The sequence below is a fragment of the Scyliorhinus torazame genome, chromosome 19 (assembly GCF_047496885.1).
Source record: "Scyliorhinus torazame isolate Kashiwa2021f chromosome 19, sScyTor2.1, whole genome shotgun sequence".
Lineage (NCBI taxonomy): Eukaryota > Metazoa > Chordata > Chondrichthyes > Carcharhiniformes > Scyliorhinidae > Scyliorhinus > Scyliorhinus torazame.
The window spans coordinates 33158826-33230914 of NC_092725.1; positions in this window are offsets into that span (position 1 = coordinate 33158826).

Below are 72089 nucleotides of genomic sequence, written 5' to 3' on the forward strand. Positions count from 1 at the left end.
CAAAAATGGCGTCATCGCTGAGTGCGCCGCATGCCGCTGAGATGGCCACAGGACGTCACCTGAGGCCCTCCCCCGATGCTTAGCCCCCGATGGGCCGACTTCCCGACGCCGGTAGACACGTGTGCTCACGTCTGCTTCGTGTACCTCGCTTGACGGCTGTGGCCTGTGACCAGCGTCGCCACAGTTGGGGAGTGTGGGGGGGGGGGGGGAGCTGTTCCGCTGGTCGGGGGTGGGGGCTTCGGTGAGTGCTAGGGAATGATGGTGGTGGGTGGTCCAATTGTGGCGAAGGGGCTTACAGCGTTACAGGGGGCATTACCTGGGAAGCCGGGTCCCTTCACAGCCTGCACAATGTTATACGGCGCAACCGTTACAGGTGGCCGGCGTGCACATGCACGGCCACGGACCGGGCAATTCTCCATCTGCAATAGCAGTTAAAGCCGGGGACTGTATGTGGCGCGGCTGCTAGCCTCCCACTCTCCGGATCATTGTTGCGGTGCGGCACCGACTTTCTGGTCGTAAGACTTGACACATGCTCTGGACATTGCCTCAAAATCATAGAATCCAGCACTCTGCGTCAGAAATAGAGAATACCACCGATGGTGTACAGTTAGAGTGCCCCAATCTGAGGAAGGATGTTCTTGTTATAGATGGAATGCAGCAAAGTTTCACCAGACTGATTCCTGGGTGCGCAGATGAGGATAAATTAATTTTGTTAGGAATGTATTCATTGGAGTTTTCCAGAGTGACAGGGGATCTCATTGAAACGTATACATTTCTCACCGGATTAGACAGGGGAGATTGAGAAAGAATGGTACGGTAGTCCAGAGGTAGTAGTCAAACATTTCGAATTGAGGTGAGGAGAAGTTTCTTCTAACAGACAGTCGTGAATGTGTGGAATTTAGTCCTGCAGAAAGCAGTTGAAGCCAAAACGTTATGTGGTTTCAAGAGGGAATCTGATTTTCCTATTGGTGTCAAAGGGTTCAAGTGATATAGGGGACGTATGAATCAGTGTATAGAATTTGATGATCATAATGAATGGCGGAGCAGGCTCGAAGAGCCGAATGGCCCAATGCTGCTTTTATTTTCTCTGTATTTGTCTACATCTGTTTCATTTTCTGGTCACGTGAGGGCGGCCTCATTAACATAGATTAACTCTTGTCCTCAACCTGATGGGAAATTCACTTCAACTATTTTCGGAGGTGCGGTAGAGAACGGAGTTCAAAAAGAACGTGATTTATTGATGGAACAATTTCTACGTTACATCTGCAAGAGAAACAACCCTGGAGAAATTAAGATTAATAAATGTTTCTTTCCTCGAGAACAAATAACTGACCACATGACCCATCCCCACTCCGACCCTAATCTCCCTTAGAATTCCGACTCCTTGCAGCATCTTTGTCTCCCCACTTATCCTGCAACTAACCGAACTATTCACTTTCCTAGAGCCCAGGTGAACTGTTCTCCCCAAAGATCCTCCATAAACTGTCGGTGCCTCATTCATCTCAGGAATCTCTAAACCCCAAATGTTTCAACCCAGGCATGCTGTGAAATGACCTCAATAGAGGTCACTGTCCTCTCATCAGCCATGCCACCCTTCCCAGGTTCCTCATCTCACGCGACAATCAGGTAACCCTTCTCACACTGCAAAATACATCGAACCCACGGCGTCCACTGCACACTACCCATCCTGCCACATACCACATTCCACACCAGCCAGCATGACATTTACCAGCCAGCATGACATTTACCAGCCTCGCACCTATCATCTTGCCAACTAGCACAAAGCCACCCAGCTTCTTGTCATAAGAATGCACTTCCACCATTACTATGCTGCCATCCAACTACCCTTGATGTTTTTAAACTGTCAGCTTACAAAGACTGTAACTTTTCCCTTTGACACCCTGCAACCATAGCTCGCATATTCTCACCCATGATGAAAAGTTGAACTTTGCCACTAATTTCCAATTAGCTTGTAGTTCAGTTGGGAGCTTCAGTGAATTAATTACAGTATGTCCACTCAACATCTTTTTATGCTGAAATCAGTGACACTCGTTTGTTTTTTAAACTTGACAAGGGGTAGAGCCATGCGCCCTGAAGCCAGGGACGTAAGATGTAAAGTTTGTACAATTACTATTATCTAATTATCCCCCATGGCATTTTAACGTTAACTGATCGTTTCTCTAAACTCAAGGATACATTTTGCAAAAAAATTTGTTAAAACCTTCAACATTGTGATACAATGGTATTACTGTAGTTTAAATTGTGATGCTTAAAACAAAAAGACACTTTCTTTCACAGTACGTACCCATCTTTGATTTTGTACACTTAGAAGCGTGTTGTGCAATTATATATTGTCCCTCTATCATTGTTTTAAATTCGGATATATTTTAGTTCAATGTGTTGAGTCGTATTCAGTACATCGATTACATTCCTTCATTGATTTGAAGTGTATTATCTTATTTTAAAAATAAACTTAAAGTACCCAATTATTTGTTTCCAATTAAGGGGCAGTTTAGCGTGGCCAATCCAACTACCCTGAACATCTTTGCTTTGTGGGGGTTAAACCCACGCAAACACGGGGAAAATGTGCAAACTCCACGAGGGCAGTAACCCAGAGCCGGGATGAAATCTGGGACCTCGGCACCGTGAGGCAGAAATACTCACCACTGCGCCACCATGCTGTCCCATATTATCTGTCTACTTTGTGTTTTTTGTGTAACTTTGAAAATTTGTGAAAACTGTTCTGTATTCCATTTGATTTGTACCATGCACTGACAGATAGAAGAAAATATACATTAAAATTGTTCTTTCAGCAAATCACATTGGTGATCGCATGTTTTAATAAGGTTATAATGGACATGCTGATACCTATCAATTAATTAGACATCTGGACGGATGCATCCCTTTCCTCAGATTTCACTTATAGTATTAGTTCAAATAAAACCAAACATCGAAAACCATTCTCACTTGTATTCTATGCATGACGTGCATAACTTAAACGTACTGTCCAGTTGTAAAGTTAATTATTAGTTTTAAGGTTATAAGCACATTTACGGCTCGATTCATTGTGTTATAAATAAAGTAACTTATTTCAAGTAACCACATAGAGAATACCGTCACGTCTTAAACAAAGTGTCATTGATAAAGGTCTGAGTATACACCAACGAAAGAAAGTCAGAAAAGATGACTTGAAGGTATTACTTATGGGACAGAACAGCATATTCCCCTCTGTTTAACAAGGAATAAAATATATTTTCCCTTAACGTGAAATGAAATAAACAGATGTCCATCACCCTTGAGAAACCAGTCAAAAACGGATAATGCGCCAGCGACCAATGACAGATTAGTCACGGACTACCTAAACCAATGAACACATAGCTTCGCCCCGTTGAGGACCATCAGAACGCCATAACATCATTCAACGGGCTGTGCCATGTGGCCTTCGCTAAGTAAGATGTGCAGCAATGTTGAAGCTGAAGTTCGTATTTGCTGTCCACAAGGATTCAGAGGTTTCAGGGAGGGAAAAGAAACGGAGCGAACAAGGCTAATCCGAAACCAAGAGCCAAAGCACATTAGCCAAGTCCTTCCCTTGATTTGATCTGTATTCGTGGAACAATTATTAATTGTTAAATCCGCAGTAACTTCACAAGACAGTTGCCCATGTGGTTAAAATTACAAATGAGTATAATTGGAATTTATTTCAATGGCAGCATGGTAGCACAGTGGTTAGTACTGTTGCTTCACAGGGCCAGGGTCCTGGGTTCGATTCCCAGGCTAGGGTCACCGTCTGTGCGGATTCAGCGCGTGTTTGCATGGGTTTCCTCAGGGCACTCTAGTTTCCTCCCAAAGTCCAAAGATGTGCAGGTTAAGTAGATTGGCCGTGCTAAATTGCCCCTTGGTGTCCAAAGTTTAGATGGGGTTACTGGAGTACGGGGAGGGGCGGTGGTGTGTGCTTCAATAGAGTGTTCTTTCCAAGGGGTGGTGCAGTGTTTATGGGTCGAATGGCCTCCTTCTGCACTGTGAATTCTATGTTAATCTCTGTTAAATGGGACATAAAACCTACAGGCAAAATATCCCCTGATTTCACTCACCCGCAATCGCTCCTGCAATGAAACTCTATTTAAGTGGCCGAAGCCACTTACTTCATCAGGATCTCTGGACAAACCTGCAGAGCTCCGGCATGGTTTTAAATATACAGAGGAGCAGCATAGCTACCCATGGTGATTAATACTACGCGTACCTCGACCTACGTATCAAACGTTTGGTTGCAGTTAGTGGATTTCCTAGTTCTGTTATCCCTATCCATTAAGTTGGCTAAAGCGAAAAAAAAATGTCAGCAACGTATTTCCCCTGTATATGCTATTTAGTGCTGTTGACATAACCCCCTATTCAGCGTGAATATGTACTGAAATCCTGTTTTCAGCTCCGCTCTGAATTTTCTCTGTGTCAGCCCATAAATACAGGTATTTGTGCAGCAAATTAGTAGCTGCAACATAAAGCCAACCTGTTGAAATATATGTATATGGTTGCTGAAATATTTGTCTCTGGTAAGGAAATCTTCCACAGGAAACATAACCGAATGGATAACATATGTCATCCACAACAGAATGAAATTGGCGGATATTGAGAAAAGCAAAATTATGGATTTTCTCCGATTATCAAGCTCTGAATCTCGAAGGTTTTCGCTATTTCCTCGGAGTGTCTTGCGGATTCTATTTGCTAAGAAAATATGTCTGATGGTTATGACATTGCACAAAAGAATTAAAAGGATTGGTAATAGAGGGGTCATGATAGTGTCAAACCACTCGAATGCTTTCAATAAGGGATCACCAGGAAATTCCGTTTCTAACAGGAAATAAAATGGGATGCTCTTCAGGCAGCTCGCCACAAGTATGGTTGCAATTACCACAACCGAAGATTTCTTGCTACAGTATTTTGAATGAATCTTCTGGAAGCAAATTGCGACAAAGCGATCAAAAGTGAATGCGACGGTATACCAGACTGAACAATCTACAGCCACAACATACGCACCAAAATTAATTTGATATGCTGGACTTATAAAGAGAAAACTAATTGACAAATACATGACATTAATCCGCTGGAATACGACATGGACAATAAGAACTGCGAGGTCTGCCGCTGCCATTGATAGCAGATATCGAATTGTGCATTTGGAGAGACCGCACTTCCCACGGTACAGAATCACAATCGCCACCAGGTTAACTAGAAAAAAACAGGAAAAGTTAGTGCCATCAAAGTTTCACTCCTTTTCGGAAGAAAATCATTATCTCTTTCAGAAGCTATTTGAACATCAACTATCCAGTAAAGAACACAATATATAAATAATTTGCAAAACTGTTTATTACCAATCTGTGGAATTACGTTTCTATTTTTAAAAATATAAATGTAGAGTACCCAATTCAGTTTTTTCCATTGAAGGAGCAATTTAGTGTGGCCAATCCACGTACCCTGCAGAGCTTTGGGTTGTGGTGGATAAACCCACTGAAACATGGGGAGAATGTCCAAATTCCACACGAACAGTGACCCAGAGCCGGGATCGAACTTGGGACATCGGCGCCACGAGGCAGGAGTGCTACTCACTGCGCCACCATGCTGCCCTCATCTGTGGAATTACTTGATTGATATTTGATCGCACTGTCCTTAGATTCCCCCCCCCCCTCAATTTTGTTGTATGAAGCAGGTAGACTGCATGCTATGTGGGATTCAGTGTTATAAAAAATCAGGACAATATGTGATCCTTTCTCTCCTAGTTAGTCATGTTCCACACAGGACGCAGAGTGTTCATTTGTTCTGATTCAATATGCTGAACGTTAAACCGCCGGTCATGCTTTTACTGGGTAACAGTGTGCGGCTCCGAGATTACTTTCACACATTGGACACGACAACACCAATGCCATCTTTTCGCAATTATTATTGACTGTCCCACAGGAAAACAGATTGTTGTTGCCAGAAACGTCATCTGAGATATTACATAGAGCATCAGTTTTCCACGCTTAAATACAACCCGTCCGAGCCGACGCGGATGGTTCTGAGCTGTAGAATTCTCTCAATGAGGTTAGTTTTATTTAAATCACTGGGGTTTAATCCCCAGAAAATAAAATTAACACAGGGCAATAATCCAGATGCATCCACACCGCTCAAGGATATCACAGTTTTAAGAAACTATATTCAATTAAAGCAGCCCGTGAATGATGAAAGCGTAATCATGTCAAAGCAACAAGCAGGTGTTCTGCCGGGAAGCTGTACTTAAAGAAGGAATACAATGAAAGGAAACAATGACTGATAAAGTCAATGGGAAATGCAGTTAATGATTTTCAAACTTTGGCACATCCGAAGTTAGTTCTTCTCTGATATTTGCACCTTTATTGAGGACACGTTGCTCCAAAAATAATCGAATTTTGTTTGAGTTTTGTGGTCAGAATTGAAGAAATTAATGTTTCGATCCGGAATCACATTGAAACGGAAGACACCGTGAAACTGATAAAACTTTTTTTAAACTGACACACGAAATGAACATTCACACATTGATATTTAGCCGTCAATATCTCGTTTCTATCTCTTACCAGGAATACCAATGACTGCAAGAACAGGGTAGTAAATTCGTTCTATATGGTAAATTGCGGAGTACTCCATGTTCTGTGTTGAACCCCAAAATGCGCCCTTTCAGGTCCCGGGCACGAAACATACTAATGCAGAGACCTGTGCAGCCGAGCACTTAAGACTAACACAGGCGAAACTCCACAGAGACATAATTTTCATAATTGTGTTAATTTAGGCAAGCTTGTTACCTACACTCCATTGAACAAACGCAATTAATGAACTGCATTGCTTCCATGGATGTGTATGCAGTATGGCAGATGCATCAGGGACTATGCATAACAAAATAATTTGATATGTCTTTCAAAATTCATTTGCCATGACCCTTCGCACTAAAGTAAATCGGAAGCCATATTTACAGCAATCTGGGCGATTACTGAAATTAACGGATGGAGTTACACTAACCCCTATGTTTAGTCGAATCACCACTTGCTCCTCGTGTTGAGCTGGATGAACAATCTAATTTGTAATGACCTTTTTGTGAATTTGAGAAACCGATTGATTGAAGTATGTAATTTCATGCAAAATAAACTCGAGCCAAGCAAAACGATCATTGTGGATTCAATCATATGTTCTGCGTGCGACTAAACAGGATTACCTGAAACTTAAATGAATCTAATGTGACTTTATTTCAAAAATCTGGGGCAGATTTTGCAGTACGGACCACGAACAAAATCTTCGTTAGTATTGCAGTGTACAGAGTTACCACCGACATCTTGAAGTCCCGATTTTCTTTGTATGATTTGTTTCACTGACGTCAACGCTGAAGAACATGCCGAATTCAATTCACGAAACTTTTTTCTCCGGACCTCTTCATATGATATCTCCATATGGACATTGTGAAGTTTTGCTCCCAACCCAGAACTTGCTTGCAGGGTTCCAAGAAGGTAGCTCACCACCACGTTTTCAAGGGAAATGAGGGATGTGTAGTACATGTTGGTCTGAGCAGCGACAACCACAATCTGCAACTGATCAAAACATGGATGTTATTACTGTGGCGATCACAATGTAGCTGAATGATTGGTGAAGACAACGTTATTAGGGAGCATTGAATAAAAAACAAACTATTGCAAATATTCTGAGAGCGACTTAAAAAATTGAACTGCGAGGAAGCGGTCTGCTAAAATCTGGACGGAGAGATAGATGGATTCATTTTCAAATCGAGGCATTTGATGTGAGATGTTCAAGCAGTTTAACATTGAATGTCTTCCTCAAATATTTTAGCACGTAATTGATGCTTCAAAGACCAAAAAACAAAGAACAAAGAAAAGTACAGCACAGGAACAGGCCCTTCGGCCAACCAAGCCTGCGTCGACCATGCTGCCCGTCTAAACTAAAATCTTCTACATTTCCTGGATCCGTATCCCTCGATTCCCATCCTATTCATGTATTTTTCAAGATGCACCTTAAATATCACTATCGTCTCTGCTTCCAACACCTCCTCCGGCAGCGAGTTCCAGGCACCCACCACCCTCTGTGTAAAGCACTTGCCTCGTACATCTCCTCTAAATCTTGCCCCACGCACTTTAAATCTGTGCCCCCTAGTAATTGACCCATCTACCCTGGGAAAAAGCCTCTGACGACCCACTCTGTCTATGCCCCTCATAATTCTGTCGACCTCTGTCAGGTCGCCCCTCAATCTCCGTCGTTACAGTGAGAACAAACCGAGTTTATTCAACCGTTGCTCATAGCTAATGCCCTCCACCAGGCAACATCCTGGCAAATCTCTTCTGCACCCTCTCTAAAGCCTCCACATCCGTCTGGCAGTGTGGCGACAGAATTGAATACTGTACTCCAAGTGTGGCCTAACTAAGGTTCTCTAAAGCTGCAACATGACTTTCGAATTCTTATACTCTATGCCCCGGCCAATGGAGGCAAGCATGCCGTATGCTTTCTTGACTACCTTCTCTACCTGTGTTGCCCCTTTCAGTGACCTGTGGACCTGTACACCTAGATCTCTCTGACTGTCAATACTCTTGAGGGTTCTACCATTCACTGTATATTCCCTACCTGCATTGACCTTCCAAAATGCATTACCTCATATTTGTCCGGATTAAACTCCATCTGCAATCTCACCGCCCAAGTCTCCAAACGATCTAAATCCTGCTGTATCCTCTGACAGTCAGTTCATGAGTTCTGCAAAGTGAAACAATGAGTGACTTTGATAACATAGCGGCAGGCGGAGTGGATGCTCTTCAACCAGAAAGGTGACAATGTTGTGATTTTTTTTTATTCACCAAGAAAGGTAAGTTTCAGAGTGCTTGAGCACCTAATGTTTCCTTTGCCATATATAGATTCAGCTCATATTATATCACTCCACCATAACGACCAAGCATGGAGAACAAGCTTGATACAACAATCACTGTATAAGAGCATGACAAGTTCACCATCAAGCAGACAATAAAAGAGTTGTAAACCAGATGAAGAAAATGCACAAGGCACCTAGTGTACCAAACAGCAATTAATCGATAGAGTTAAACGAGTCTAAAAACGAAGGATCCTAGCTATGTTCCTCACTCCTGCCACAACCAGATGGACAATTAAACAAATTATGGGAGGCAGGGGTTCCACAAATATTCCCATCCTACGTGATGGAGGATCGCAGCACATTAGTGCACCATGTATGGCCGAAGGATTGACAATAAACGTCAACAAAAAGTGCCGACTGAATCATTTCTCTCGGCTTCACCGATCACCGCCCCCCCCCACCCCCCGCCCAGCGCCAGCATTACAGCCGCCAGACGTCAAACAAATCACTTCAGTTCATGTTCGAACTTTGCACAGGAATGGCCAGCACAACAAATGCAAATCAAGTGAAACCCCAACAATATGCACCCCACATGTCTGTACTCCATCATCAGTAAAGGGCTGCAAGAGATCATCAACAATCTTATCAAGTGGCACTTCCTCATCAACAGCCTGCTCAGGGAAGATCATTTTAATTTCCGTCAACGTCACTCAGCTTCTGACTTGATTACGACATTAGTTGAAGCATAAAGTAATGAGCTGAGATCCAGGGATGAGTTTAAAATGCATTCGCTTGATCTCCTGAAACATTTGATCGAGGGAGGCATTATATAGCCAGGAATACCTGGCAGCAATCACAAACAGGGGGAAATTCTCCGTTGATTGGAGGCATAACAAGCACAAAGCAATTTTTGTCGTTGTTGAATGTCAAGAAACATATTTCCCGCACATAAGTGCAGGAGTTCCTCAACGTAGTGTTTAAGCCAAAACGTCTTCAGTTGTTTCTTCAACGGCCTTCCTTCTACCATAAGGTCAGAACTAGACATGTAAGGTGACGATTGCACAACGTTCAGAACTATTCACAATTCATGAGATATTGAAGCATTACATGTTCAAAAGCAGCAAATACGCAATAATCTAAGCTTTGGTTTACAAGTGGTAAGTAATATCTCCACTCAAGTGTTGGGTAAAGCCGAACAACAACGAGAGTTATACTAACTGTCGCTCCTTGACATTCAATGGCACTAACATTCCGGAAAACCCCATTACTGACTCCCCAAATCCTGTGCACTACCTTAAAGGAAAAAGCTCAGTAAGAAGTCTTACAACACCAGGTTAACGTCCAACAGGTTTGTTTCGATGTCACTAGCTTTCGGAGCGCTGTTCCTTCCTCAGGTGAATGAAGAGGTATGTTCCAGAAACACATATATAGACAAATTCAAAGATGCCAAACAATGCTTGGAATGCGACCATTAGCAGGTGATTAAATCTTTACAGATCCAGAGATGGGGTAACCCCAGGTTAAAGAGGTGTGAATTGCATCAAGCCAGGACAGTTGGTAGGATTTCGCAGGCCAGATGGTGGGGGATGAATGTAATGTGACATGAATCCTAGGTCCCGGTTGAGGCTGCACTCATGTGTGCGGAACCTGGCTATACGTTTCTGCTCGGCGATTCTGCGTTGTCGCGCATCCTGAAGGCCGCCTTGGAGAACGCTTACCCGGAGATCAGAGGCTGAATGCCCTTGACTGCTGAAGTTTTCTCCAACTGGAAGGGAACATTCCTGCCTGGTGATTGTTGCGCAATGTCCGGTCATTCGTTGTCGCAGCGTCTGCATGGTCTCGCCAATGTACCACGCTTCGGGACATTTCTACAAAGATGCAAGAAAGCAGACAAGATCCCGAAAGGGCTACAGATAACAAACCCACTCAAGTCGACGTACAACACAGACTACGCTGAGAGACTCTGCCGTCGCACCTCTCTCACGCTCCTCAACCACCTCGTCCGCCAGCTCTACAGCAGACGACGCAATCTGGAAACCAAGATAGAGGCCATATTCTCAACTTGCGCTCAGGATGCAGCAAACCAGCTGCGGAACACCGCCAAACAGATGAGACAACAATACTATGCCACCTATATGCACACCAAGAACAGAAAGCTTGAGAAACTTGGCATCACCACCGGCAGCAACCAAGCCATCCCCGGTGCCACAGTAGAAAACAATACAGGGAAATCTATTGTCATCTTGTCAGACTACACCCTTCAACCAGACGAAATTGAAGTCTTCAGCAGAGGGCTCAATTTCTGCACCATCACCAAAATGGACCCCATCAGTCTCGCGGCAGACACGGAGGAATTCATCAGGCGAATGAGGCTCCGGGAATTCTTCCACAGACCCCAAGAGGCCAACAGCGAACCCAAGCAGACTATCAATGAACCGGAACAGCAGACCGAGAGATCTGCGGTGCGGCAACCGTAGAGGAAAGAGTCGAATTGGACCCCTCCGGAAGGACGCTGCCTTAGACTCGACATGTATGCTCAAGCCGTCAGGAGTCGCGTCAATGCCAGATTCATCAGTCACATTCACAAGACAGCCCCGAACGTTACTCAAGCACAACGCAATGCCATCCACGCTCTCAAGACCAACCGCAGTATCGTCATCAAACCAGCAGACAAAGGAGGGACCACTGTCGTACTGAACAGAACGGACTACTGCAAAGAAGTATACCGACAACTGAACAACCAAGAACACTACAGACAGTTACCCGCAGATCCGACCAAGGAACACATCCGCCAACTTAACAGACTGATCAAGACCTTGGATCCAGATCTTCAAAGCACCCTACGTGCTCTCATCCCACGTACTCCCCGCATTGGAGATCTCTACTGCCTCCCAAAAATACATAAGGCCAACACACCAGGCCGCCCTATCGTTTCAGGCAATGGGACCTTGTGTGAGAACCTCTCTGGCTACATCGAGGGCATCTTGAAACCCATTGCACAAGGTACGCCCAGCTTCTGTCGCGACACGACGGACTTCCTACAGAAACTCAGCACCCATGGACAAGTTGAACCAGGAACATTCCTCATCACAATGGACGTCTCGGCACTCTACACCAGAATCCCCCATGACGACGGCATTGCTGCAACAGCCTCAGTACTCGACACCGACAACTGCCAATCTCCAGACGCAATTCTGCAACTCATCCGCTGCATTCTGGATCAAAACGTCTTCACCTTCGACAACAAGTTCTTCATCCAGACGCACGGAACAGCCATGGGGACCACATTCGCACCCCAATACGCCAACACCTTCATGCACAAGTTTGAACAGGACCTACTCACCACACAGGACCTTCAACCGACGTTATACACCAGATACATCGATGAATTTTTTTTCCTTTGGACCCATGGCGAAGAATCACTGAAACGACTACACGATGACATTAATAAGTTCCATCCAACCATCAGACTCACCATGGACTACTCTCCAAAATCAGTTGCATTCTTGGACACACTCGTCTCCATCAAGGACGGTCACCTCAGCACTTCGCTTTACCGCAAACCCACGGATAACCTCATGATGCTCCACTTCTCCAGCTTCCACCCTAAACACATTAAAGAAGCCATCCCCTATGGACAAGCGCTCCGTATACCGTATACACAGGATCTGCTAAGACGAAGAGGAGCGTAACAGACATCTACAGACGTTGAAAGATGCCCTCGTACGAACGGGATATGGCATTCGACTCATCAATCGACAGTTCCAACGCGCCACAGCGAAAAACCGCACCGACCTCCTCAGAAGACAAACATGGGACACAACCGACAGAATACCCTTCGTCGTCCAGTACTTCCCCGGAGCGGAGAAACTACGACATCTTCTTCACAGCCTTCAACACGTCATTGATGACGATGAACATCTTGCCAAGGTCATCCCCACACCCCCACTACTTGCCTTCAAACAACCGCGCAACCTCAGACAAACCATTGCAAGCAGCAAACTACCCAGTCTTCAGAACAGTGACCACGACACAACACAGCCCTGCCATGGCAATCTCTGCAAGACATGCCAGATCATCGACATGGATACCACTATTACACGTGAGAACACCAGCCACCAGGTACGCGGTACGTACTCGTGCGACTCGGCCAACGTTGCCTACCTCATACGCTGCAGGAAAGGATGTCCCGAAGCGTGGTACATTGGCGAGACCATGCAGACGCTGCGACAACGAATGAACGGACATCGCGCAACAATCACCAGGCAGGAATGTTCCCTTCCAGTCGGAGAACACTTCAGCAGTCAAGGGCATTCAGCCTCTGATCTCCGGGTAAGCGTTCTCCAAGGCGGCCTTCAGGACGCGCGACAATGCAGAATCGCCGAGCAGAAACTTATAGCCAGGTTCCGCACACATGAGTGCGGCCTCAACCGGGACCTGGGATTCATGTCACATTACATTCATCCCCCACCATCTGGCCTGCGAAATCCTACCAACTGTCCCGGCTTGATGCAATTCACACCTCTTTAACCTGGGGTTACCCCATCTCTGGATCTGTAAAGATTTAATCACCTGCTAATGGTCGCATTCCAAGCATTATTTGGCATCTTTGAATTTGTCTATATATGTGTTTCTGAAACATACCTCTTCATTCACCTGAGGAAGGAGCAGCGCTCCGAAAGCTAGTGACATCGAAACAAACCTGTTGGACTTTAACCTGGTGTTGTAAGACTTCTTACTGAGCTCACCCCAGTCCAACGCCGGCATCTCCACATTAAAGGAAAAAGTCAGACTGTTGATATCATACCGTCCATTTGCTTTGATGAGTGCATTTCTAACACCACCCAACAAACGTGACACTGTCCAAGGCAAAGCAATCGCTTTATTACTATCGCTTCCACAAACAGTATCTCCCTCCGACAACAATGAATAATGAAAGCAGTGTGCACCATTTACAAGATCCTCTGCCTAAACTCACCAAGTGTCCATCGGCGGAACCTTGCAAAGCCACAACATCTAGAAATACAAGAACATCAGCTCCATGGGAACACCACAAGCTGGACGTTCCCTTCAACTAATCACCATCGTGACTTGGAAACGTTCTGCTGCTCTTTCACTATCACTTGGTCAGGTTCCTGGAGCGTCCTCACTCACAACAATGAACACGTGGCCGTACCAAAATGTCATCAGCCCTTCAATAGACAAAGTCAACAATCACTTCGCTAAGGCAAAAAGTGATGAACAATAATTTTAGGCCGAGCCAGAGACCCCGCATTAGGTGCATGATTAAAATCATGGATTATATTCATCAAATGTTCGACGGCACACCAAGATTGCCAGTGCATGTTAAATCTGGGGTCGTTTTCCTGGAGGAAGTCAATAATTGAACTTCGTTATTCAGTCGCCATTCTGCATATCAGTCGTCACATTAGAATCTGGTAATTGTTTGTTATAGTCTGTAGTGGACGTTCTGACTTGAATGCTTTCAGAATGCTTTCCAGACTATAACACAGATGCAAGAATTTCGAATGAAAATTCTAAACCAGTGGTTAGACGTTTGATGGATCATTGAATCCTATTTTGGTCACGGCAACGTAAGACGGATGGCAATTTCGTTGAAATGGAGCAGAACTAATTGCGCAAACTTCCACGACAGATGAGCGACTGATTTCATGAATTGACGAGGTAAGAGGCAATCCTTCAGTTTGGAAACGAAAGAAAAGGGTTGATTAACAAATACTGTTAAGAAATATGACAAATGCAATGACATTGTTTATCATTTCTTTACACAACCCACTCGAGAAATATTTGCAACTCTGTTGTTCGCCACACAAACATTATTCAAAAGTAACAGAGAAACAGCAAATTGTGCAGCAATCATACCTTTTGAGATGCTCAGAGCTATCTTGATGAATTCGGCGAATTCAGTAGAAAAAGAAGGCTGAGCAAAGAACAGATATAACTCAAAGAACAAAGAACAAAGAAATGTACAGCACAGGAACAGGCCCTTCGGCCCTCCAAGCCCGTGCCGACCATGCTGCCCGACTAAACTACAATCTTCTACACCTCCTGGGTCCGTATCCCTCTATTCCCATCCTTTAAGGTTATGGAACCACTCCACGAAGCAAATGTAAGGACGTTATTTCAACCTGTGTGAAGTTACACGCTAGAAGATATTATAGAGATTGGTAGCGTCAGAAAATTAAGTATTTTCGCAGAACATCGTTCACTCAAAGTGTTTTGCAGAGTGTGAACGTCGCTATGCCATATTGTAACGGTAAGAATGTTTTTTTTCGAATAGGCAGGTATAACAGATCAAACAATTCATTGGATTGTTGAATGCAAAGTCCAATCGAAAGTATTGCAGGGAAACGTTAAAAGATGTAGTCAGTTGCAATGATTAGATGTGTTCTCTAAAGGGCTTGCAGAGTTCTGATGCACCGCATCGCATTTTTTGTTTTGTACATTGACCTTTGTTCGTCCCTTCCTTGCCCACCTGACTCCTCTTGCTAATGCAATTCCAGGAATACACTTGGCAGCTCTCCTCAGTATCCCGCTGTCCTTTGGCTGTGTACCTCCGCTTGCAGAGTTACTTCAGCTCACCCGAATCTTTCTTGTGCCTTGTGTTCTGCAGCCCATTGTGGTGCCTGGTTACTACATCTCATTACTTTCCGATCCTTGGAATGTCTGCCTCACTGGTCCCTGCTGATAATTCTATTCACATCTTCCCTCTCTCTGTTCTGTGTAGCCCGCTGTTGACAGCACATTGGTGTTTCTTGATCCTTTATGTCCTTTCCTTCCGTTCCACCAGCAGGCATCTCTTTCTGCATATCTCCGGATCTGTGTGTATGTGCCTGCGATGTCTATGTATGCGTGTCTGTGTGTATGTGTCTGTGCATGTCTGTGTGTATCTCGGCGAAAGTTAGTGTGCTTATGTGCCCGTGTGTCTCTGCGAGTATCTATGTCTGTTAATATATGGGTGTGTGTGTATACTTGTTAATGTGAATATATGCGCATGTCTATCCGTGCCTGTTTGAGTGTGTCCCTGCGTGTGTCTTTGTATGTCTCTGAGAATGTGTCTGCGTGTGTATCGATGTGTGTGCATGTATGTGTCTGTGTGTGTCTACTTGTCCTTGTGTACATGCGCATGTTTCTCTGTGCATGTGTGAGTGCATGATGTGTCTGTGAATGTTTGTATTTTAATGTGTCTGCTCATGTGTATATATGCATGTCTATGGGTACTGGTGTGTTTGTATGTATGCGCATATCTATGTGTCTCTATCTGTGTGCTTGATTGTGTGCGTGTATATAAGCATGGTTGTGTGTACCTGATTATGTGTCTTTGAACGCCTATGTGTCTGTGTTGTGTGCCGACGTTTACTTGTTTAGACCTGCATATCAGTGGATGGCGGGGTGTTTGCCTACGAGTGTCTGTCTGACTGTCTGTCTGCTTGTGTTGGTGTGTATATGCATGGATATAAATACTGGTGTGGTGTCTGCGAGTGTCTGCGTGTGTCTGGGAAACGATCTGAATTGCTTTGCTTGTGCATGTATGCATGTATATGTCTGGGTGTTCCGGTGTATATGTCTTTGAGTGTCTGTGTGTATGTGTTTGTGTGGGTGTGCGCGTGTCTGCTTGTCAGTGTGTATATATGCATATCTGTGTCATCTGGTGTGTGTCCACGGGCGTCCCTGCGTATGTCTGCGAGTGTCTCTGATTTCCTGTCTGTCTGTGTGTTTGTGTGCGTGTCTGTGTTTGTGTGTGTGTATGTTAGCGGCTGGTTTAGCACAGGGCTAAATCGCTGGCTTTGAAAGCAGACCAAGGAAGGCCAGCAGCACGGGTCAATTCCCGTACCTACCTCGTCGAACAGGCGGCGGAATGTGGCGAATAGGGGCTATTCACAGTAACTTCATTTGAAGCCTACTTGTGACAATAAGCAATTTTAATTTTCATGTGCATCTGTGTGTGTATTTGTACATGCATGTGTGTATCGTTGCATATTTGTGTTCAGGGCAGCACGGTAGCACACTGGTTAGCACGGTGGCTTCACAGATCCAGGGTCCCAAGTTAGTTTCCCAGATGGGTCAATGTCTGTGCGGAGTCTGCACGTTCTTCCCGTGTCTGTGTTGATTTCCTCCAGGTGTTCCGGTTTCCTCCCACAAGTCCCGAAAAACGTGCTGTTAGGTAATTTGAACATTTTGAATTATCTCTCTGTGTACCCAAACAGGCGCCGGATTGTAACGACTAGGGGATTTTCACAGTACTTCAGTGCAGTGTTAATGTAAGCCTACTTGTGGCAATAAAATATTATTATATTGTATGGACATGTTGGTGCGTATTCGTGCATATATGTGAGTATACTTGCATATCTGTGTATATTAGCATCCCTGTCTGTACATGGACATCTCCATATGTATATGAGCATGGCTGTGTTTTTCTGTGCATATCTGTGTGCATGTCTATGTGTATTAGTGCGTAGTTGCGTGTATATGTGCTTGTTTGTGTCCGTGCATGTGCATGCACGTATTTGTCTGTCCATTTTCTGGACATTGGTGCATCTTTGTATATATACGTGCATCTTAGTGTATAATAGAATCTAATATAATATTTATTATTGCAACAAGTAGGCTTCCATTAACACAGCAATGAAGTACTGTGAAACATGCCAGTATGTATATGTACATGTGTGTGTATAATTGCATGCCTGTGTGTATATGTGTATGTCTGTGTGTGTATGTACATGGCTGTGCGTATGTACATTTCAATGTATATATGTGCATATCTCTGTGCGTATATATACATTCCTGTATATATATGTACATGCACATGTGTGTGCGTACATGTAAATGTCTGCGTGTATATGTGCATGATATGTGTGCAAATGCGCATGTATTTATCTGTATGTATACATCTGTTTGCAGGTGTACAAGTTTGTGCATATTTATACGTGTGTGTGTATATGCGTGTTGCTTGTGTGGACATGTCTCAGTGTATATGTACATAACTGTGTGTATATGTGCATGCCTGGTTGCATATGTGCATTGTCGTGTGTGTATGAGCATGTGTGTGTATATGTACATGTTTGTGTGTATATGTGAATGTCTGCACGTCTGTGTGCATCTTAGTGTGTATATGCACATGTGCAAATGCACATGTCTGTATTTGTGCATGCGTTTGTTCATGTGCATGTGTGTATTCTGAAATCTTCATTAGAAATGTTTCTGTGTATATGTACATAGCTGTCTGTATATAGGCATGCCTGTGTGTATACATACGTGTCTCTGTTTATATCACAATATTTTACGTATATATGTGCATGTCTGTGTGTATGCATGGATGTATGGATGCATATATGCATGCCTGCATATATGTATAAGGCTGTATGTTTATGTGCATGTCGGTGTCTATCTGTACATGTCTGTGTATATAAGTACATTTCTGTGTATACACACATATATGCGTATTTTACATGGCTCTGTGTATATGCACATGTCTGTGTCTGTATAACTTTCTATGACAATCATAGAATGTTATCAGAATCTCTGATGATCATAGAATCATAGAATCTCTAAAGTGCAGAAGAGGGCTATTCAGCCCTTCTGCACCGAGCCCTAGAAAGAGTATCCGACATAGGCCCACATTCGGACCCGACTTCCGCAAACTCAGTTAACCTGTTGGACAGCAAGGGGAAATTTAACATGTCCAACCCACCTAACCTGCAAATCTTTTAGCTGTGGGAGGAAACAACAGCACCCGGAAGAAAACCTCGCAGACAAGCAGATGAAGTACAAACTCCACACGGACAGTCACCCAAGGCCGGAATTGATCACGGGCCCCTAGAGTTGTGAGGCAGCAGTGCTTACCATTGTGCCACCATATATATATGTACATGTCTGTGTGTCTATGTTCATACACGTCTGCATCTGTGCATGTCTCTTTGCCTTTGAGCATGTCAGTGTGTATGTGTGCATGTCCAGGACTGTATGTACATGTCTCTATATGTGTATATGTTTGTGTATATATGTGTATGTGTGTGTGTATGTGCTTTCCTGATTCGCAAATCATTTTCAGAAATGCTATTGAATATATATGCCACTATGCGAATATATGTGCATCTGTTTGCATATGTGTGCATGACTGCATTCATGTAAACGCCTGTGTATATGTGTGCATGTCTGTATGCGTGTATATATTGCTTAATTCATTTATGGGATGTGGGCGACGCCAGTAGGCCATCATTAATTGCCCATCCCTAGTAACCATTCGGAATGTGGTGGTGAGCTGCCTTCTTGAACCACTGCAGTTCATACGGCGTAGGTGTACCCGTAGTGCTATTAGGGACGGAGTTCCAGGATTTTGCCCCAGGGGACGAACGGTGATATATTTCCAGATCAGGGTGGTGAGCTGCTAAGGTATCTGCTGCTCTTGTCCTTCGAGATGGTGGTGATTGTGGGTTTGGAAGTTGCAGTCTAAGGAAGACTGACGAATTTCTGCAGATCACCTGCTTCGCCCTGGATGGGGTTGAGGTATTTAGTGTTATTGGAGCTGCACTCGTGCAGTCAAGTGGAGATTATTCCTTTGCACTCCTGACTTGTGCCTTGTAGATGGTGGGCAAGCTCTGAGGAGGGGGGTGGGTGGCATTCATGAGCTGAGTTACCCGCCTTCGTAATATCGCCTTTGACCTGCTCGAGCTGCTACAGTATTAATATGGCTAGGCCAGTTCTACTTCAGGTCAACAATGTTGATTGTGGCGTCTCAGCGCTGGAAATGTCAAAGAAGATCAATGGTGCAGATATGATCCGCTCTTGTAGGAAATGGTCATGCCTGGAACTTGTGTGACGCAAATGCAACTTGCGACTTGTCAGCCCAAGCTTCGTTCTGTCCAGGTCTAGCTGCATTTGGACATAGTCTGCTTCATTTTCTGTGGGGTCACAAATGGTGTTGAACATTGTGCTGTCACCTGCTGATACCTCCACCTCTGACCTTATGTGAGAAGGGACGGTATTAATGAAGCAGCTGAAGATGGTCCGGCCGAGAACACTACCCCGAGGAACTCCTACAGCGATGCTCTGGAGCTGAGATGATTGCTTTCGGACCAGCACAACCATGTTCCTTCTATCCAGGCATGAATCCAACCAACATAGTGTTTTCTTCCAGAATACAATTCACTCCAGTTTAGCTAGAGTCCTCGATGTCATTCTGGTAAAATGCTGCCTTTATGTAAAGGGCAGTCACTCTCGCCTACCCTCTGGCATTAGGTTCTTTTGTTCACGTTTGAACCATCGTTGTAATGAGGTCATTATGAGGAACCACGTTGTAATGCAAACTGAACGTTCGTGAGCAGGTTTTGCTGAGGAAATGTTGCTTGTTATCACTGTCTATGACTGCTTCCATCACTTTGCTGATGATGGAGAATAGAATGATAGGGCGATAATTAGCTGGGTCGGATTCTTCCTGTTTGTCGAGTACCGGACACGCCTGGGCAATTTTCCAGTATGCCAGTGCTGTACCTGTACTCGAATACCTTGCATGGGACCGTGTCAGGTCCAGGGACACAGGTTGTTAGTACTATTGCCGGCATATTGTCAGGGCCCATAGCCTTTGCAGTGACCAGTGCCTTGAGCTATTTCTTGATATCATGTGTAGTAAATTTATTGGCTGAAGACTGCCCTACATCTTTGTTGCTGGGGACGTCCGGAGGAGACCGAGATGGATTATCCACTCGCTACTTCGGGCTGAAGATTGTTGCGAATCCCTCAGCTTTGTCTTTTGCACACTCGTGCTGGGCTCCTCTGGCATTGAAGATGGGGATATGTGTGGACCCTCCTTCTCCAGTGAGTTGTTTAATTGTCCACGGGATATGGCAGAACGGCAGAGCTTAGATAGGAAACGTTCATTGCGGAATCACTGAATTCTGCCTATTACTTGCTGCTTATGCTGTTTGGCACAAAAAGTAGTCCTGTTCGCACCTCATTTGTCAGTTTGCCTAATGTTGCTCCACGCCTGCTCTCTTGTACTCTTCATTGAACCAGGGTTGATCCCCTGGCCTGGTGGTAATGGTAGAGAAGCGGATATGCCGGGCAATGAGGTGATCTGGTTTTATACGATTCTGCTGATGCTGATGGCCCACAGCGCTTCATGGATGTTCAGTCTTGAGTTTCTTGATCTGTTCGAAATCTATCCCACTTAGCACAGTGGTAGCCCCACACAACACGATGTAGGGTATCCTCAATGTGAAGAAAGACTCAGTCTCCACAATGACTGTGTGGTGGGTACTTCAACCGAAAATGTCACAAACAGATGCATCTATAGCAGGCAGGTTGGTGAGGATGAGGATATGTACCTGCATGTGTGTATATTTTCACGCCTCTGTGTCTATATTCACATCTGTGTGTATATGTTTATGCCTGTGTCTCTGTTGTTGTCTGTCTGTATAAGTGCATCTCGCTGTACAAATGCACATTCCTGTGTGTATATGTACATGTTTGTGTGTATATATTCATGTCAGTGTATATGTATATGTCTGTGTGCAGAGGGAATTATTGAATATGTATTATATCTGTGTGGATATGTGCATGTCTGTGTGCATATGTGGAAGAATGAATATGTACTATATCTGTGTCTATATGTGACTGTCGTGTGTACATGTTTATGTGCAAACCTGCATGTCTTCGTGCATGACATGTTTTCATTTTCAAACCTTTCGCAGAAATCCTTGTTTCTATCCCTCCAATTAGTCACAGTTCCGGGTGGATTCTTGTCAATCTCAAAAATGGTAACCAAAATGACAAAGGGAAATTAAATCTCTCCCTCTCCGTCTCTCTCCGTTTGCTTGCTGTGTTTGGCACGTCAAAGACATCCAAACACGTCCCGAACCAAACTCCATCTGCATTACTCAAATTGCAAAAGGAGAATCATCTTCCCGCATCCACCTTTGTACTGACATGTGGGAGGCTTTCAAGCGTCAGTTAAAAGGAATTCAGGACCGGCATGTTCCTGTGAGGAAGAAGGATAAATACGGCAATTTTCGGTAACCTTGGATAACGGGAGATATTGTAGGTCTCGTCAAAAAGAAAAAGGAGGCATTTGTCAGGGCTAAAAGGCTGGGAACAGTCGAAGCCCGCGTGGAATATAAGGAAAGTAGGAAGGTACTTAAGCAAGGAGTCAGGAGGGCTAGAAGGGGTCACGAAAAGTCATTGGCAAATAGGGTTAAGGAAAATCCCAAGGCTTATTACACGTACATAAAACGCAAGTGGGTCGCCAGGGAAAGGGTTGGCCCACTGAAGGATAGGCAAAGAAATCTTCGTGTGGAGCCAGAGGAAACGGGCGAGGTACTAAATGAATATTTTGCATCAGTATTCACCAAAGAGAAGGAATTGGTAGATGTTGAGTCTGGAGAAGTGTGTGTAGATTGCCTGGGTCACATTGAGATCCAAAAAGACGTGGTGTTGGGCGTCTTAAGAAATATTAAGATAGATAAGTCCCCAGTGCCTGATGGGATCTATGCCAGAATATTGAAGGAGGCTGGAAAGTAAATTGCTGAGGCTTTGACAGAAATCTTTGGATCCTCACTGTCTTCAGGTGATGTCCCGGAGGACTGGAGAATAGCCAATGTTGTTCCTCTGTTTAAGAAGGGTAGCAAGGATAATCCAGGGAACTACGGGCCGGTGAGCCTTACTTCATTGGTAGCGACATTACTGGAGATAATTCTTCCAGACAGGATCTACTCTCATTTGGAAGCAAATTGACGTATTAGTGAGAGTTTTGTGAAGGGGAAGTCGTGTCTCACTAACTTGATAGAGTTTTTCGAGGAGGTCACACAGATGATTGATGCAGCTAGGGCAGTGGATGTTGTCTATATGGACTTCAGTAAGGCCTTTGACAAGGTCCCTCATGGCAGACTAGTACAAAAGGTGAAATCACACGGGATCAGGGGTGAGCTGTCAAGGTGGATACAGAAGTGGCTAGATCATAGAAGGCAGAGGAGTAGCAATGGAAGGATTCTTTTCTAATTGGAGGGCTGTGACCAGTGGTGTTCCGCAGGGATCAGTCCTGGGACCTTTGCCTTTTGTAGTATATATAAATGATTTGGAGGAAAATGTAACTGGTCTGATTAGTAAGTTTGCAGACGACACAAAGGTTAGTGGAATTGCGGACAGCGAAGAGGACTGTCAGAGGATACAGCAGGATTTAGATTGTTTGGAGACTTGGGCGGCGAGATGGCAGATGGAGTTTAATCCGGACAAATGTAAGGTAATGCATTTTGGATGGTCTAATGCAGGTGTGGAATATACAGTGAATGGTAGAACCCTCAAGACTATTGAAAGTCTGAGAGATCTAGGTGTACAGGTCCACAGGTCACTGAAAGGGGCAACACATGTGGAGAAGGTAGTCAAGAAGGCATACGGCATGCTTGCCTTCATTGGCTGGGGCATTGAGTATAAAAATTGGCAAGTCATGTTGCAGCTGTATAGAACCTTATTTAGGCCAGCCTTGGAGTATAGTGTTCAATTCTGGTCGCCACACTACCAGAAGGATGTGGAGTCTTTAGAGAGGGTGCAGAACAGATTTACCAGAATGTTGCCTGGTATAGAGGGCATTAGCTATGAGGAGCGGTTGAATAAACTCGGTTTGTTCTCACTGGAACGACGGAGGTTGAGGGGCGACCTGATAGAGGCCTACAAAATTATAAGGGGTGTAGACAGAGTGGATAGTCAGAGGATTTTTCCCAGGGTAGAGGAGGCTATTCGGGCCATAGAGTCTGCATAGGCTATTGGAAAGAACGCCCTACTTATGGCCACAACTCCACCGTTACCCAGCAACCCCACCTAACTTAAGTGCAATGGATCATGGCCAATCCACCTAACCTACACATCTTTGGACTGTGGGAGGAAACCGGAGCACCCGGAGGAAACCCACGCAGACACAGGGAGAACGTACAGACTCCGCCCAGACAGTGACTGAAGCCGGGAATCGAACCTGCGACCCTGGAGGTTTGAAGCAACTGTTCTAACCACTGTGCTACCATACCGCCCCGATCGCGGGAGAGGCCACAGCGGAGGACCCCGCCAGGGAGCAGTCACGCCTGCCCACCAGAGCTGCCTGTCCAACAGGCTGAGGAGAATCAGGTTCCATGTAGGCAACATGAGTGGGCTCGCATGTGCCGGCACCGCCTGTCATTCGAGGACCTGCTGGACCTGGCATGCCGCCCAAAATTCTGGCTAAGAAGGGACACAGTGCAACGTACCTGCAAGATAATGGTACATCTGCCACAGCGGGGATATGGGTAAGGACACACACTCCCAGTAGCCAACAAAGTAATGGCCACATTGAACGTTTACGCCATGGGGTCCTTCCAGGTGCCAAATGGAGACCTGTCCGTGCATCCACGCCTTCAAGAAGACCCTATATTTTGACGTGGATCAATACATCAACATCGATGTTGACTCAGCCTACCATCATAGCCAGGCAGCGAGCTTCACCACCATCACCGCAATGCCCCGGGTCCAGGAGATGGTCGACGTAACGCATTTCCCAATACGAACGCCTGTGTCTAACAGGCTGCTGTACACAAACCAAAAGGGATTCCAGTGGATAAACGTGCAGATGGTGTGTGACCATCCACTTCGCATCATACACGTCTGTGCCCGATACCCGGGCATTATTTACGACGCTTTCATTCTGGCACAATGAATGATTCATGACAGGTTTGACATGCCCCCCCCCCCCCCCCCCCTGGCCTGATGGGTTGGCTACTGGATGACAGGGCTTATCTGATTGTGGCTGATGACACCTATCGGGAGGCCACAGGCCGACATGGAGACCCACTACAACGACGCCCATACAGCAACCAGTGGTGTGACCAAGTGGTGCTTCGTCCTCCTGAAGATGCGGTTCAGGTGCCTGAAGTTCTCTGTAGGGACCTTCCAGTATGATGCTGGGAGGGTAGCCAGCGTTGTGAAACACTGCTGCACCCTCCACGACACCGCACAGCAGATAGGCGATATGTTGGAGGCGGACAAATCCAGGCCTCGTCCGAAGGGAAGGACACGGTGGAGGGTGAGGGCAGGAATGACATGGAGCCCAGGAACGCACCAGTGGCGGTAAGATGTGTGTGCCAGAACCGAAGTGCAGCGGGCGCACTGATTGCCTCCAGGTTCAACGACTAGGAGGGGGGGGTGTAGAGGGAAGGAACTGGCCATGGGACATGGACACCCAACCCCACACCCCCTCCCTTCTCAACCCGGCCAAAACCCCGCCTGCAACCTCTTCCATGATGCATAGCTGCTGCAATATGGAGTGTGGGCCCTGGCTTAGCAGTAACGCCGCATCTGGTCCGTGGGATGGAGGAGGATGACAACCTGTTCTGTGATGAGCTCAGCTGCTCTGCATCATATGACAACATCTGAATCATGCCCACGGTATCACCTCTCACGGTCCACCTGAGTGATCCCTGCATGCGAGCTGGACATTCGATCCCCCGGTCCCATCGGATCCCCGTGGTGACGGTCGCGGGGTTGGTCGTTAGGGGTGACGAGGCGAGGGAGCATGGAACACCCATAAAATCTGCACCATTTCCCTGCCCTCGCACTCTCCCAACGTCCGCGCATTTCCCCATACCCTCGGTCAGTACAGACTAACCCATCCCTCACACCCATCAGACGGAGCATCGAGGCAGTTTGTCACAGTAGTAAAGGTGTTTATTGTGAAAATATATAGACAGATTTGTGCCCTAGCTCTTATAACTTAACTGTGTCCTGCACCCGTGCCAACGTAACTGCTGTCTACTTTTCTGACCTTACAGGCCCGAAGGGTACGTCAATGTGGATTTCCAGATGGTACAATAGGAGTTGGAAGAGGCCTGCTGCGATTCCTGCCCTGCGACCTGGGTCCCCGATGGCGGTCGTCCTATGGGGCGACTGGGCCACGACGGGCCCAGCCGCTGCTCGGCTGTCCAAGGTGGCGTAGTGCCAAGGACAGGAGGGAAGGGGGGAGTCCATGGTGCTACAGTGTTCCGGCACATCCTCAGAGGGCGTCATGGGCGGCATTTCCTCTTCCTTCGGGGTTCCCAATGGCCCCTGGGGTACTCAATAGGACGGGGGTGCGAGTGGAGCTACCCTCTGAGGCTCCCGGCCAGTCCTGGAGGCCCGCTAAGGTCTCGACCAAGGTCTGCACGCGTGTGGCCATGGAGCAATGGGAGTGGACCATCTCCATGAGGGACTCCAGCACACCACGCTGGGAATGTGCCACCCACTTCTGGGTTTGTGTTACATCAGCCAGTGACTGCGCCATCTCCCTCTGGAACTGGGTCATCTCCCGCTGTACCTGCGCCACGTTGTCCAGCGCCTGACCAATGCCGCTGATGTTCCCAGCTATGGGCTGCTATGACTGAGCCATGCTCGAGCGCAGCTGAAAGTTCCAAGTGTCTCTAGGACATCGTCTCCTGTGAAGCGGCAATCCTGTCCTGGGCCTCGGCCAGCGCCTGCACAGAATGCCCGCAGGTCTGGACGTGCTTGTACATAGCCGAATCCGGCGCCCCCAATACCTCCATCACGGACACCACCCGTGCTGTCTTCGGCTCGGAGGCATGCAATGTCGGAACCACCTCCTGCTGCTGCATGCGGTTGGGTCCCTCCAACTGCGCTTGCATGTACTTGATGTTCACCGGCAACCCCTCATGTTGCCCCTGGCATCTCCAGTATAGATCAGGCTGTTTTTTCCAGAAGCCCGAGACCCGTCAGAACGGCGGCTAGTCCCTGGATTCGGGGCGACCTCGAGTGCTCCTACTTCAACGTCCTGTCCCGGTCAACTGTGTGATGCAAACCAGATAGTGCTCCAGGAGCCTCTTCACTAACATGTCCAACCGAGGACAGTGACTCTGGGCTGGTGAAGGATATTGAGACAGCTGTGACGGAAAGTCAAAATCTTGCTCCCCGAGCTCCGGGGTGACCGGGGTCTCTGGCGGAGGGCTAGTGTCCGAGCTGCTCTCATTACTGCACGGATCATGCAGGGCCACGGCTGTCGCACCGGTTGGGGGCGGGGACATAAGATGGATCCACCGCATTTCCAGCACCTCCTGTGTGGGGTGATGAAGAGTGAGGCTGTGGAAGGGAGTGACTGAGGGGTGGGCGTGAGGGTGGCGTGGAGTGGGGCTGCTGTAGGGTGAAGGTAAGCGTGTGGAATTGAATGTATGGGTTTGGTGAGGTTGGTGTGATGGTGAGGTTGGTATATGGGTGCGGATGGTGTAGGGTGAAGGTGAGGGTGGGGCTGAGGGTGATGTGGGTGAGAAATTGGTGCGGGGGTGGTGTTGGGGGCGAATTCACACGCATGTTGCAGGGAACCGAAATGCACCACAGTCTCAGTTCTTTGCCAGTGGCGGAACACCAGGTGACGTCCCCTTCCTTTGGCTCGCTGGCAAAGGCCAGGGCCCTCTGGCCCTCTGCTGTGCCATGGTGAGGGGATGCAGGTCTGGTGCTCCAGCGGCACAGTGTTGCCTGCAGTGCTGTCTGCCAATTGAGACCCCACCTGCCTGTTTGCGGCCCCTCACAGCACATGTGTGCCAACCCTCACCCCCTGACACGACTCCCCCATCCCATCCTCTCACCCCATGCTCCCCCCTCACTCCATACCCTCAGTCCATTCTCTCACTCCCTCCCCTCACCCCATCCCCTCACCCCATCACCACCTGATCCGATCCCCTCACCACCTCACCCCATCCACTCGGACCCGCACCCTCACACTTACCCCCTCACCCCATCCACTCACCCCATCCCCTCAACCCCTCGGACACTCACCCTTACTCCATCCCCTCACTCCATCCCCTCACACATTCCCCTCACACAGTCACCCCCTCACCTCACTCCCTCATCCCATCACCTCACCCCATCCCCTCACCTTCCATCACCTCATACCACCTCCTCACCACCTCACCCCATTCCCCCTCATTCCATCACCTCACCCAATCTCCTCACCTCATCCCCTCATGCCATCACCCCATCCCCTCACCCCGTCACCTTACCCCCTCACCCCATCCATTCACCTCAACCGCTCGGCCACTCACCCCATCCCCTCACCACCGCACCCCACCCCCTCACACCCTACCCTCACACCGTCGCCCCCTCACCTCACTCCCTCATCGCATCATCTGACCCTACCCCCAAACCTTATCCCCTCACCTGATGAAACCTCAGCCCCGCACGTCTGTCTAGCCACACGTCCTGTCTTGTGTCTTGCAGTTGCAGCCGGTGATGGTCCCGGGTCATTCGCCGCCACCCCCCCCCCCCCCAGCCAGTGACAGGGCCAATGCCCCCGAAGGAAACAAGCACCGGCGGGGAGGGCAGCCTTCAAAACATCGCTCCGCCCCATACAAGGCAGGACACAACGAAACAAACACACAAGGGACGGACACAGTGCACAGAACGACACAGGACACCAACACAGAGCACAACACGACACAGGAGACCCGGACCTCGGGACCGATAACGACATAAACTTCCCGCGACTGCTGTCTCCTACACCCTGCACCATAGAACATAGAACTTTCAGTTCAGAAAGAGGCCTTTCGGCCACTCGAGTCTGCACCAGCCCACTTAGACCTCACTTTCAACCTATCCCCGTAACCCAATAATCCCTCCTAACCTTTTTGGTCACGATGGGCAATTTATCCTGGCCAATTCACCTTTGGTCTTTGGATTGTGGGAGGAAAGCACACCTCCGAGAGGAAACTGACGCAGACACGGGGAGAACGTGCAGACTCCGCACAGACACCGGGGAATCGAACCTGGGACCCTGGCGCTGTGAAGCCACAGTGCTATAGACTTGCGCTATCGTGCTGCCCACGCAGAGACCATCACCTCGGACGGGATTTTTAGTGAGGAGGCTCCTGGGACACTTACTGGTGAGCACCAAACAGCCGCTCCGGTAGAGCAGGTGGGTGTAGCAGCAGCCGAGGGGCCGTATGGTCGAAGGGCAGTCCCGCCCCAGCCACAAGCTGCCGCCCAGATGGGTTCCAGGGCCTGGAATATCGACTGCCATCCATAGATCAGTTGCAGTCAGTCACCCAGGGACAAGACAAGGGGATGACGGGCGGCTTCCAGCACCTGCAGGTGTAGGTGGAGGAATCCAACCACGTGCAGGAGCAGGAAGTGGCACCGGTCATGCATGCCACCCAGGGTAAATCCGCACGGGTGGCGTCGGCGGTGGAGGCTATGAGGGCGACGATGACGGACATGGGTCTGGTTATGCAAGGCCTGGGGCTATCTGTGCTGGCGCGGGCTGTGGCCCAGGACATGGCTGCTCTCTCACAGGCAGCCATGTGCCATAGCCAGCTGCAGATTGCAGCGGCGCTCCGCAGCGTTGCCCAGCCTCAGCAGGCCGTGGCTGACTGCCTCCGCGCCATTGCGCAGGAGCTGGCCGGCGTTTCACAGATCCAAAGGGAGTTGGCACAGTCCCAGAGGGAAGAGATACAGTCCCAGAGGGAGGTGTCATAACCCCAGTCAGAGGTGGCCCACTCCATGATCACCATGGCCGCTAACATACGGACCATGGGCAACACCAGACCGGGCCTCCAGGACTGGCAGCACCACGTGTCGTGAGTGCCTCGGGGGATGGCTCCGCTCACACCTCCATCCCATGGAGGAGCCCGGGGGCCACTGGGTATCCCGTGGGAGGAGGAGGTGCTGGGACTTGTGCCGTTGGTCCCTGCAGGGGAAGTGCGAAAACACCACAGCACCTCAGACTCTCCCCCTCCTGTCCCTGGTGCATCTGGTGGGCAGCGGGCAGAGCAGGCCGGCACCACGCCAGCCGGGACGCCGGAGGAGCAGCCTGCACTACTCAGGCCGGGCCGCCCTAGGAAACGTGCACAACAGATACCCTAGTCGCAAGGCAGAGCTCATAGCTGTCCACCTCCACTCCTGCTCTATCGTCTGGGGATACACCTCGGCGTAGTGATAGGGCCCGTAACGCCATAAAGATAGACACTTAAGTCATTTGGCACGTGTGCAGGGCACAGTTCAATTATGGGGTATGGGGCATATGTATATAACTGCTCACATTAAACACATATGTTATCGCCAATGAAAGGTGCCACTGTTGTGTGCGGGTTTGCGGCGGGAATTGAGGCCCACCGTGGGTGACGGGTGATGGAAGACTGAGCGTTGCTGGGTGCTCCGTGCAGCCCTTCATCTCAACCCCCCCCCGCCCCCCCCTTCCTCTGAACGACCCCATCACCCCTTCCCCAGAGAAACGGCAGGGCCATGTGATGAAGTGTCCGGTTCGCATGCAGGGATCACCCAGGTGGAGGGTGTTACTGTGGGCATGAGTCAGATATCGTCTAATAAAGCGGAGCTCAGATCTCATCGCAGAGCGGGCTGTCAGCATCCGTCATCCCATGGACCAGACCGGCTGTCACTGGCAACCCTGTACCCCCAGGCCGTTGTGCCGCAGTATATATAATGGTGCGTTGATGTGCATGCGGATTATCCAGAAGTGTGGGAGGTGAGTGTCGTCGGTGGTTTGGGAGGTGAGAATATTCGATGGTGGGAAAAGTGAGTGTCCTTGGTGCTGTGGGAGGCGAGGGTGGTTGGTTGTGAGGTGGTGCGGTATTGTGGTATCCGTGCCCCTGCATGCAAATCCCTCCCTCGAGTTGGTGAAACGTGCGATGGTCAAAGCTTCCTGTGCTCGCTGGCCCTGCCGGTGGCGGGATGCAGCCTCCTGTCATGTCCAACCCCCATATTCCACGCATTGTCCCTCTCCCCTACTCCTCCTTGTCATCGGGAGAGGCTTTCCCTTGTTCCTCATCCTTCTCCAGCAAATCGCCCCTCTGCTGTGTTATATTGTGGAGGATGCAGCAGACCACAACGATGCGGCTGACCGTCCTTAACTCGTATTGGAGGGCCCCTACAGAGAAGTCCAGACACCAGAAGCACATCTTCAGCACCCCGAAGTACCTCTCCACCACACCCCGGGTCGCACAATGGGCCTCATTGTAGCTGTTCTGTGGCCTCCGTAGAGGCGTACTCCGGCACAACCGCAACTGGTAATCCCTGTCGCCCAGCAACCAGTCCCGCAGCCGGAGGTGTCCCTCGAACATGCTGGGTATGAATGATTGCGCCAGGATAAACGAGTCATCCACACTGCCTTGATACCGGGCACGGACGTGCAGGATCATCATCTGGTGGTCACAAACTACCGGAGTTCCACCGCTTCGTGTTCATGCACATTTTCCTATTAATCGCCAGTGGCTGCAGGGCGACGTGCACCCATAGAACATAGAACATTACAGCGCAGTCCGCTGACATAGAACATAGAACATTACAACACCTTCTGCCCTCGATGTTGCGCCGATCTGTGAAACAACTCGAAAGGCCATCTACACTATTCCCTTATCATCCATATATCTATCCAATGACCGTTTGAATGCCCTTAGTGTTGGCGAGTCCACTACTGTAGCAGGCAGGGCATTCCATGCCCTTACTACTCTCTGAGTAAAGAACCTACCTCTGACATCTGTCCTATATCTATCTCCCCTCTGTTTAAAGCTATGTCCTCTCGTGCTAGACATCACCAGCCGAGGAAAAAGGCTCTCACTGTCCACCCTATCCAATCCTCTGATCATCTTGTATGCCTCAATTAAGGCACTTCCTAACCTTCTTCTCTCTATCGAAAATAGCCTCAAGTCCCTCAGCCTTTCCTCATAAGATCTTCCCTCCATACCAGGCGACATTCTGGTAAATCTCCTCTGCACCCTTTCCAATGCTTCCACATCCTTCCTATAATGCAGCGAACAGAATTGCACACAATACTCCAAATGTGGCCGCACCAGAGTTTTGTATAGCTGCAACATGACTTCATGGCTCCGATATTCAATACCTCTACCAATAAAATCTAACACACCATACGCCTTCTTAACAACCCTCTCAACCTGGGTGGCAACTTTCAGGGACCTATGTACATGGACACCAAGATATCTCTCCTCATCCACACTGCCAAGACTCTTTCCATTAGCCAGGTACTCTGTCTTACTGTTATTCCTTCCAAAATGAATCACCTCACACTTTTCTGCATTAAACTCCATTTCCCACCTCTCAGTCCAGTGCTGCAGCTTATCTATGTCCCTCTGTAACTTGTAACATCGTGAAATGAAAATGAATGAAACTCCACCGACTTTAGTGTCATCTGCAAATTTACTCACCCATACTACTACGTCCTCCTCCAGGTCATTTATAAAAATGACAAACAGCAGTGGCCCCAAAACAGATCCTTGTGGTACACCACTAGTAACTGAACTCCATTCTGAACTTTTCCCATCAACCACCACCCTTTGTCTTCTTCCAGCTAGCCAATTTCTGATCCAAACTTCTAAATCACCCTGAATCCCATGCCTCTATATTTCCTGCAGTAGCCTACCGAGGGGAACCTTATCAAACCTACCGTGCCTACCGTGGGGAACCTTAGGAAAGGGGGCAAGGATGTCAGGCAGGCTTTCAGGGAGCTAGGATGGAAGCTCAGAGCTAGAGCAAACAGAGTTGTTATCTCTGGGTTGTTGCCCGTGCCACGTGATAATGAGATGAGGCATAGGGAGAGAGAGAGCAATTAAACACGTGGCTACAGGAATGGTGCAGGCAGGAGGGATTCAGATTTCAGGATAACTGGGGCTCTTTCTGGGGAAGGTGGGACCTCTACAGACAGGATGGTCTACATCTGAACCTGGGGGGGCACAAATATCCTGGGGGGGGGGAGATTTGTTAGTGCTCTTTGGAGGGGGGGGGGTTAAACTAATGCAGCAGGAGCATGGGAACCTGGATTGTAATTTTAGGGTACGGGAGAATGAGAGTATAGAGGTCAGGAGCACAGATTTGAAGTCGCAGGAGGGGGCCAGTTTTCAGGTAGGTGGTTTGAAGTGTGTCTACTTCAATGCCAGGAGTATACGAAATAAGGTAGGGGAACTGGCAGCATGGGTTGGTAACTGTGACTTCGATGTTGTGGACATTTTGGAGATATGGATAGAGCAGGGACAGGAATGGATGTTGCAGGTTCCGGGGTTTAGGTGTTTTAGTGAGCTCAGAGAAGGAGGCAAAAGAGTGGGAGGTGTGGCGCTGCGAGTCAAGAGCAGTAATACGGTGGCGGAGAGGATGCTAGATGGGGACTCATCTTCCGAGGTAGTATGGGCTGAGGTTAGAAACAGGGAAGGAGAGGTCACCCTTTTGGGAGTTTTCTATAGGCCTCCAAATAGTTCTAGGGATGTAGAGGAAAGGATGGCGAGGATGATCCTGGATAAGAGCGAAAGTAACAGGGTAGTTATTATGGGAGACTTTAACTTTCCAAATATTGACTGGAAAAGATATAGTTCGAGTACATTAGATGGGTCGTTTTTTGCACAGTGTGTGCAGGAGGGTTTCCTGACACAATATGTTGACAGGCCAACAAGAGGCGAGGCCACGTTGGATTTGGTTTTGGCTAATGAACCAGGCCAGGTGTTGGATTTGGAGGTGGGAGAGCACTTTGGGGACAGTGACCACAATTCGGTGACGTTTACGTTAGTGATGGAAAGGGATAAGTAAACACCGCAGGGCAAGAGTTATAGCTGGGGGACGGGCAATTATGATGCCATTAGACGTGACTTGGTGGGGGGGGGGGGATGTGTTGGAGAAGTAGGCTGCAAGTGTTGGGCAAACTGGATAAGTGGAGTTTGTTCAAGGAACAGCTACTGCGTGTTCTTGATAAGTACGTACCGGTCAGGCAGGGAGGAATGCGTAGAGCGAGGGAACCGTGGTTTACCAAAGATGTGGAATCTCTTGTTAAGAGGAAGAAGGAGGCCCATGTGAAGATGAGGTGTCAAGTTTCAGTTGGGGCGATGGATAGTTACAAGGTAGCGAGGAAGGATCTAAAGAGAGAGCTAAGACGAGCAAGGAGGGGACATGAGAAGTATTTGGCAGGAAGGATCAAGGAAAACCCAAAAGCTTTCTATAGGTATGTCAGGAATAAGCGAATGACTAGGATAAGAGTAGGGCCAGTCAAGGACAGGGATGGGAAGTTGTGTATGGAGTCTGAAGAGATAGGCGAGATACTAAATGAATATTTTTCGTCAGTATTCACTCAGGAAAAAGAGAATGTTGTGGAGGAGAATGCTGAGTCCCAGGCTATTAGAATATATGGCATTGAGGTACGTGGGGAAGAGGTGTTGGCAATTCTGGACAGGCTGAAAATAGATAAGTCCCCGGGGCCTGATGGGATTTTTCCTAGGATTCTCTGGGAAGCCAGGGAAGAGATGCTGGGCCTTTGGCTTTGATTTTTATGTCATCATTGGCTACAGGAATAGTGCCAGAGGACTGGAGGATAGCAAATGTGGTCCCTTTGTTCAAAAAGGGGAGTAGAGACAACCACGGCCACTATAGACCGGTGAGCCTCACGTCTGTAGTGGGTAAAGTCTTGGAGGGGATTATAAGAGACAAGGTTTATAATCATCTAGATAGGAATAATATGATCAGGGATAGTCAGCATGGCTTTGTGAAGGGTAGGTCATGCATCACAAACCTTATCGAGTTATTTGAGAAGGTGACTGAACAGGTAGACGAGGGTAGAGCAGTTGATGTGGTGTATATGGATTTCAGTAAAGCATTTGATAAGGTTCCTCACGGTAGGCTATTGCAGAAAATACGGAGGCTGGGGATTGAGGGTGATTTAGAGATGTGGATCAGAAATTGGCTAGCTGAAAGAAGACAGAGGGTGGTGGTTGATGGGAAATGTTCAGAATGGAGTTCAGATTCAAGTGGCGTACCACAAGGATCTGTTCTGGGGCCGTTGCTGTTTGTCATTTTTATCAATGACCTAGAGGAGGGCGCAGAAGGGTGGGTGAGTAAATTTGCAGACGACACTGAAGTCGGTGGTGTTGTCGACAGTGTGGAAGGATGTAGCAGATTACAGAGGGACATAGATAAGCTGCAGAGCTGTGCTGAGAGGTGGCAAATGGAGTTTAATGTAGAGAAGTGTGAGGTGATTCACTTTGGAAGGAATAACAGGAATACGGTATATTTGGCTAATGGTAAAGTTCTTGGAAGTGTGGATGAGCAGACGGATCTAGGTGTCCATGTACATAGATCCCTGAAAGTTGCCACCCAGGTTGATAGGGTTGTGAAGAAGGCCGATGGAGTGTTGGCCTTTATTGGTAGAGGGATTGAGTTCCGGAGTCAGGAGGTCATGTTGCAGCTGTACAAAACTCTGGTACGGCCGCATTTGGAGTATTGCGTACAGTTCTGGTCACCACATTATAGGAAGGACGTGGAGGCTTTGGAGCGGGTGCAGAGGAGATTTACCAGGATGTTGCCTGGTATGGAGGGAAAATCTTATGAGGAAAGGCTGATGGATTTGAGGTTGTTTTCATTGGAGAGAAGAAGGTTAAGAGGAGACTTAATAGAGGCATACAAAAGGATCGAGGGTTAGATAGGGTGGACAGTGAGAGCCTTCTCCCGCGGATGGAAATGGCTGCCACGAGGGGACATAGCTTTAAACTGAGGGGTAATAGATATAGGACAGAGGTCAGAGGTAGGCTCTTTACGCAAAGAGTGGTGAGGCCGTGGAATGCCTTACCTGCAACAGTAGTGACCTCACCAACATTGAGGGCATTTAAACGTTTATTGGATAAGCATATGGATGATAATGGCATAGTGTAGGTTAGATGCCTTTTGTTTCGGTGCAACATCGTGGGCCGCAGGGCCTGTACTGCGCTGTATCGTTCTATGTTCTATGTTTAAACTCTTAACTGAAATCCAAAAACACCACATCAACTGCTTTACCCTCATCCACCTGTTTGGTCACCTTCTCAAAGAACTCAATAAGGTTTGTGAGGCACGACCTACCCTTCACAAAGCCGTGTTGATTATCTCTAACCAAATTATTCCTTTCCAGATGATTATACATCCTATCTCTTATAAACCTTTCCAAAATTTTGCCCACAACAGAAGTAAGGCTCACTGGTCTATAGTTACCTGGGTTGTCTCTACTTCCCGTCTTGAACAAGGGGACAACATTTTCTACCCTCCAGTCTTCTGGCACTATTCCTGTAGACAAAGTCGACTTAAAGATCAAAGCCAAAGGCTCAGAAATCTACTCCCTTGCTTCCCAGAGAATCCTAGGATAAATCCCATCCGGCCCAGGGAACTTATATATTTTCACACTGTCCAGGATTGCTAACACTTTCTCCTTATGAACCTCAATCCCTTCTCACCTAGCAGCCTGAATCTCAGTATTCTCCTCGACAACATTACCTTTTTTCTGTGTGAATACTGACGAAAAATATTCATTTAGTACCTCTCCTATCTCGTCGGACTCCATGCACAACTTCCCGCTGCTGTCCTTAACTGGCCCTACTCTTACCCGAGTCATTCTTTTATTCCTGACATATCTATAGAAAGCTTTAGGTTTATCCTTGATCCTACCTGCCAAAGAATTCTCATGTCCCCTCGTGGCTCTTCTTAGCACTTTCTTTAGGTCCTTCCTAGCTAATTTGTAACTCTCGAGCGCCCTAACTGAACCTTCATGTCTCATCTTTACATAAGCTTCCTTCTTCCTCTTGACAAGTGTTTCGACTGCTTTAGTAAACCACGGTTCCCTCGCTCGACCACTTCCTCCATGCCTGACAGGTAGATACTTCTCAAGGATACGCAGTAGCTGTTCCTTGAACAAGCTCCACATTTCCTATGTGCCCATCCCCTGCAGTTTTCCTCTCCATCCGATGCATCCTAAGTATTGCCTTATCGCATCATAATTGCCTTTCCCCCAGATATAACTCTTGCCCTGCGATATATACCAATCCCATTCCATCATTAAAGTAAACGTAATCGAATTGTGGTCACTATCACCAAAGTGCTCACCTACCTCCAAATCTATCACCTATCCTGGTTCATTACCCAGTACCAAATCCAAAATGGCCTCACCTCTCGTTGGCCTATCTACATACTGTGTCAGGAAACCCTCGTGCACACATTGGACAAAAACGGACCCATCTAAAGTACTCGAACTATAGCGTTTCCAGTCAATATTTTGAAAGTTAAAGTCCCCCATAACAACAACCCTGTTGTTTTCGCTCCTATTCAGAAGCATCTTTGCCATCGATGACCACCTGGACCATGGGCATCCTGGAGACGGCAGCGATCCCCACTCCCCCGTGCCTACAGGTGGGCCTGGTCCACATGGAACTATAGAAACTTATCCGCCAGGGCGTACAGGGCGTCGGTGATGGCACGGATTCACCTGTGTGCCGATTCCTAGGAAATGCCGGACAGGTTCCCACTCGGCCACTGGAATGGACCCGAATCACAGTTCAGGACGACCGTCACCGTGACGGCCACCGGGAGCGTGTGTTCCCCCACCTGGCTCACGCGATGCCAGGTGTGGCAGATGTGAGCAACGGTTTCGCAGCTCATCCGCAGTCTCCTCCTGAAAGCCCGGTCTGTGAGTTCCTGAAAGGACATGCTGTACCGGTACACACGAGACCTCTCCAGGCGCCTCCTTGGCACCACGTCCTTCTCTCCCTGCTCCTCCTGATCTTCGTCCGGTTGCTCCTCCTTGTCTTGTTCCTCCTCCGCCTCCGCCTCCTCCATCTGTCGGACAGGCGGCCCTATGGCCTGAGCGTCCTGCATCTGCCTCTCTGCGGCCGCGCCTCTGCTGTGGCATCCGCCTCCTCTTTGAGCCACAAGTGCTCACGCTGCAAAGGGGCTGCATGCAGGGCAACGGCTCACGCCAAGGATGCCATCGCCGCTGGGTTGTGCCCAAACATTATGAGCTGCAGGGGTTGAGGGGACACAAAATGTTACCATGGCGCTTACACCCGCGCCCAACTAGGTGCCATAGGATAAATAGTCAACCCGGTTGGGAGCGCGCGCCCCAGCCACGCATGCCCAACACCACGCCCCATCAGTCCCCCGTTCCTGGCACCCGTCCCTGCTGACAGGGGCCACCGTTTGTTGGCCCTGCACTCCCTGGGGCCCGCCGTGGATGTTACCCTGGGTCCACCCCCGGTGGGCGCCGGCGGTTTGCTGGGGAGGGAGCCAGCAGCCACCAATACAGCCATGAAGACAGCGCTGACCCAGCGCCTGGGATGGCTGCCCATCAATGTGGACGCCGTAATAACGTCCGTTGTGGAGGCAAAACCCTGTAATGGCTGCGTGTCCCCTGCCGCTCCCCCCTTCCCCAACACTCCTCCGACGCTGCAGGTTTCCCCACTCCCCCCCCCCCCCCCCCCCAGCCACAGCAACCACGGCCGCGTCCCTATCTGGAGCCCACGGTCCCCGCATTCCACCTACTAAGTCCTCCCGCCGCTGCAGCAGCCAGGACGCCAGCTTCACGAATTTGTAGACTTGGTTAAAACCACACCATTGGGACTTCTGCCCATCCAGGGCGCAAAATCACTACGGCCCCGGATAATCGGCCGTTGGAACATTTCACGCGATTCTCGGGGCCACGCGGCGTCGTGTTGGGGGGGGGGTTACAGAGAATTGAAAATCGGCGCAAAATCGGCGTCAACGCCGATTTCTTGGGCGGAGCCGATTCTCCGTATTTCGCGATTTCGCCGTGAACCTGCAGAGCATCCAGCCCTTTGAGTGGCAATCACAGACCCCACGAAACACGCACCGTTTCCCAATAGAGTCAATTGTGTTCCATGTGGCGCCGGTGCTACGCTAGGCTCTAGGTGCAGCGCTGGTTTTTCTGTTGTGACTACTGGGGTGAAATTCTCCCAAAACGGCACGATGTCCGCCGACTGGCGCCCAAAACGGCGCCAATCAGACGGGCAACGCGCCGCCCCAAAGGTGCGGAATGCTCCGCATCTTTGTGGCCGAACCCCAACATTGAGGGGTTAGGCCGACGCCGGAGGAATTTCCGCCCCGCCAGCTGGCGGAAATGGCCTTTGTTGCCCCGCCAGCTGGCGCGGAAATGACATCTCCGGGCGGCACACAGCGCGGGAGTGTCAGCGGCCGCTAACAGTTTCCCACGCATGCGCAGTGGAGGGAGTCTCTTCAGCTTCCGCCATGGTGGAGACCGTGGTGTAGGCGGAAGGGAAAGAGTGCCCCCACGGCACAGGCCCGCCCGCGGATCGGTGGGCCCCGATCGCGGGCCAGGCCACCGTGGGGGCACCCCCGGGGCCAGATCGCCCCGCGCCCCGCCCAGGACCCCGGAGCCCGCCCACGCCGCCTTGTGCCGCCGTTCAAAAGGTGATTTAATCCACGCCGGCGGGACAGGCAATTTATCGGCGGGACTTCGGCCCATCCGGGCCGGAGAATCGAGCGGGTGGGGGGCCCCCAAACCGGCGCGGCCCGTTTCCCGCCCCCGCCGAATATCCGGTGCCGGAGACTTCATCAACCGGCGGGGCGGGATTCACGGCAGCCCCCGGCGATTCTCCAACCCAGCAGGGGGGGGGGGGGGGTGGGGTCGGAGAATGACGCCCCTGATTCTCTGTTGTCATCAATGCTGGGTTTCTCCAAGCCTCTGCGTCACAATCGCACCCGGCGCGGGGGCGGAGACTGGGCCGTAAAGCCTGCAACACCTTCACGCGATTCTCCAGCGGCGGAGAATTGCTGCCAGTTGCGCGTCCGCGTTCGATGCATTCCGCTGCTGGAATGCCTGTCCGCCGGTGTGGATTAAACCACCTCTCTGGCCCCGATGTCCGCCGACCGGCTCCAAAAACGGCGCCAATCCATCTGCCATCGCGCCGCCCCAAACGTGCAGATGTCTCCGCATCTTGTGGGGCAGAGTCCTCACCTTGAGGGGCTAGGCGATGTTTTAAGGATGGATTCTCCGACCCCCCCCCCCCCCCCCCCCCCCCCCCCCCGCACCCCCCCCCCCCCCCCCCGGTGCCGGGTCGGAGAATCGCCGGGGGCTGGCGTGATTCCCGCCTTCGCGGTTTGACAAATTCTCCGGCACCGGATATTCGGCGGGGGTGGGAATCGCGCCGCGCCGGTCCCCCCCCCCCCCCCCCCCCCCCCCAAACCCGGCGGTTCTCAGGCCCGTGATAGGCCGAAGTCCCGCTGCTGGAATGCCTGTCCAACCGGCGAGCACCAAACCACCTTTCCTACCGGCGGGACAAGGCGGCGTGGGCAGGGTCCAGGGTCTGGGGGGGCGCGGGACGATCTGGCCCTGGAGGGTGCCCTCACTGTGGCCTGGCCCGCGATCGGGGCCCACCGATCGTGGGCGGGCCTGTGCTGTGGGGGCACTTTTTCCTTCCGCCTTCGCCATGGTCTCCACTATGGCGGAGGAGACCCCCTCCACTGCGCATGCGCGGGGATGCCGTGAGCGGCGGCTGACGCTCCTGCGCATGCGCTGCACGGCAAAGTCATTTCCGCGCCAGCTGGCAGTGCACCAAAGGCCTTTTCCGCCAGCTGGCGGGGCGGAAATCAGTCTGGCGCAGGCCTAGCCCCTCAAGCTGAGGGTTGGACCCCTCAAGCTGTGGTGCATTCCGCACCTTTGGGGCGGTGTGATGCCGGACTGATATGTGCCGTTTTTGGCGCCGGCTGGCGGACATCGCGCCGATTGCGGAGAATCCCGCCCCCTGCGGCTAAGTGTTGGTGTGGTCGTAAACACCTTTGGGATCACGGATACTCCAACCCCCGCCAAGTGGGAAAATCGCCGGTGTCAGGGTGAATCCTGTCCCCGCTGGGTGCCGAATTATCCAACCCAGCAAAAATCATGCTGACGCGTATCACGCCGACCACCCCGAAAAAAGGCGAGGACCGCAGTGATACTGTGGGCCCTGGGGCTGCCCGAATTCTCCGGCCGGATGGGCTGAAGTTCCGCCGACGTGACCGCGGGTCGGCATAAATTAAACCACCAATTTGACATCGTCAAACAGTTGTGATGGTTGACACCAGGCAACGCGGAGCTAAGTCTCAGCGTGGTATAGCCACAGGAGAAGTGACGGTGCAGCCACAGTTCATGGGGAGGGGAGTGTGTATGTGTGGAGTGGGGGGTTGGGGGGTGTGTGGAGTGAGGATGTGTGTGTGTGTGGAGTGGGGTGGTGTGGAGTGGGGGCGTGCAGGGGAATGTGTGTGGAGTGGGGGGGTGGTTTGGGGGTGTGTGGAGTGGGGGGGGGAGGTGTGGAGTGGGGTGTGTGCAGGGGGTATGGAGAGGGAGGTGAAGAGCTGGAGACGGGGGGCGTGACGGGGAAGAGAGGGCGCGTGCCGGGTAGGGGAGAGTGCCGGGAGGGGGTTGGGCGAGTGCTGAAGAGGAGAGGGCGAGTGCCGTGGAGGAGAGGAGCGGGCGCGTGCCGGCGAGGGGGATGGCGTGTGCCGGGGTGGGGAGGTGGATTAATGCTGGGGAGGAGGGTGCGACTGCCGGGGAGTGGGGTGAACGAGTGCCAGAAACGGGGCGGACTGCCAGGGAGGGGGAGGGGCGAGTGTCGGGGCAGGAAGTGGGCGATGTCGTGGACGAGAGGGCGCGTGCCAGCCAGGAGGTGGGCGTGTGCCGGAGAGGTGGGTGAGCGAGTGCCGGGGGGGGGGGGCGAGTGCCGGGAAAGGGGATGGGCGAGTACCGGGGAGGGGAGCAGGCGAGTGCCGGGGAGGAGGGGGCGAGTGACGTGGAGGGGGGTGGGCGAGTGCCGGGGAGCATGGGGCGAGTGCCGGGGAGGGGTGAGAGTGCCGGGGAGCGGGGGGGTTGGGGAGGTTGTCCACCTGGCCACGTGCCAGCTTCAAATCATCCCGACCATGCAACTCTTGGCACCTGGCTGCGGGGGTGGGGGGGGGGGGGGGTGGTACGGGCAATGATGACACGTCGTCTATCCCTCCCGCCTGCACTCCCACCCCCTCCAGGCCGTTAGGATTGGTGATCACCCTGCGATGTTGGCCGCCGTCGCGGGAGCCGCACTTCTACATGTTGCCAGGGTAGCAAGAGGAGGAGCGTGCGAGGGAGGTGGAGGAGGCTGCCGCAGAGGAGCGTGATGCAGGGAGGCAGGTGGCAGGTGCCCAAGTTGGAGGACAAGGAGATGGTGCACGAGGAGGAGGTGGTGGTGCCACGGTGACAGATACGCCCGATGAGGCCCTGTATGTACCGGCTCTGCTTGTCGTACCAGAACCTCATGGACCGGGCAATGCAGGAGGAGACTCCAGATGAGCCAGGAAACCATTGCCCATATCTGCCAACTGATGGTGCACCTGGCATCGGCGTGCCACTTGGGAGGACGTCCACTCCCCGTGGCCATCAAAGTACGGTGGCACTGAACCTTTATGCCACAGGATCATTCCAGGCGGCGAGTGGGGACCTGTCCAGCATCTCGCAGGCATCGATGCACCGTGCATCCGTACAGTGACAGACGCCCTATATGCCATTGCAGACCACTGCATCCATTTCCCTGTGGACCGGGCCAGCCAGGATGTCCGGGCAGCAGGCTTCGCCGTGGCGGCTGGAATGCCGATGGTCCAGGGTGCTATCGATGAATTGCACGTCGCCGTTCGACCACCTGCGGATAACAGGGCCATGTTCACGAATAGGGAGGGCACCTATTCCATGAACATTCAGGTGGTCTGCGACCACCACAAGATGATCCTTCACGTCTGCGCCCGGTACGCAAGCCGTGCACATGATTCATTCGCATTGGCGCAATCTTTCATCCCCACCATGTTCGAGGGACGCACCCGTCCGGCTGAGGGGCTGGTTGCTGGGCAACAGGGGTTACCCATTGCAGTTGTGGCTGATGACGCCTATGCGGAGGCCACAGACTGACACGGATATCGGCGACACCGATGCCGATGCAGCGACCAGGGGTGTGATAGAGAGGAGGTTTGGGCTGCTGAAGATGCATTTCAAGTGCCTGTATCGCTTTCGAGGGGCTCACCAGTATCCGTCAGATAGGGTCAGCTGCATCGTTGTGGTCTGCTGCGTCCTGCACAACACAGCCCAGCAGAGGGTGATGTGCTGCAGGCAGAGAAGGAGGAAGGGGAGGAACAGCAAGACGAGGTGCAGGCCTCCCCAGATGGGTAGGTTGAGGGCACTGGCCAGGACAGACGGGCTGGACATGGACGGGCGGCAGCCCACTGTTGCTGGCTGAACCAGCGGGCACGGGTCAGGCTGATCGCCAGCCGGTTCACTGATTAGGGGGCCGTGGGAATCGCCGAGCAGAGGCACAGACTACACACCAGGGCGCCAGCCTCACCACACCCACCCACACACACACACACACAACCAACCAGCCTTACCCCGCCCACCCACCCACCACCAACCACCCTCACCCCACCAGAATGCATGTTATCCCTCCATTGCACATCCACATACGGGCCAGGCTCACACGGTCGTCTGTCGAAGCGTGTCTATTGCAGGCCATGGAGGATGATGACAACCCGCTCTGCGTTGAGCTCTGACAATGCCTGACCCATGGCCACAGTACCACCCTCCACCCGGACCGTCCCTGCATGCGACCGTAATACTGCAGAGCACGGTCCCGTCGCCTCCTCGGGGGGTGGGGGGGGGATGGCGAGGGCGACCGGGGGGGGGGGGGGCACACTCACCTGACGCCGACGTTCTATCACCGCTCACACACACACTGGCTCTCACCTCACACCACACATCACACGCATTACAGAGCACAAAGGCAGCTTCTGTAGGTGTGAAAGTGATTTTAATAACAGACAGTTCCTCCGCATGCCTTAGCCCCTATAACTAATCTGTGCCCTGTACCCGTGCCAACTTACTCAGTGTCTAATTGTTTGGCCTTACGGGCCCTTTGACTACGTCTATGTGGTTCCCCAGATGGTATAGCAGAACTGGAGGTGGACTCCTGTGATTGCTGCCCTGTGACTCGGGGTCCCTTTGGCGGCTGTTTCCTGGGGCGGCCCGGTCTGGATGGGCCAGGCTGCGGCTCGGGCGACTGGGATGGCGAGCTGCCAGCCTGTCCTGCCCGTTGCCCACCAGATTCACCTGGGATGGAAGGGGGGGGGGGAGTCCAAGGTGTTGCACTGTTCCGGGACCTCCTCCCTCGGTGTGCCCGATGGTCCCCTTTCCTCCACATGGGTCGGGGATGCGAACGGACCGAGCATCTGATGCCCCCGACACCTGTCGCTGCCAGTCCTGGAGGCCAGCCCTGGTATCAACAAGGGTCTGCAAGTTTGCAGCCATGGAGCTCAGGGAGTTGGCCATCCCTATCTGTGTCTGGGCGACGTTGACCAACATCTGGGCAATGGGGCCGATGCCCTCAGCGGTGGCGTGCTGAAACTAGGCCACTGCCTGCAGCATTGCCTGCTGAGACTGGGCCACGGCGCTGAGCAACTCTGCGCTGTGCTGCTGGCTCTGGCTGATGGATTCCTCTGAGAGGGCAGCCATGTCCTGGGCCACAGACGCCGCCTGCATGTAAAGCCCTAGGCCTGGCATACCGCTCCCCACGTCTGACACCGTCACTCGCATTGCCTCCACCGCGGACGCCCCCTTTGCAGTTTCGGCCTGGGTGGCACATATGACCGTCAGTACTCCCTGCTCCTGAACGCGTCTCCAGCTACTGCATGCCCGCCGTCACCCCCTTCGATCCTCCCTTGGTCCGCTTCTGCATCGGGTCTACGGGTGGGTGTGGTAACTCCAGGAATCCGGGACTCGTCTGGGCGGCAGATGTTTGCTCGTGCCGGGATGCCAATCGACCACCCGGCATCTCGGCTGCTCCTGCCTCCACCTGCTGTACCGGGACGGCTCTGTTGTGCGCACCAGTTAGTGTATCAGATGCCTCATCGCTAAAGTGCCCAACCGAAGTGAGTGTCCCTGTGATGTTGGAGGATGTAGGACATAGCAGTGGCGTAGTGTCGTGCTCCTCATTCGACCCAAATTCATGGTCCCCTGCAGTGGCGGTTCTTGTCCACCCATCCTCTGTGTGTCAGTGTCGTGTGCGTCAGTGTCCTGTGCATCAGTGTCATGTGCGCCAGTGTTGTGTGCGTCTGTGTCTTGCGCGTCAGTGTCCTGTGCGTCAGTGTCCTGGGTAGGTGTGTCCTGGATAGGTGTGTCTGTGTAGGTGTGTCCTGGGTCGGTGTGTCCTGGGTATCGGTGTCCTGGGTAGTTGTGTCCTGGGTAGGGGTTTCCTGAGTCGGCTGCGACGGGGGCCTATTCCTGTGGCTACCCCCCTCGTCGCTGTGTCATGCCCGCCGGCATCGCCGCACTCGCACGAGATGGGGGCGTCGTCTCCCTGGTGCTCGGGGTCAGTCCCTGGCTCGTGGCTGTCCTGCATCGTCCTGCGGGCGTGGTATGCCTGAGGTGCCGGGTCTGTCCCTGGCTCGAGGCCACCCTGGATCGTCCTGGGGGCGGTCGGCATCCACGGGGACGGGTGCGTCGACGTTGTATCCTGCAAAACACAATACAGCATGCATGGTTACACACGCAGACGGGGACAGAGGGCAAGGGGGATATGGGTGAAGAGGGGTATGGGGAAGAGGAACATGGGGGATATGGGTGAAGGGGGATATGGGAGATATGGGGGATGGGTGATATGGGGATATGGGGGATGGGTATATGGGGCAAAGGGGTTCTGGGGATATGGGGAAATAGGGATATGGTGGAAAGGGGGATCGGGGGGGAATGGGGGATATCGGGGAAGGGGGATATGGGTATGTGGGGCAAGGGGGTATGGGGGATATGGGGCAAGCGGGATATGGGGGAAGGGGAAATGGGGGATGGGGATATGGGGGATTTGGGGAAAGAGGGATATTGGGAAGGGGGATACGCGGTTTATGGGGATTGGGATATGGGGGAATGGGGGATTTGGGGCAAGGAGATATGGGGAATATGGGGCAAGGGCGATATGGGGAAGGGGTATATGGGGCAAGGGGCATACGGGGGATATGGGGCACGGGGGATATGGATGTTTTGGGGTATGGGGGATATGGCGGAAGGGGGATATGGGGGATATGGGGGAAGGGGGAATGGGGTATGGGGGATATGGGGAAGTGGGATATGGTGGAAGGGGACATGGGTGTAAGGAGGATATGAGGTAAGGGGCTTGTGCGGTTTATGCGGATGGGGATATGCGGAAATGGGGGATATGGGGCACGGAGATAAGGGGAATATGGGGCAAGGGCGATATGGGGGAAGGGGGTATGGGGCAAGGGGCATACTGCGGATATGGGGCAAGGGGGATACGGGGGATGGGGATAAGGGGGATATGGGGAAGGGGATATCGGGGACATGCGGTAGGGGATATGTGGAAGAGGGATATGGGGGATTTGATGGAAGGGGATATGGAGGAAATTGGGGATGGGGATATGAGGGAAAAGAGGATATGGGGCAAGGGGGATATGGCTGAAGGGGAATATGGGTGATTATGGGGCAAGGGGATATTGGGGATATGGGAAATGGGGGATATGGGGAGAGGGGGATATGGAGGAAGGGGATACGGGGGATGTGGGGCAAGTGGGAAGTGGGAAAGGGGTATATGGGGATATAGGGGTTGAGGATCTGGGGGAAGGGGATATGGGGCAAGGGACATATGGGGATATGGGACAACGTGGATATAGGGGCTATGGGGCAATGGTGATATGGGAGACATGGGGAAGGGGGATATGGGGATTATGGGGCTGGTTTAGCTCACTGGGCTAAATTGCTGGCTTTTAAAAGCAGACCAAGGCAGACCAGCAGCACGGTTCAATTCCCGTACCAGCCTCCCCGAACAGGCGCCGGAATGTGGCGACTAGGGGCTTTTAACAGTAACTTCATTGAAGCCTACTCGTGACAATAAACGATTTTCATTTCATTTTATTTCATAGGGGATATGGGGGAATGGGGGGGGGGGGGAAAGGGGGGAGCGGGATATGGGGGTTGGGGCTATGGGGGATGGGGAAATGGGGCAAGGAGGATATGGGAATATGGGGCAAGGTGGATATGGGGGTCATGGGTCAAGGGGATATGGGGGAGGGGATATGGGGAAAGTTGGGTGGGGGATATGTGTGAAGGGGTATATGGGGGATTTGGGGATGGGGATTTGGGGGCTATGGGGATATGGGGGAAAGGGAAAAGGGGGCAGGCTGTGGGGGTCTCACTTGGTCGTGCGCCCCGGACCTCTGCTTCCTCAACCTCCCGTCCCTCGGGCCCGCCTGCAAGTTGAAAAAAATGAAATGAAAATCGATTATTGTCACAAGCAGGCTTCAAATGAACTTACTGTGGAAAGCCCCTAGTCGCCACATTCCGGCGCGTGTTCTCGGAGGCTGGAATTGAACGTTGCTGCTAGCCTGCCTTGGTCTGCTTTAAAAGCCAGCTATTTAGCCCAGTGCTAAACCAGCCCCAGTTCCAGGGCCCTCTCTTCATGAACGGTGAGTGGTCTCATTTCAGGTGGACCCCCTCCTGTCCCCTCATGCTCCCGGTTATTGTGTGCGCATTTCTCCTGTGGGGGGGGGGGGGTGTTAGGTGGGTGTCAGGGATAAAGGGCAACAGTGTTAGGCAGGGATATACATGCAGACCAGCGGTTTTGTGCATGTTGGCAGAGGTTCGCAACCCATTCTGCCATTGCAGCCTGGATGTGTGGCTGCAGCCATGTCAGTTGCACCTGGGGCTGTGCCGCACATCGGAGATGGGGGGGGGGGGCGGTTACTCACCCTGGCTGCCCTGACAATGTCACTGACCTTCGTGTCGCCCTGGGCGCCAGTTGTTGCTGTTACAGCCATGGCGTGATGGCCTCTGCCACCTCCCTCCACAGGCTGAGGCGTGGAGCCACCCTGCGGCCGTGTCCGGGGTACAGGGCCTCCCTCCTCTGCTCCACTGTATCCAGGAGCGCCTCGATGACCCGCTCCTGGAACCTCGGCGCTGCGCGGTGGGCGACCTTTTTGACGGGTCTCCGAGGGGGCGGTCGTCTATTGTGCTGCAATGCCGCGCGGCGTCACTCGCGGGTGGCGCCGTCGCGAATGGAGTCACACCGCTGCCAGCCCATTCCGGGCCGGAGAATTTGCGCCGTTTCGGGGGGGGGGGGGGGGGGATGGGGGGCGACGCCGGAGTGATTCATGCCGTTTTTGGCGCCGCTTTCCGGTGCTCGCTCCGATTATCGGAGAATCCCACCCATGACCTCAGGAGCAGCAATTCTGACCCCTACAGGGGGGCAGCACGGCAGTGGAGCGACGCACACTGCTTCAGCTGCTGATCCCGGCGTTAGATGGGCGCCGCATATCTGCGTATTTGCAGTGGGACCACCGCGACTTCCGCGCATACACGGTGTCTCCCTTATCTGCGCAGGCATGGATACAACATGGCGTCGGGTGATAGGGGCTGGCGGGGAAAAAAAGGAGGCCCCCAGCCCGAGAGGCCGGCCCGCCGAACGGTGGGCCCCGATATCCCGGGTCAGGCCACAGCGGAGGCTCCCCCCCCCCCCCCACCCTCGGGGTCGGAATCCCTGCCCCCCCCCCCCCCCCCCCCCCCCCCACAAGCCACACCCGGATCCTTCTACGCCGAGGTCCCGCTGGGTAAGACCATGTAAGAACGTGTTGCTACCTGGGTTGGCCAACTCCCGACGTAAAATGGAGAACAGCAAAGGCTACATAGAAATTCAGCCAACAGGGGCAGAAACTAGCAGGTGCAAGTTTACTGCGTATTAAACTCTGCAAAAGCCCAGATAGCATCGATACAAGCAGCCATCAACATACTAATGAGCGAAAACCCAGATACAATCGAAACATTTGGGATAAACAAAGTCAAGCCAGACTCCTCGGCGCCCGCAGAAGCCAACAAAAAAGAGGATAACGGACACCTCAAAACCGCCCATCGATCAGGGAACCGCTCCAGTATTGGAGAAATCGAACCAAGCGATTGGAACGAAGTCCAGTCACATTGGACCATGTACAGGGTCCGCCCCGAAAGGCGGGAAGCCCCTGGGGACTATAAAGTTAAGCCCCCAAGTTCGAATCGTTCTTCTTGACCGAGTCACTCAGCAACGCGAACCAAACCTTGACAGTGACCGGTTCAGCTGCCGCCGAGATCCATTAAGTCTTAAGTCAACGCTCGCTACGAGATAGGTGCTCCTAGCTACCAGTCCGTACCAACTGCGAATCCCGCAGACCTAGAACCCGAACGAAAGGCCATTTATTCCCCTGACCTGGTGGGCCAGTTCGAGGCTAAGTATAGGCCTGTTAGTTGTAGAGGTAGCTTAGAAGTAGAATGTATGCATGAGTAGTGATTACTGTGTATAATAAATGTGCTTTGATTTGAATCTTACTAATTGGTGTATTGAGTTATTGATCATTACTTGAACTTGAACCTCGTGGCGGGATCATCAAGATACCTGGCGACTCGAGAGCAAAGGTTATAAAACAGAGCCAATTAAACCAACCAAATGTTAGCAACATATTACTGGCGACTCCGCCGGGACCCGAGCTAGAAGTGGCTTAACCACTCCGGGAGAACCCAAGAATTTGAATTAGAGATCCAATTGGGAATAGAAAACCACAAGTGTTCAAGCAGTACTGATCAATCCTGATAATTCGGAAGTGTATTAAATGCATGCGTAACTAACAGGGCTATAAGCTAATACTGATAGATCGTTTTGTTGCGACAAAACTGTCGGGAGTTTGTATTTAGGAAATTAGCGAAAGCCATACCCGTAATTACAGCACCGCCTTCGTCCCCTTGTTCCAAATTTAAAAGATGCATTCAGATAAGAAAGATGGCAATGCAGGTAATGCAATGCCTCATGAACCCAGACGAATTTGCGGTCGCAGCGACCAGCAGCAGTAGAGTGGGACAGTGTCCCGTTTGGGAAGAAGAAATCAGGAAGTGCCTCAAAGGGAAAGGATGGCCCCTTTGGTGTGCATTTTGTTCGAATGAGGAAACAGGTCCCGGGAATATAGGGCATAGTTGGTGGGAGAACCTGAGCGAGAGTCACAAGAAGAGCTTAGGAAAATCTCGCAAGCCGATGGCAATCGTGTCCTCCTTGGCACCATTACGAGGCACAGAGGAGGTCGTTAAGACGCTCCGGAAAGAGATAGAAGGCATACATCATATGAGCAAGGTCGATGTCAGTGAGATATAAAGAGATAACTTAGAGTTAAGGAGGAAGTTGGCAGCAAAAGACGGAGAGGGGGATGATGCCAAGCGGGCCCACCAGTCTTGTCTGGCGCACTTAAGCAGCTTCCAACCCCAATACAAAAAGGCCTATCAGGACACGCAACGTGCAGTCCTGGTACGCGAGGAAATCGAGAAGCAGATCGAGGCATTGCTGAGGCAGTGTAGTGACCTGAAGGCAGCGTTAAGAGCATTCCATGCTGCCACCACGGAGCAAAGACAAAGCTCACTAGACCACGCAAAGTGCCGGAAGCAGATTGCAGAGCTGCAATCTCTGCTTTTAGTTCAAAGAGGATTCCAGGAAACCTTTGGAGCAAAACTAGATGAGGAAGACGGCCCAGATTAGGAAGAGTTAAATGAGACAGTGCAGAGATATGTTCAGGGAAGATGTGCGCAGGGAAAGCCCCAAAACAGGAAAGTGCCCCAACCCACCACAGAGCAGATAGTTCAGGCTCCAATGAACCCAGTAACCACCCACCGCACAGCCACATCGGACGATACGGAATTTCTATACACCACCCCCTTAACAGTGACCCAATTACGGGATGCGTGCGAGTAAACCACACCATTCCTCGCCACCTCGGACCCCAACCACTTCTTTGCCAGAGTAAAGCAGCAGGCGACCATGTACGATCTGGATGAGCGAGAGCACGTGAAGCTGACAGTTTTGAGTCTTGACCCTTCGGTCGTAGCAGTCCTTCCCGACCCACAGAATGTAGGAGGAGGCACCCTTGAAGGAATGCATACCACGATCCTAGACGCGATCGGGTATAACAGGGGTGACCCCGTAGATGGCCTCAACAAGTGCAGGCAAAAGAAAACCGAGCACCCCACAGCGTTTGCTGGACACCTGTGGATCCATTTTGCAACAGTTTTTGGAGACTTAGACCGCGCCCATTTGTCCCCAGACAACATGGCCAAATGGACCCACACCCTTATCTCCCATACCACAGAAAGAAGACAAAAAGCTTGTGCGAATTATGATCCCTCAGGGGAGGCTCATAATGAGTATTGGGTCGTAAAACGATTGTCCCGCGCCTGGAGCAGTCTGTACAAAACGCACCCACAGTTACAAATCCCGAAGAAAAGCGGGCAGAAGCAGACATACAAGCAGTTAAAACACACCAGAACCCCGCATGGCTAAATGAAGGCACGAACAGCCCCCCCCCCCCCCACCATAAGTCACAGGAGTGTTACAACTGTGGACATTTAGGACACTTTGCAAGAGAATTCAATGCCCCACGAAAGCCACAGAGACCCCAGCAGGTAGGCACCCTGAATAAGAATAAAACCGTGCCAATACATAGTGTGAGCACCCGTTCAGATCAGACGGACCTGAACGGAACGGACTGACGGTGTTCGGGCTCCCCCACTTGGGTCTGCGACACCTTTTGGGATTGGTCCGACCGATCGGTAGTTGCAGCAAAAATACGGGGACAGCCGATCGAGTTTCTCTGGGACACAGGACGGTCCCGCAACACAATAAATTCCTCCACCCTGTTTCAAAAAGACACGTGGCCGACTACAGCCACCATCACCCTCAGCGGCTTAACAGATCACTCACAGCAGGGACACATCACAGCCCCTGTACCCATTCAAATCGGCAACATCACCACCAAGCACCCCATAGTTTTAGTCGACCTGCCCCACACAGCAGAGCACATTTTGGGCATCGACTTTATGAATTCCCACAACGTGTCCTTCGGTCCAGTCAACCAATGTGTTTGGAAAATGGCAAAATCTGCAAGAGCCCCCGCAACGCTCACCATAGGAGAATATGCCAACATAATTAGCGCAGTAGGTGAATTTTGGTTTCACCCGACTATAATTAGCACGGACAAGCAGGTTAGGGCAGTGTTACAAAAGAACAGGACAGCATTCGCGACCCACAAACACGACTGTGTTATGCTGCAATTGTATAAGGTGTTGGTGAAGCCACATCTGGAGTATTGTGTTCAGTTTTGGTCTCCTTACCTGAGAAAGGACATATTGGCACTGGAGGGAGTGCAGAGGAGATTCGCTAGGTTGATCCCAGAGTTCAGGGGATTAGATTATGGCGAGAGGTTGAGTAGCCTGTGACTGTACTCATTGGTGTTCAGAAGGATGCGGGAGGATCTTATTGAAACATATAAAATTATGAAGGGAATAGATAGGATAGATGCAGGCAGGTTGTTTCCACTGGTCGGGGAAAGCAGAACTGGGGCAGAGCCTCAAAATAAGGGGAAGTAGATTTAGGACCGAGTTTAGGAGGAACTTCTTCACCCAAAGGGTTGTGAATCTCTGGAATTCCTTGCCCAGTGAAGCAGTTGAGGCTCCATCTTTAAACGTTTTTAAGAAAAAGATAGATCCCTTTCTAAAGAATAAAGGGATTCGGGGATATGGTGTACGGGCCGGAGAGTGAAGCTGAGTCCACAAAGATAAGCCATGATCTCATTAAATGGCGGAGCAGTCTCGAGGGGCCAGATGGCCTACTCCTGTTCCTAGTTCTTATGTTCTTATGACTGTGACCGGATGACTGGTTCAGTACAAATCACAGGACCTAACCCTAGACCCCCAAAACAAGATGGATTTCCCCAGGAGCCAGAGGGAGAAATGGCAAAAGTAATTGACAGCTTGTTAGAGCAGGGCGTACTTAGATCAGTAGCCTCCACGAATAATGCCCCGATTTGGCCAGTGAGAATGCCCGATGGATCATGGCGACAGACCATCGATTACCGGGAACTCAATAAAGTCACCTCCGCAGCAGCCCCCACGTAGGAACAGGTCCCGAGGCCATGCTCAATCAGGGACTCAATTCCCGGCACTTCACGGTTTTGGATATCAGTAATGGATTCTGGTCCATTCCATTGGCAAAGGCGTGCCAGTACAAATTTGCCTTCACCATTAAAAACCAACAGTACACGTGGATATGCCTTCCACAAGGATTCCGAAACTCCCCCTCCATTTTCCACCGATAGCTGGCAAATGGTTTAGCCAAATTTCCTCGCCCTGAATGTTTAGCCCAGTACGTAGACGACCTACTACTGCACACAGACACCAAGGAGGAGCACATCGAGCTTCTGTCCGAACTCCTGGAACTCCTACAAGCAATTGGATGTAAAGTTAACCCCAAAAAGGCCCAGATATTGGAACACAAAGTGACATATTTGGGTACAATTATCACGCACGGTAAACGTGAGATCGAGCATAAAAGGATTGACTCGATTGCTAAATTGCCCCTTCCCCAGAACGTTTCAGCCCGCCGGTCGTTTTAAGGACTGGTTGGCTACTGCCGAAACCACATTGACGGTTTCGCCAGCAAGGCAGCTCCCCTCTCAGACCTCCTAAGGAAAGGAGCCCCTTGGGAATGGCTTCCACAGCATACGGATGCTGTGGATGCGTTGAAAAGAGCACTCATAGCAGCCCCCGCACTACAAGTTCCAGACTCGCTTTCCCCCTATGCAATAGAGGTAGCAAGCACAGACTGCACCCTTTCGGCCGTGTTCTTTCAGGAATGGCACGAACAGTTAAGGACCGAGGCTTACGCCTCCAGAGTTTTAGATGCTGTGGAGCAGGGATTTTCGGCCTGTGAAAGGCACCTGCTCGCAGTTTTTTGGGCAGTACAGTGTTTTTCGTACATTACCGGAATGAACCCCATCACAATTCTCACGGAACACAACCCCCACCCAACTTTTACTGGACGGACGACTCAAGGGCGGTACAGTTAGTCAGATAAGAGCACCTAGATGGACCCTTCTTTTGCAGGGACGGGGCATCACTGTTAAAAGGGCAAAGACCCAGACTTTCTTTTGCCAATAACCTACAGTACCCCGGAACCCCCCATGAATCTGAAATTATCTCTCCATACCACAACACAGGACCCTTTATTGCTAAAACACACCCCAGAAAGATAGGTAGTTCAACCCTGCGTCCCAAGCACACAGACACGTGCGACCCCAAAAGGATATATGTGGATGGAACTCCCACAATATTGGAAGGGAAGCGCATAACAGGATGCGGCATTTGCGTCGAGGACACGCAGGGACGCGCCCTAAAAGAAATCGCAATAAAACTTCCAGGACACTTAGGCGCGCAGGCGGCAGAACTTGCGGCCATCGCATACATAGTGGAACAAACAGATTCCGTCCCCAGCCCAGCAGACATATACTCGGACAGCCTCTATGTCTGCAACAACCTTACGGAATTCCTACCCCTGTGGGAAGCAATAGGATTTGTTTCCGCAGACAGAAAACCTCTCCCTTCAGCCCCATTGCTCCGTCGCATTTTAGAGCGAGCACAGAACAGGACTTTTGGAATAGTCAAAGTTCGAAGTCACCATCGTTCCTCGATAACCCGCCCCCCCTCCCCCCCCCCCCCCCCCCCCCCCCCCCCGGAAATATAAAATCCGACGCACTGGCTAAAGCAGGTTCCAGGCACGGATATTTTTGGACACCCCCCAAAAGCGTACCAGTGAATGCTGGTCAGGTCTCGCAGACTAATATCGAGGATTTAGTGCAGGCCCAGAAGCAGGACAGCAATATCAGGGAGATTTTGAAAGGAAACTATCCAGCCCCTATGATAGGTTTAAAAACGCTCTGACCACACATAATGATGTGGTGTTAAAAGACACCCTTTATGTGGTTTCTGAACAGGGCAGGAATCAGCTCATTTGTTTGTTCCATGACAGTCATGGACATCAGGGAATCGAGCCCAGTACAGTCCACCTCAGGCAGCTCTGTTGGTGGCCGAGTTTAAAAGACGATTTAAATCACTACATTGCGAATTGTCTTATCTGTGCCCAGAACAACCCGGACAGATATGCCAAAAAAGGTTCAACTCAGTCACACCCAACCGGTTAATGGCCCCTGGACTAACCTCCAGATTGATAATATGGGACCATTGCCACCTTGCAGGAACGGTTATAAATATGTACTCGTGATGATAGACACGTTTACAAAATGGTTGGAAGCATTTCCATCCAGAACAAACATGGCAAAGACCACAGGCAAAATCCTAACCCACCACATTTTTACAAGATGGGGACTATCCCGCAGAATTGAATCCGACCAAGGTTCCCATTTTACGGGACGTGTCATGAAGAACGTCCTCACGATATTTGGCATTACCCAAAAATCCACGTTGCATACCACCCCCAGTCATAGAACATAGAACATAGAAAATACAGCACAGAACAGGCCCTTTGGCCCACGGTGTTGTGCCGAACCTTTGTCCTAGATTAATCATAGATTATCATTGAATTTAGAGTGCAGAAGGAGGCCATTCGACCCTTTGAGTCTGCACCGGCTCTTGCAAAGAGCCCGCTACCCAAACTCAACAGCTCCACCCAACACCAAGGGCAATTTTGGACACTAAGGGCAATTTATCATGGCCAATCCACCTTACCTGCACATCTTTGGACTGTGGGAGGAAACCGGAGCACCCGGAGGAAACCCACGAAGACACGGGGAGGATGTGCACACCCCGCACAGACAGCGATCCAAGCCGGAATCGAACCTGGACCCTGGAGCTGTGAAGCAATTGTGCTATCCACAATGCTACCGGGCTGCCCTCAAGAACAAATAAATCTACACTATATCATTTTACCGTAATCCATGTACCTATCCAATAGCTGCTTGAAGGTTCCTAATGTTTCCAACTCAACTACTTCCACAGGCAGTGCATTCCATGCCCCCACTACTCTCTGGGTAGAGAACCTACCTCTGATATCCCTCCTATATCTTCCACCTTTCACATGAAATTTATGTCCCCTCGTAATGGTTTGTTCCACCCGGGGAAAAAGTCTCTGACTGTCTACTCTATCTATTCCCCTGATCATCTTATACACCTCTATCAAGTCGCCCCTCATCCTCCTCCGTTCTAATGAGAAAAGGCCTCGCACCCTCAACCTTTCCTCGTAAGACCTATTCTCCATTCCAGGCAACATCCTGGTAAAACTCATTTGCACCTTTTCCAAAGCTTCCACATCCTTCCTAAAATGAGGCGACCAGAACTGTACACAGTACTCCAAATGTGGTCTTACCAAAGATTTGTACAGCTGCATCATCACCTCACGGCTCTTAAATTCAATCCCTCTGTTAATGAACGCGAGCACACCAGAGGCCTTCTTCACAGCTCTATCCACTTGAGTGGCAGCTTTCAAAGACGAATGAACATAGACCCCAAGATCTCTCTGCTCCTCCACATTGCCAAGAACTCTACCGTTAACCGTGTATTCCGCATTCATATTTGTCCTTCCAAAATGGACAACATCACACTTTTCAGGGTTAAACTCCATATGCCACTTCGCAGCCCAGCTCTGCATCTTATCTATGTCTCTTTGCAGCCGACAACAGCCCTCCTTACTATCCACAACTCCACCAATCTTCGTATCGTCTGCAAATTTAATGACCCACCCTTCAACTCCCTCATCCAAGTCATTAATGAAAATCACAAACAGCAGAGGACCCGGAACTGATCCCTGCGGTACGCCACTGGTGACTGGGATCCAGGCTGAATATTTGCCATCCACCACCACTCCCTGACTTCTATCGGTTAGCCAGTTCGTTATCCAACTGACAAAATTTCCCACTATCCCATGCCTCCTTACTTTCTGCTGAAGCCTACCATGGGGAACCTTATCAAATGCCTTACTAAAATCCATGTACACTACATCCACTGCTTTACCTTCATCCGCATGCTTGGTCACCTCCTCAAAGAATTCAATAAGACTTGTAAGGCAAGACCTACCCCTCACAAATCCGTGCTGACTATCCCTAATCAAGCAGTGTCTTTCCAGATGCTCAGAAATCCTATCCTTCAGTACCCTTTCCATTACTTTGCCTACCACCGAAGTAAGACTAACTGGCCTGTAATTCCCAGGGTTATCCCTAGTCCCTTTTTTGGACAGGGGCACGACATTCGCCACTCTCCAATCCCCTGGTACCACCCCTGTTGACAGTGAGGACGAAAAGATCATTGCCAACGGCTCTGTAATTTCATCCCTTGCTTCCCATAGAATCCTTGGATATATCCCGTCAGGCCCGGGGGACTTGTCTATCCTCAAGTTTTTCAAAATGCCCAACACATCTTCCTTCCTAACAAGTATTTCCTCGAGCTTACCAATCTGCTTCACACGGTCCTCTCCAACAATATCGCCCCTCTCATTTGTAAATACAGAAGAAAAGTACTCGTTCAAGACCTCTCCTATCTCTTCAGACTCAATACACAATCTCCCGCTACTGTCCTTGATCGGACCTACCCTCGCTCTAGTCATTCTCATATTTCTCACATATGTGTAAAAGGCCTTGGGGTTTTCCTTGATCCTACCCGCCAAAGATTGTTCATGCCCTCTCTTAGCTCTCCTAATCCCTTTCTTCAGTTCCCTCTTGGCTATCTTGTATCCCTCCAATGCCCTGTCTGTACCTTGTTTTCTCAGCCTTACATAAGTCTCCTTTTTCCGCTTAACAAGACATTCAACTTCTCTTGTCAACCATGGTTCCCTCACTCGACCATCTCTTCCCTGCCTGACAGGGACATACATATCCAGGACACGTAGTACCTGTTCCTTGAACAAGTTCCACATTTCACTTGTGTCCTTCCCTGACAGCCTGTGTTCCCAACTTATGCACTTCAATTCTTCTCTGACAACATCGTATTTACCGTTCCCCCAATTGTAAACCTTGCCCTGTTGCACGCACCTATCCCTCTCCATTATTAAAGTGAAAGTCACAGAATTGTGGTCACTATCTCCAAAATGCTCCCCCCCCCCCCCCCCCACTAACAAATCTATCACTTGCCCTGGTTCATTACCAAGTACTAAATCCAATATTCCCCTTCCTCTGGTCGGACAATCTACATACATTGTTAGAAAAGTTTCCTCGACACACTGCACAAATACCACCCCATCCAAACTATTTGATCTAAAGAGTTTCCACTCAATATTTGGGAAGTTAAAGTCACCCATGACTACTACCCTGTGACTTCTGCACCTTTCCAAAATCTGTTTCCCAATGTGTTCCTCCACATCTCTGCTACTATTGAGGGGCCTATAGAAATCCCCTAACAAGGTGACTGCTCCTTTCCTATTTCAGACTTCAACCCACACTACCTCAGTAGGGTGATACTCCTCGAACTGCCTTTCTGCAGCTGTTATACTATCTCTAATTAACAATGCCAACCCCCACCTCTTTTACCACCCTCCCTAATCTTATTGATACATCTATAACCAGGGACCTCCAACAACCATTTCTGCCCCTCTTCTATCCAAGTTTCCGTGATGGCCACTACATCGTAGTCCCAAGTACCGATCCATGCCTTAAGTTCACCCAACTTATTCCTGATGCGTCTTGCGTTGAAGTATACACATTTCAACCCATCTCCGTACCGGCAGGTACTCTCCTTTGTCAGTGTTCCCTTCCCCACTGCCTCATTACACGCTTTGGCGTCCTGAATATCGGCTTCCTTAGTTGCTGGACTACAAACCCGGTTCCCATTCCCCTGCCAAATTAGTTTAAACCCTCCCGAAAAGTACTAGAAAACCTCCCTTCCAGGATATTGGTGGCCCTCTGGTTCAGATGCAACCCGTCCTGCTTGTACAGGTCCCACCTTCCCCAGAATGCGCTCCAATTATCCAAATACCTGAAGCCCTCCCTCCTACACCATTCCTGCAGCCACGTGTTCAGCTGCACTCTCTCCCTATTCCTAGCCTCGCTATCACGTGGCACCGGCAACAAACCAGAGATGACAACTCTGTCTGTCCTGGCTTTTAACTTCCAGCCTAACTCCCTGAACTTGTTTATTACCTCCACACCCCTTTTCCTACATATGTCGTTGGTACCAATGTGCACCACGACTTCTGGTTGCTCCCCCTCCCCCTTAAGGATCCTGAAGACACGATCCGAGACATCCCTGGCCCTGGCACCCGGGAGGCAACATACCTTCCGGGTGTCTAGCTCGCGACCACAGAATCTCCTGCTATTCCACTAACCATTGAATCTCCTGCTACTATTGCTTTTATATTCTCCCCCCTTCCCTTCTGAGCCCCAGAGCCAGACTCAGTGCCAGAGACCTGGCCGCTAGGGCCTTCCCCCGGTAGGTCATCCCCCCCCCCCCCCAACAGCATCCAAAACGGTATACGGAAAACTTGTTTTGAAGGGGCACGGCCACGAGGGATCCCTGCACGGTCTGCCTGTTTTTCTTTCCCCTGACTGTAACCCAGCTATTCTTGTCCTGTACCTTTGGTGTAGTTACCGCCTTGTAACTCTTCTCAATCACCCACTCTGCCTCCTGGATGATCCGAAGTTCATCCAGCTTCAGCTCCAGTTCCCTAACATGGTCTTTGAGGAGCTGAGGTTGGGTGCACTTCCCGCAGGTATAGTCAGCGGGTCACCGCTGGTATCCCTCACCACCCACATCCTACAGGAGGAGCATGCAACTGGCCTAGCCTCCATCCCCTCTTTCCTGACAGAATGTACCTGCCCTGTGGACTAACTAGATCTCCGCCCTCCGACTCTGCTCCCAGTCAGCTACACTTTCTGTAAACTCCTGGCTCTCTTTTCACTCTTTGTGGAAATGTCGGAAACAAAATGAAAGGAGAACCTTACTCCCTCCTCCACCAAACTCTCACTATAGCACTCAAAATGCACCAAATTCAGCACTCAGTGCAAACAAAGTCTGCACTGTCGGGGATCACTTTTATACTGTGAATCTAGGCTCTGAAAACTGGCCTAATCCAATTAACTAATTAACAAGCTCCAGCTGCAAGTGCCTTCAAGTAGAAGCTTGTTTAAAGCTGATTGAAAATTCACCTTCTTCGAAACCAAACAGCAACTTTTAAGTTAATTAACTAAATAAAAGAAAGACTAAACTTTAGATAAAAATGAAGCCTTATACTCCCTCGGTCACCAAACTCTTACTATAGCACTCAAAAAGCACCAAATTCAGCACTCAGTGCAAACAAAGTCTGCACTGTAGGGGATCACTTTTATACTGTGAATCTAGCCTCTGAAAACTGGCCTAATCCGATTAACTAATTAACAAGCCCCAGCTGCAAGTGCCTACAAATAGAAGCTTGTTTAAAGCTGATTGAAAATTCACCTTCTTCTAAACCAAACAAGAACTTTTAAGTTAATTAACTAAATAAAAGAAAGACTAAACTTTAGATAAAAATGAAGCCTTATACTCCCTCGGTCACCAAACCCTTACTATAGCACTCAAAATGCACCACATTCAGCAATCAGTGCAAATCAGTCGAGTTGTATCGTAGAGCGCATCAATCGGACCCTAAAATCCACCCACAGAAAAATGGTCCAACAAAACAACACCACTTGGGATTCAGTCCTCCCTTTTGCGCTGATGTTTTTGCGAAATACATTTTAATCTTCCACAGGTTACACATCACACACCCTCATGACTGGACGCCACATGAAAGGCACAGCATTTTTATTCGGCTTAGACGTGACCAGCCCCAAAGTGACGGCCCTCACACACGAGAAAGCACTAGAACAATTAGTGGCGAATGTTAAAACGGCTCAGCTAGCAGCCGCAGTGAAATTGGGCACAAGAAAGAAACAGAGAAAGGCCTGTTTCGATAAGACAGTGCATGCGACTGAGTTCAGTGTAGGACAGCAAGCCATGTTCTCTGTATACAACCCCAGCACATTCCTATCACCAAAGTATTCGGGTCCGTGCTCCATTGCGGATAAAGTAAGCCCTTCCGTCTACAAAATAAAGTACCCCAAAAGACTGCGTGGTTCCATATCAACCAGCTGAAGGCGTATGGAACACAGTCTAACCACACACATCAAGTCATGCTCGACACAGCAGACCACGCCCCGCCCACAGCCAACGTAACCCTACACTCCCCCAACACGTCCAGCCCAGCCACTGACTTAACCTCGACTCCACCCCGGAAATAGACACTCCGCCCCAGAATGCCCAAAGACTACAGCAGCTGCGACAGCGACTGTGACTCGGACAATAGCCACAGCACGCATCCCTCCTATCCCCATACAACAGGACCACCACCCAGCGAATCTGACCACGATTCGAGTGATCCCTTCACGATCACGTTCCTCAATAATCCCACCACAGACCACCGACCGACAATGACGACCCCGATTCCGTCATCACAGAATTAGACACCACCTTTTGGCACCGAGATAATTCGTACAGACTCGTCCGGAACGACGAGAGAGATCCCAAATAACATCAAGCAGCCCTATCAGCCCTTATACACTCGAGAGTTTGGCATCTGGGAGAAGATGACGACTTTGAGTCTGCCTCCCAAAAGTTTTGTTTGTTTTCAAGTAACCCTTAGCTTGCCAACCCTCTGCTATTTACATCCTCAAACATTTGGATAGTAAATCGCACAGCCTGCGAGACGGCTCGCACTGGTTCAGTATTTTTAAGTGTGTCTTGTCCGGAAATTCGGAATTGAAAAACAAAATGAGGGGGGGTCATACATAGTGACCAATTATAAAGGGAGTAATTGGCACTGAAGGACAGACAGGCTATCATGCGAGATATTAAACCAAGATAGTAACAGAGAAGAGAAGAGAAGAAAAGAACCATGAGGACATCCTCCACGTGGCTCATCACCATAATAGACATTTGGTTGCACGCGAACCCGAACCCCCTGACCTCAACCCCCCCCCCTCCCCCAGCCGTTAATGATTCACTTCCCCACAGTACCCAGAGCCCAGTCACAAGCAACACCACACCATCTTGGTGTGACAGGTTTATAACCTGGTACTCCCTGTCCTACTTAATAGAACCCCTATTGGTATTGCCGATACATTGCTGCATCGTGCAGACAATTCATCAGAGAAAATGGAGAAGGAGAGCCTATCGCGCTCGCATCCCGGTATATAGGATAAGATCCCCTATTTTCGGTTGTTAACAGACCCCCGACCCTCGCGATCTATAATAAAGAGCATTTGTTTGCGATTTGTTGTAAATAAAGAAATGTTCATGAGCAATTGTACAATCCTGAGCTTGACTGCCAAGCCAGAAAAATGTGTATAATACTGCTACGATTTGTTTCTATGGTTTAGGGAGTTAGTGTGATGAAATGTTTGAGTGAGTGTAGTTTATTAAGGATAGTTAGAGGTTCCGATTTTCTTGTTTTGTAATGCATGTCCCTGTTTGACATAGCGTTCCTCAGAATTGTCAGTTAAAATTTTTTTGCATAGTTATGGTCAGTGTAGAGGCCATAGAAGAGTGCTCGCCGGGTCAGGGAATGAAAAATAACGCAGTTATGTGATCCTTCACTTTTCGCCTTAGGATCACAAGGAGGGAGGGCAGGCACCTGGGTTGGCCAACTCCCGATGTAAAATGGAGAACAGGAAAGGCTGCAGGAAAATTCAGCCAACAGAGGCAGAAACTAGCAGGTGCAAGTTTACTATGTATTAAACGCTGCAAAAGCCCAGACAGCATCGATACAAGCAGCCATCTGCAAAATAACGTAGCAGCCATCTACATACTAATGAGCGATCCCCAGGTACATTTGGGATCAACAATACCAAGCCAGACTCCTCGGCGCCAGCAGGACCTAACACAAAAGAGGTTAACGGACACCTCACGACCGCCCATCGATCAGGCAACCGCTCCAGTATTGGAGATATCGAACCGAGCGATTGGAACGAAGTCCAATCACTTGGGAACAGGTACAGGGTCCGCCCCGAAAGGCGGGAAGCCCCTGGGGGCTATAAAGTTAAGCCCCCAAGTCCAAATCGTTCTTCTTGATCGGGTCACTCAGCAACGCGAAACAACCCTTGACAGTGACCGGTTCAGCTGCCGCAGAGATCCAGTAAGTCTGAAGTCAATGCTCGCTACGAGATAGGCGCTCCGAGATACCAGTCCATACCAACTTCGTATCCCGCAGACTCAGAACCCGAACGAAAGGCCATTTGTTTCCCATACCTGGTGAGTCAGTCCGAAGCTAAGTAGAGGCCTGTTAGTTGTAGAAGTAGCTCAGAAGTAGAATTTATGCATGAGTAGCGATTACTGTGTATAATAAATGTGCTTTGATTTGAATCTTATTAATTGGTGTATTGAGTTATTGAACATTACTTGAACTTGAACCTCGTGGCGGTATCATAAAGATACCTGGCGACTCGAGAGCGAAGGTTATAAAACAGAGCCAATTGAACCAACCAAATGTTAGCAACAAACGGCGCCGGCGGGACGCGGGTTTTCCCCAACAGCCGCCCGGCCCATCCCGGGGGGAGAATCGCGAGGGGGAGGGGCGTAGAGTGGTCCCCGACCGGCGCCGCGCCTGCCGCGCCGAGCTCAAGGCGGTGATTCTCCACTCTCTGGGGAATCGTGTCCCGGTGTCAGGGAGGTCACGCCGGTCGCGCTGATTCTCCGACCGGCCCCGGGGTGAAGGTATCTAGTTCTTGCTGTAGATGGAATGCAGCAAAGGTTTACTAGGCTGATTGCTGGGATCGGTTTTGAGGAGAAGTTAAGTCGGTTAGGAATATCGGAGCATAAGCATTTCTTCTGCAACATAAACCATTTTCTTTGGCACGAGCATGCAACAATGCAGAGTTAAGTAAATGTGTTCTTCTGAAATTCTCAAAACTGTAGTTGTAACGTGGAAATATGTCATGTTGCAAAAGTGTTCTCTTTCTGATCTGTATGAGTCACAATTGATTGTTGATATATGTTTTCCTAAGTGTTGTGGCAGAACCTTTTCTCTGGATGGTTGGACCACAGACATATTGCAGAGTTTGTGCTCTGTGGGCTCTCCACGCTCCCAAAACAAGAGCTCCGCAGGAATTACATGGGTAGTTTTGAACATCCAGGGCTCAACCCTGCTGCCTCCAGAACCATTCAAAAATGTTAATTTCTGAGTCGGCGTCTTGGGAGTTCTCTGACTCAGTTACCTGGAGACCCACAAAAGGAATTTAAGAGGAATAAATGTTTCTTTCCTCGAGAACAAATGACTAACCACATGACCCAGCCTCATTCTGCCTCTACCCTCCCTTAGAATTCAGACTTCTTCCCGCGTCTTTGCCTCCCCACTTATACTGCAAATAACTAACGTATTCACTCACCTGGAACCCAAGTGAACTGTTAGCCCCAAAGACCCGCAAAAAATTATTTGGAATCTCGAATCCCTCAGTGAAGTCACTATCCTCTCATCAGCCATGCTACCCTTCCCAGGTTCCTCATTTCGCCCGACAATCGTGCAACCCTTCCCACACTGCAAAATACATCGTACCAACGACGACCGTTGCACAATACACATCCTGCCACATACCACATGAACACGCTAAATACCTGGCTCTCTACCTATCTAGCATCATACAGCTAATCTAACACACTGTCACCCAACGCGCCCGACCGATAGCTCTATACCAACCATCATATGCCACACTAACCGTCTGTATCTTCCCAGAAAGCCAACTACACTTTTGCACACGCACAGCTCACCATGCTTCCACACTACGCATCATGACATTTGCCAGCCTCGCATCTATCATCTTGCGAACTAGCACATAGCCACCCAGCTCCTTATTATCAGAATGCACTTCCACCATTTCTGTGCTGCCACTATGACTACCCTTCATCTTTTCAAACTGCCAGCTTACAAAGACAGTAAGTTTTTCCGTTGACACTCTGCAGCCATGCCGCACTGCGTCCCACCCATGTAGGAACGTTGCATTTTGTCAGTATATTTCAATTAGATTCTAGTTTAGTTGGGGGCTTCCGTGAAATGATTACAGTACGTCATGCTGAAAACAGGTAGATTAGATTTTTTTAAACTCGCTAAGGGGGAGAGTCACGTGACCCTTAAGCAAGTGATGTAAGATGTAAAGTTTGTACAGTTACTATTATCTAACTACCCCCATCCCATGGCATTCAAAATTTACGTGTTCCTTTATCTAAACTCAAAGATATATTTTACTGAATAAAGTGTTCAATCCTTCAACCTTGCGCATTACACAATACAATATTGCAACAGTTTAAATTGCGGTGTTTAAGACTAGAATTATTTTCCTTCACAGTAAGTCACCATCTTTGATTTTCTAAATTTAGAAGCATGTTGCTCGCATGTTTTAATACAGTTCTATTGCACATGCTGATCCCTATAGATAAATTATGCACTGCATCACGTGCCCCAGATATCACATGTAGTTTTATTTCAAATAAAAACAGACATCCAAAACCATTCTCACTTGTATTCCACACAGTCCGTGCACAACTTCAACGTACTGCCCATTTGGAAAGATAATTATTACTTTTAATGTTGCAAGCACATTTGCACTCGATTCGTTGTGTTATGAATAAAGTAACACGTTCCAAGTAACCACATAGAGAATAGCGTTATGCATCAAATGGACTGCACTAAACAAAGAGTCTGAGTTGACACCAACGAAACAAAGTCAGATCAGATGACTTGAAGGTATTAATTATGGGACAGAACAGCATATGGTCCTCGCTTTAACAAGTGTTATGGGAGGGGATTTTTCAGAACCCCAAAATGTATCATGGAGTTCAACCAACCTCCCCCTTTAATGTATTGTCACATTTCCGTGCACACGGCTGGTTTTCCAGGTGTGGTGTTACAATTATGGACACGTGGGTTTTTAAACACAAAACAATGTTTATACCATGAACTCAACATAAACTTTGAAATAAACATTCGATCACTTAACACCCCTTACTTCAAACATAACCCCGAAAATAATACAACACTATAAATCCTTCAGTTATTCCTTTCAACATCCAAGAGATTTAACACCTTTAAACAGAAATACATCAGGTTAAAGGCATATCTATTACGAGTTTAAATCACCCCAAATGATCCAGTGATAGTCTTTCATGGCAGAGATCACAGCAGATCAATCTCACTGCAAACACAGACACACCCAAGCTCTTTTCCTCAAAACTGAAACTAAACTGCAAAATGGCTGAGCTAAAACCCAGCTCCACCCACACTCTGACATCTATTTCTTAAAGGCACTCGCACATGACCCCCCCCCCCCTCCCCCCCCGAAATAATAAAAAACCATCAACTTCAAGCTGGTTTCATTTTTCACGTCTGCACCATCCACTAAGAAATGTACACATAAATATACCTTTTCGTATTAAAAAAAAAACACACGCAAACAGGTATAATAATATAGTCCATTTTTCTTTGTTCTTCCAACCGAAATCCTTCTCGATTGGCAGTCTCTTTGAACAAAGTTTCTGCACGATCCATCCATTCCTCTACTCCACGGCATTTCTCTTTAGAATCAGATACTTTAGCTCAATCTGACCACAGAGACTCTTGCAATTGGCCAATATAGGAGCATTGGTGATCATAGCTTTCAGACAGTCAAATGCCTGTTGAAGGTCTGCTGTCCATTGAGCATTTATACGTTTCTTCAGCAATTCCATCAGTGGAGTCATCACGCCACAAAACTTTTGCACAACTGTTTGATTAAATCCACTCATGCTAGGACATCGCATTAGTTCCCTTCGTCTTGAGGGTATCGGAAACTCCGCAAGGAAAGTGATTCGGGCTTCTCCAAATTCACTTTCGGCTCGGTTCATTACCAAACCCGCCGCCTGAAGTCGATCGAAGAACTCCATGCGATGTTTTAAATGTTCTTTCCACGTCTGGATGTTGTAAATAAAAGCAGATTGTCCCAATTTCTCAATGCAATACTTCAAACGCGGGATAGGATAAGAGTCCATTCTTGTAACTGCATTCACCTTTCGATAGTCCACATACAACCGTTGGGTTGCGTCTGGTTTAGGTACCATCACTATGGGTGAGCTCCATTGGCTGCAACCCACTTCAATTATGTCATTCTTCAGCATACTCTCAATCTCTCTGTTAACCTGTGCCAATATTCAAGGATTAAGTCCATATGGATGTTCTTTGATAGGAACAGCATTTCCCACATCTACATCATGTATAGCCATTTTAGTACTTCCCAATTTATCTCTACGAACTTGCCCATGTGATATCAATAACTCTTTCAGGTCAGTTCGTTTTTCCTCTGGAAAGTAACTTAACAATTCATTCCAAATGTTAAGAACATCCTCATTTTCCATTTTAATTTGACGTATGTCAAATTCACAGTCATCTGGATTTAGTTCGTCACTTTGAGTTAGAATCATTAAAACCTCCTTTTTCTCTCCTTCCCGTTCAAAGTATCTTTTAAGCATATTCACATGTCACACTCGGTGAATCTTGCTTCTATCTTTAGTGTTTACCACATAATTGACCTCACGTAATTTTCTTTCAATCTGATACGGTCCACAAAACCTAGCTTTTAAAGGCTCACTTACCAGTGGTAACAACACTAAAACTTTATCCCCACTGACAAAACTACGAACTTTTGATTTCTTGTCCGCTACCCGTTTCATCACAAATTGTGCAACTTTCAAATGTTGTCATGCCAATGCACCTGGTCTGTTTAATCGTTCCCTAAAATTTGACACGTAATCCAATAGTGTAAGTTCCGATTTCTCACCCACCAATTTTTCAATAATCAATTTAAGTGGTCCTCTTACCTCATGACCAAAAATTAGTTCAAAAGGACTAAATTTAGTAGACTAATTAGGTGCATCCCTGATTGCAAACTATACCAATGGAATTCCGTTATCCCAATTCTCTGAATAATCTTGACAATGCACCCTCAACCTTGTCTTTAATGCCTGATGCCACCATTCTAACGCTCCCTGTGATTCTGGATGGTACGCAGTTGATTTAAATTGTTTTATTCCAAAGCTATCCATAACTTCTTTGAATAACTTTGAAGTAAAATTCGATCCTTGATCCGATTGAATTTCTGTGGGTAGTCCATATCTAGTAAATAATTTAAGTAACTCCTCCACAATCCTTTTAGCTGTAATATTACGTACTGGAATGGCCTCTGGAAACCTAGTAGACACATCCTTTATAGTCAGATGATAGTGATTCCCTCTTTTTGTTTTAGGAAGCTGTCCTGCACAATCGATTAGGACACTTGTAAACGGTTCCACAAATGCTGGAATGGGTATTAAGGGCGCTGGTTTCATCACTGCTTGAGGTTTCCCTATCACTTGACATGTGTGACATGATTGACAACATTTCGCTACATCTTTATGTAGTCCAGGCCAATAAAAATGTTTCTGAATTTTAGCTTGAGTTTTACTTATTCCCAAATGACCTCCCAATGGTACCTCATGTGCAACTCGCAACAACTCCTTTCTATACCCTACCGGCAATACTACTTGATAAACTTCTGCCTACTTTTCATCCGCTTGCATATGTACAGATCTCCATTTTCTCATTAAGACATCACTTTTACAGTAATAACACTCTGGTGTACTCTCAGATTCCTCTTTCGTACATGCTTTCTGGTATGTCCGTTTTATTTCTACATCTTTCTGTTGTAACTCCGCCAATTTTCTTGAACTATTCTTGTTCTTTTTAACCATCTGATCAAAAATGTTTTCTGATAATTGCACTTCAAATTCATCTTCACTCTTTGATTTCTCCCCTTGTCTTAACCTGTGACTTTGCGACCGGGTTACTACATAATCCGGAAAAATCCCAGGATATTCGTCCTTCAACCCTTGTTGTCTGGTTTTCCACTGGCTCATCAACCACAGTAGGCATCACTCCCACCTGCGATTCAGCAATATCATTACCCAAGATAAACTGCATTCCCGTACAAGATAGTTTATCTATTACTCCTACTACCACTTCACCACTCTTCACTGGACTTTCCTACCTTACCTTATATAATGGAACGCTACTCCTCTCACCCTGTATTCCACATATCACCACCTTTTCTGGCAACATTCTTCCCAAACTTCATAATTCCTCATCTCTTACCATTAAAGATTGACTAACCCCTGTATCTCTTAAAATTGTGACTTCTTTACCTTATCCTCCTGATATACATGAGTTAACTTTACCCAGGCAAGTCAATTCTTGAAATACATCTGGCACCTTCTTAACAATTACTTCTTGAACAGGCTGTACAATCGTTTGCACCGCCTTCACTTCCCTTGCTCTTTCCTTTACCACTCTAACAAATCCCACTGTCTTATCCTGTTTTATCACATCAGCCTTCCCAGTGCTTTTCTTCAACCACTAACACTGTGACTTTACATGACCTAGTTTATTACAGTGAAAACATTTGAAACTTTTCATCTCTTTTCCACCCTCTTTGATTTCTTTTTTAATCTGAGGTACACTCTCTTTATTGTCTCCCATCAGATCACCTTTACCTTTACCACTTGAGTATTTCTCATGTCCCCAGTTTATATCCCTCACCGGCTGAAACTGATGTCGGAAACCAATCTTTGATTTATGAACTAATTCATAATCATCTGCCATTTCCTCTGCTAATCTCGCAGTTTTAACCCTCTGTTCTTCCACATGAGTTCCCACTACATCAGGAATTGAATTTTTAAACTCCTCCAAAAGTATACTTTCTCTGAGAGCTTCACACGTTCTGTTTATTTTCAAAGCCCTTATCCACAAAATTACTATGTTTGAGCCCTTCAATCTCCATGTATGTTTGACCAAATTCTTTCCTTGAATTTCTAAACCTTTGTCTGTAAGCTTCAGGCACTAGCTCATATGCACTTAAGAAAAAATTTCTTCACCAGATACCTCATCCAGTAGTGACGCAAATACATCACTAGCTCTATCTACCAGCTTTGTTTGAATCAGTAATACCCACATGTCCTGTGGCCATGTCATTTGTTTAACTACCTTCTCAAATTAAATGAAAAAGGCTTCCACTTCCTTCTCGTCAAACCTTGGCAATGCTTGGACATATTTAAATAGATTCCCATCAAGCCTTCGACTATGACGCACTTTCTCATTATCCTCATCAATATCATCCAACTGTACGTTTCCCTTTACGTCTGCCAATTTTAATTGACTGTCATGTTTCATGCCCATTTTCTGAAGTGCAATTTTTATCATTTATCATTTATCTTTTTACCTGATCTGTATCTCCCTTTCTTTTTCTTTTTGTTCTGCTAGGGCTATTCTTTCTTTTCTCCTTTCTTCCCTCTCCTTTTCTTTTTCCGCTCTCTCTCTTTCGTTTTCCCCTCTCTCTTTCTCCCTCTTTTTCCTCTCTCTCTCTCTCGCTCTCGTATTCAAGCCGCTTTAATTATTTCTTATGTTCCATTTGTTTAATTTGCAACTGCATTTTTGCCATTTCCAATGAGCCAAACTCTATCTCAAGCAACTTTAAATGCTTAACCACCGCAAAGTTACCTGATCTTTTCGCATTTTGTCAAGCAATGTTTTTGCCAGACCCAACAGTCTGTCTTTAGTCTCTGTCCGTAAAGTACTGCGTGACAGTCTCCACCCCCAAAATCTCCTGAGGGTCTGAAAGAGCCATTGTCCACAACACACTGAAATTAAAATACCACACCGGAAAAGCAACAATCCTTCACTGCCTTTAAGTTCGCAAAAGCCAATCCAATAGATATACTTTTATCTCCCTCAAGCCCCCAATTTTTATGGGAGGGGCGTTTTCAGAACCCCAAATGTATCATGGAGTTCAACCAACCTCCCTCTTTAATGTGTTGTTGCTTTTCCGACACGTGGCTTGTTTTCCAGGTGTGATATTACAATTATGGACACGTGGGTTTTTAAACACAAGACAATGTTTATTCCATGAACTGAACTTAACCTTTTCGGTAAACATTGGATCATTTAACACCCATTACTTCAACGATAACCCCGAAAATAATACAACACTACATAATCCTTCAGTTATTTCTTTCAACGTCCAAGAGACTTAACACCTTAAAACAGAAACACATCAGGCTAAAGGCATTACTCTTCTGAGTTTAAATCACCCTAATGATCCAGAGATAGTCTTTCATGGCAGAGATCACAGCAGATCCAGCGAACTGCAAACACAGACACGCCCAGCTCTTTTCCTCAAAACTGAAACTAGACTGCAAAATGGCTGAGCTAAAACCCAGTTCCACCCACACTCTGACATCATTGCATTTCTTAAAGGTACTCTCACAGAACATAAGTGACATAAACATATTTTCCTTAGCACAAAATGAAATCAACAGATTACCATCGCCATCGAGAAACCAATTTGAAACGGATAATGAGCCGATAAATGACAGATTAGTCACGGACTAACTAAACCAATTAAGCAGTCTTACAAGACGAGGTTAAAGTCCAAAAGGTTTGCTTCAAATCACTAGCTTTCGGAGCACTGCTCCTTCCTCAGGTGACTGAAGAGATATGTTCCAGAAACAAATATATAGACAAAGTCAAAAATGCAAGACAATGCTTTGAATGCGAGCATTTGCAGGTAATTAAGTCTTTACAGATCCAGAGATCGGTGTCATCCCTGGTTAAAGACGTGTGAATTGTCTGAAGCCAGCACAGTTGGTAGGATTTCGCAAGCCCATGCCAGTTGGTGGGGGATGAATGTAATGCGACATGAATGCAAAGTCCCTGTTGAGGCCATACCCATGCGGAACATGGCTGTTAGTTTCCGCTCGGCGATTTTGCGTTGTCGTGCGTAATGAAGGCCGCCTTGGAGAACGCTTACCCGGAGATCAGAGGCTGAATGCCCTTGACTGCTGTCATGTGAGAGTACATTTAAGAAATGGGTGTTTATTAATGGGTGTGTATATACGTATCTGTAGTGAGAATACCTTTAAGATATGGGTGTTTTTTGCTGCAGTGATGTCAGAGAGTGGGTGGAGCTGCGCTGCCTGCCAGCTTTTTACTTTCGTTTTAGGCTGTTTGCTGCAGGGTGTATTTTAGTTCAATTTTCAGAGCTGCATAGATGCAGTCACAGCCAGAAGGTGTGTTAGGGACTCTCTCTGTAACCTAAAGACTGTAAATCGATCCTGGTGATTTGAAACTACTAACAGTAGTGACTTTAACCTGCTGCGCTTCTGTTAAACGGTGGTTTAAGTCTTATGGATGTTAAAAGGAAAGCTTAAAGGATTAATTAATGTTGTATCCTTTGGGGGTTGTATTTGAATTAGTGGTTGCTAAGATGACCTGTTTTAAAAAGGTTAACTTGAGTTCATAGAATAAACATTGTTTTGCTTTAAAAAATACTTTTCCATTTCTGCTGTACCATGCCTGTAGAGTGGGCCGTGTGCTCCCCATATCACAATCAATTAAAAGTTGTGGGTCAGGTCAACTCCATGATACACTTTGGGGTTCTCTAAACCCTGGCCGATAACACAGCTGAAGTGTTTCCCGACTGGAAGGGAACATTCCTGTCTTGCGATTGTGGTGCAATGTCCGTTCAT